The sequence below is a fragment of the Panthera pardus genome, unplaced genomic scaffold (assembly GCF_024362965.1).
Source record: "Panthera pardus isolate Hobbes unplaced genomic scaffold, ASM2436296v1 HiC_scaffold_16, whole genome shotgun sequence".
NCBI lineage: Eukaryota > Metazoa > Chordata > Mammalia > Carnivora > Felidae > Panthera > Panthera pardus.
The window spans coordinates 84,085,842-84,157,930 of record NW_026526721.1 but is presented as its reverse complement, the minus strand read 5'-3'; the positions used below and the strand labels follow the sequence as shown (position 1 = coordinate 84,157,930).

General features: G+C 38.2%; 1 long non-coding RNA gene and 2 pseudogenes across 1 annotated transcript; 1 reads left to right on the top strand and 2 right to left on the bottom strand.

Moving 5' to 3' along the window:
* Nucleotides 1–22,955: 22,955 nt before the first annotated feature.
* On the top strand, nucleotides 22,956–27,370 carry LOC128777414 (uncharacterized). Its single transcript, XR_008422678.1, has 2 exons — nucleotides 22,956–23,205; nucleotides 26,223–27,370. It is a non-coding gene; the product is annotated as an uncharacterized LOC128777414 (long non-coding RNA).
* A 9,329-nt stretch (nucleotides 27,371–36,699) lies between these two features.
* On the bottom strand, nucleotides 36,700–36,780 carry LOC128777560 (U4 spliceosomal RNA; annotated as a pseudogene).
* Nucleotides 36,781–44,149: 7,369 nt separating this feature from the next.
* LOC128777413 (tigger transposable element-derived protein 1-like) lies at nucleotides 44,150–46,336 on the bottom strand (annotated as a pseudogene).
* Between the last annotated feature and the right edge of the window lie 25,753 nt (nucleotides 46,337–72,089).

Here is a 72,089-nt window from a genome sequence, read left to right as displayed (position 1 = left end):
GATTGCCTCCTCTGTGCTCCTAATGTCCCCCCAGCATCTCCCTTGCACATTTTTTATGGCACCTAATACCCTCTCCCTTCTTGTTATTTATGCTGCAACTAGATACTCCTGGAGAGAGAGGGCATGTGAGACTCATCTATGCAACCCCCTGGGCCTTGACCACATTAGGTGCTCTATAAGTGTTTATGCTATAGCTGAACAAGTTCCCCAAGTCCTCTGGCCGGTCCTAATTCCAGTCCCCTGCCAACATCCCTCCATAATTGATGTGACATTTCCTTCTCAGCTGAGGGATTGAAGTTTGGGGATATGTCCTAAGGGGTCAATTAGTTCCTTTGATGTGTCTACCACCAGGTGACCAGCGGTGGGTCTTTTGAAAAACTTAGCATGCAGATAGTTTGGAATTTCCTAGGTAGTTATAAAAGAATCAAGAAGCCAAGGTTTATACCAGAGTCTATGCTCTCCAGAAATGACTTGATATTTTGTACCCAAAATAAATTATAGTTTTTATATTCAGGAAAATATTGCTAAATTTACTTCTATAGACCATTCAATATTGTATAAAAGAAAGAGATGATCTAAAGCATAAATGGCATACTGCCTGTTTTTAAATGTGATGCACCTCTAAGTATAAAACATTTGCTTGGCTCATTCTACCCCTCTCAAAAGGCTGCCTTAGGCTGTTCCCTATGTTAGCTTTAAAATAGTCTCAGTTCTCATCTGTTAAAAGTGTTAAATCACATTCTATCTCTCAGGAGTAAAATCAACTCTCATGAATGTTCTGTAGTGATTAATTATGACAAAACCTCCTTCCCTGTACTGGCCTCCTTCTAGGTGCTACACTGTATGCTAAGCTTATGTTAGGAGCCAGGGTGCAAACATGGATGGGTGAGGGGAGAGACAGGTTCAGAACAAATACCAGAGCTTTTTTTAAAAAAATTTTTAAACATTTTTAAAAAATTTTTGAGATACAACAAGAGACAGAGCACGAGTGGGGAGGGGCAGAGATAGAGGGAGACACAGAAGCCAAAGCAGGCTCCAGGCTCTGAGCTGTCAGCACAGAGCCCGACGTGGGGCTGGAACCTACCAGCTGTGTGATCATGACCTGAGCCAAAGTTGGATGCTTAACCGACTGAGCCACCCAGGCACCCCAAAGACCAGAGCTTCTGAGGGAATCCCAAGGGTTAGAACATCAAATGAGTCAAACCCACATTCCTGGGTACTCGGTTATTTTTCTCCCCTTAACCCTGAACACCCTTTCCCCCAAACTTCCAAACTGTAGAGGTATCCTAGCGCAAGGAAAACAGCTGGGGAAAATCTAGCTTTGAATTTTAGCTCAACTCTTTATTAGCTTTGGGTCTTGGGTAAGTCACTTCACCTTTGAGCATCCACAAACAGGATAGAGTAATAATGTGATGGCTATAGGAAGTTAAGAGCAAGTGATGCAGAGCAAGTGGTCTGCAGCCAGACTGCTTGGGGTCAAATCTCTCCCAGCATTGTATGTTGTGTGACCTTAGGTGGGTTATTTAGTTCTCTGGGTTTCAATTCCATCAGCTGTAAAATGGGAATGAAAATAGTACCTACTTCATACGGTTGTAAAGGTTAAGCATATTAATCTACATAAAGTGCTTAGAATAATGTTAACTCTTATTACAGTGATTATAGTTATTGCTAGTAGAAGTCATAATGATGGTGGTGGTGTGAGAGTTTTGACAATCTGTGCCCAATCACAGCCCCAGATCTTGTCTGGTTATATTTAATCGCTTCTGGTTACTTCTGTCAGGATTTGAAGAACCTAAATTATTTGCACCTTTCCCACCTTAGTAGTTTTATCAACATTCATCGAGCACTTTTCATGTGTCAGACAAAATATAAGAACATTGGAAGCATTGGCTCACCTAATTCTCACTCTAAGGCCAGGTACTATTATTAGCTCCATTTCACAGATGGGGCAACTGAGTTGCAGGGAGAGTCAGTGGCTCGTTCCAGAATAAATGGTGAACAAGAGGCTTGGATCTGGGCCCAAAGACTCTCTCAACTGGTAAGACAAACCCAACCATGCTCATTGCCAAATCCCACTGGGGCTTGATTTCCTCCTGTGACTAGCCAAGAATGCAATATTATTTAAGTTTCTAAGTGCCAGCTGTTCTGTATACTCGGCAAGGCTTCTAAAAAGCCTTCTAAAAAGTACTCACAAAAATGACCAGTTCTTGCTGGTGGAGATCATGGTATTTTGAGAATTTGGCTGAGCATTTCTGTCTGGCCGTTGTAGTGGGATAAGAGGGAGTGCTCCTGTTTGCATTAGTCAGAGAAGGACTGTGAACTATTATCTTACCTTGTTATCTGAGCTGCTGGTGCACAAGGAAGTTTCCTTTGCTAATGGTTGAACTACTCTTCAGATAAAGGCCTCCCCTAGATCTCCACGGCACTAATTAATCAGCTGTTAAAACAGTAGTTGATAAAGACAGGCTTACTTAAAGTTCGAATTGCCTGCAATCAGAGATAACCAGCGAGTCCCTTTTGGCAGGGAGATATGAAAACAGGAGAATCATCTCTTATCAAAGTGAACAGGGGACTCAAATGAAAAATGCAGTTCAGAAAATAGTTAAAGCAACTTCAAATTGGAAAAAAAAATAAACATATAAATATTTCTTTTAACCTGTGTAGACAAAGTGAAAAGGGCACAAAATACACACACACACACATATGTGATCCACACTAACGCTTCCGTGTAAGTTGGGTGAGCAGAGCCAGAGCAGGCTTCATGAATGTGGTTACACAAGAATATGTGACATGTGGCCACCATTTCCCTTTGACAGCTCCTTATTTGCTAACATTGCTTATTTTAGAAAATTAAATTAAAAATTTGATTTCCTTAGAGGCAAGGACATGATTTCAAAAATATATTTATTAAAGGAATCACCTGGAAAAAATGAGCATATGGTGAATGTAAAATCAACTTCCGTGAGAAAATGCTTAGATGAAACGGAGAAATAAAGCATGTGAACTGCTTTCCAATGGGGTTAAAGGAGAGAAAGACCCTAACTGGAAGGGAAGGATGATTCCAGCCCCTGGGAATGAGGTTCAGGGAGGCTTAGACAGGTAGAAATATAAAGTGTGACCCAGGGGGTAGGTAGTCTAAGACCCTAATATTTGCAGAAACACAGAATTCAAGTCCTAAATATAATGCCTACGGTTCAAAGATCTTCACAAAACCTTAAATTCTATTTTTGGAGAAGCAGAAGCAAATATAATTGTCTGAAGGATTGGATTAGAAGGCAACTTTAGTTTGAATGAACTCTAAAATGTTGAATGGACCATAAACATGCAGTGAATGAATGTGGAAAGTCTCCCAGACGCATACGCTTGGAAAATAAATTATAGTATGGAGGTGAGCTTTGCTAAGCGATGCTGTTGTTAGCTCTATTGCTAACATTTTAATTTACTTGACTCCAAAAACTGAGAATAATGAAATAAAAAGATCAATGGATTTGGAATCTGGCAACCCGATTATGGAATAATAGTTACTATAAAAACTAATAATTGATACAAACTTGGATAAATAATCTCTCTGACCCTCGGTTTCCTCCCTGTAAAAATGGGGTGAGCAGGGTGTGGAGGTCACCAAACTATATTACCTCTAAAATCTCTTTTAAGTCTCACATTCTATAATTCTAGATTTCACCACGTATCACATGTGTCTAAATGCCATACATTTTATGGTCAATTTCAAGTCACAAACCCAAGAACAAATCAAAAGCTTCTAGATGCTTGGGTTCTAAGAAAACATTGTTAAGCTGTAAGATAACCACAAAAGTGCAAGGCTTTCCCAAAAACGTCTTGGAAATTTTGATCTTAAATATGCAATAGTAATTTGTAATAATTAAGAACTGCTTTAACAAAATTCCTCCTACCTATGTATTTACATAATGCCAGCACAATGGGGATTAGATATCACTGAATTTCCATGTGAGTAACTCCATTTTGCATGCTTGAAATTACCTTCTGCCTTCTGGATGCTTTTTTCTTATTCCAATTGATATGTATGTAACATTATCACCACAGTATCCAAGCGCTTTACAAAATAGAACAGAAATCAGTCATTATTATTATTGTTTTAGACTGTGACGGTTCAGGCCATGGCAAGCGTGGATGGCGAATACAATTGGTATGTGTCCAGTGGTGAGGCAGGCTCTAAAGTCTGAACAACCTCAGTGCTCCGTGCAACTCTGGCCATTGCATTCCACTTGCTGTCTGTGAGTCATATTCCTCTCACATGAAAATGCAGACAATAACCCAGCCACTGTCACCATGCGCCGCTGGCTGAGGTTCAGATGTGGTTCACCTGATCTAAAAAGCCACAGGGATTCAGAGAAAGCTGGTGTATATTCAAGGAACTATTATTAATCTACAGGATGATTCTCTGCAACCTAAGAAAGAACCAACTATGGCAAAAAAATAAATAAGGAAGGATATAAATATCCCTTAACTGGTTACCAAGAAATACTTTTTGAGAAAAAATAGGTCCTCAAAACTATTTCTCTAAGGCTGACGACAGAGAACCTATAAAGTAGGATTATTATGCCTAAAAACAGTTCAAAACGAAACAAGAAAAAAACTTGGAGCACTTACTGTATGCCAGGTATTGTCCTACCCTTTTATATGCAGGATATCCTGCAGTCTTCATGAGGAAGATATTATCACCCCCATTTCGTGGATAAGAAAATGAGGCAAAGAGGTTGAGTAAATTCCTCCAAGGTCATATAGCTAATAAATTGCAGAGTCTGAATTTAAATCCAGGTGGTTTGGCTCTGGAATCTGTGCTTTTAACCCCTCCCCTAAGGTTCAGAATGACAACAGCAACGAAACAATAACTTGTCCCTGATTCCATGGCCTGGATGTGGCAGGCCTAGCAGCCAAAAGCAGGTGTCCCTCAAGCAGAGCCCTCAGGTGACCAGCATTCTCTCCTCAATATCCATTCCTCTGACAGCTTGGGTTTTTCTCTCACCTCAGTGGATTGGGGAGGTGAAGCGGGCAGGACCATCACCGTCTCCTCAGCTGCCATGAGACTAAATCTGTCAGAGCCTGAGACAGATGTGACAAGTTAACTCCAGATGTCGAAGAGAAAGGGAAGGGGGGGGGGGAAGTGTAAGGGGACAGCAGCAGTTCCAGGCAAGAAACTAGGAACAGGAACTCACCTCTGTCAAAAGCCTCACCATCCTCACTTCCCTCCTCCCTTTCGCGCCCTCCCAGCCAGTGGCCCGCCAGCACCCAGTGCTGTAGGTATAGGCATGCGGCAGGTGTTTAATAAATGTTAGTGCCCTTCCTTTCTTTCTTCCCTCCCTCTCTGCTTCCTGTGAGCACAAGGACTGAATACTCACAGATGGACTCGTGTAGATTTTTAATATGACCACTAGTGGTGGTGGACAGGCACCCTCGGCCCAACAAATTGAAAGCTTAAAGCTAAATAACATCTCCCCCTCCCTTTTTATCCCTGCCACACACCTGTTGAGATGGGTAATCTTCACCAAGGAGTGCCCATCTATTCCCTGTCTATTTTTAATTCCCATTCATATTTGCAGATGGAAGTGTCTCATCTGAATGCCATGCTCCATTTTGTTGCATTGTGATGCATGCGGGCATTCAAGAAATGCCATCTACTCTGTTGTGATTGCTGTGAGCAATTGCTGTGAGCAATTCAATATCTTTTCTGGACTGCCCATGACTTCCCAGGGACTAAAAAGTGAAATGTTTTCTTCTTAAATTCAATGTGCAGATTCCACCCATTCACTAATTAAATACCAAAGCAATCCGCCCTTATAAAACTACAGAGACACAAGTCATACTTGCCTGGATTAGTTTCTGGGCCCAGATCTCTTAGAAGGATTTTCTTTGCCTTATTTGCTACATTTTTGCTCCCGGTGCTCAACAACGAGCGATGAGTGAAGCCAGATCCTCACACGATGCCCTGAATCTGGCTGATGTCTGCTTGTTCCCAAGCACCTGCTTAAACAAAAAAGCATAAGCTCCTCTGGCCTTCCACACTATTCACCGCGGCATGCTTTTCTAATTGGTTTGGGGTTGGGTATGTGTGCACGTGTGTATCTGCTCATGTTCAACAAAATATTTGCTTGGTTCCTTTTTTTTTTTTTTTATTTTTTTTTTTTTGCGTCCGTCTAAATGCTGAACTCAGAAAGAAAAGAGAACCAAGGTGCATGTTTTATGTCACGGTCGAGAGGAAAGAGGACTTAGAAAGGTCCTATTGAGAACAAAAGCCTTTTGTCATGGAGGTGTCTTAATATTAGTGTAATGACTTCAGAGGATGAGATAAGGTAAGGAAAGGTAAGATGGGGTGAGATAAGATAAGAGGAAGTGGCAACATCAATAAGTAATATAGCCTTAAGAGTGTAAAAGTGAACACACTAACAGAGTTTCAATCTGAAGAGAAACTGTAAATTCAACCCTGCTTCTAAAAGGGCTCAATGTTATTCTAATCTATGCTGTGGTAATTCAATGACTGACTCTATAATCTCCAGCAAGACTCGTTCTTCAGAATGCTCCTTGACAAAGCATGGGTTTGGAATCGCCAGTTCTGTAGACATTATGATAAAGGGGCTGGTGCCACTGGTAGGAAATGCACCAACTCCCACTTTGAGGTGGTGTCATTAATTCTTCCAAATGCTGTGTCCTCTTAGTAAATGCCTTCTCCTAGTTGGATTTAGAAGATCGGTGGCACATTGCACAAGTGAAATCAGACCATGTTAGTGTTTTCTTCTCTCTTCCCTGGTGGACGAGTCTAAATAACAGGAAAAAATGTCTTTGGGAGTTACATTGATATAATCACTTTCACTTTATTTATTACATTACAATGCTCATTACAGTCATAACGATTTAAAGCTAAGTTATCTTATTCCAACCTCCTCATTTTACAGGTGAGGACACTGAGCGCCAGAGAGAGGCGTGACTTCCTGAAGGCTATCTGAAATAGTTGGAACTGGAACCTAGCTCCTAGGCCCGGAGAGGTTCCTTAAACATACCACACTGTCTACCATGTCTTTGGATTTTTATTGTTAATGGTGAAAGTTTTGTCTTTTGGCCATGTTATATTCCAAGGTGCTGCACAGAAAGCTTAAGATGCAGTTCTCTTTCATTCTATATAGAACACTTTTTCAGTGCGAAAGAACTTGAATTTGAATATTACAAGAGGGGAATCATTTACAGCAATTATTGGCCAAATTCCTCTGGTGGCTGGGGGAACATTCTGAGAGTCTTGTGAGCTTGATTCTAAATTTCAATTTGCACTGCTTTATGCTTCTAATCTGAAGTCTGAACTCAATGGGTGAGAACCTGGCTACACTTCAACAAGCCCACAAGCCTCTCCAAAGAGGGTAGGAGGGGAGGTAGGGAAGGAGATGAGCAGAAAGCCAAGAAAGCCTTCCCAAATGATCTTTCTTTTATTATTATTATTTTTTCATAAACAAGATTACTTTAGTAAATTTCCTTCTAGTCTCTGTCCTTCATTCTGTGGCCCTCTTTTCATGCCCACAACTGGAGGAAAGAGAGGTCTAGGGCAAGCAAAACAGCCTTTTTAAAGAAAAAGGAATTTTCATTCTCTTTCCTTTGCAATGAGGAACACCTTGGACTGATAGTTTGGAACATTTCCATTTCCAAGTCTTCCTTCTGCTGGTCCTTTTTAGTCTTACAGCCTGTTTGGTTTCCCAAAATACAATTGTGATTTTACGAATCCTTAAAAAACTACCCAATTTCTAAATGTTCATTTAACAGTGGAAAACATGAAGGCATGGTATTCATTCAATAGCTGATTAAATTATTAAGAGTTTAGGAGCAGATTTACATGAAAAGAAGAAAAAAAAAAAAAAACCTTTATGCAGTTACACATGATCAAAAAGAGAGCCAAAAGCTCAAAGGAAAGGTAGATTTTTAATTTGTAAAGTTGGTAGTGAGCATGAACCTTGGTATTCTCAGCTACATTTCAAACAATCTGTTACGTGGGAAATGGGCAGACCACAGCTATCTGAAAGGCCGTGAAAATTGGCATCAGACAGGCATGGATTCAACACCTGGCTCTTTTACTTAAAAGCTGCTGGTCTTGGAATGCATGTGTTGATCAGTGTTTTGCTGACTAGGAGAGACGTCCTCTGCAGATATCCAGAGTTTTCTCTCTCAACAACCTCCTCCTCTCTTGTACTCTGTCCAGTGAATTCTAGCCACCTTGCACTTCCCTGGTGCTCAGCATTGTTTCTTCAACTTAGGGAGTCTGCTAGACGACACCTGGGTTCTCATTCTCTGTACCATAGCCTGGAGACTCTCTCCAAGCAGTAAGATAGGGCAATAGTAGAGCTCACCCCATTTGTTTTTCATCTCTCAGGGATCACTGCCCTTCATTGCCTGATGCCTGTGTCTTGAAAATTGTTTTTTCATATATTGTATCTCGTATTTGGTTCTTTCAGGTGGGAGACTAGTCCAGTTTCTGTTACTCCATCTTGGCCAGAAGCAGAAATGCGAAGGAAGTTTTGGGGAATTATCCTCACTCTAGACAGAACTCTTTATAAATCCAGATATGGAAAAACCACAGTTTCTTTTCTTCTTTACTCCTTTGCTCTACAGACCAATGAGATAAAAGAAAGAACTGTATAATTCTATCATTCTGACACTCTTTTTATGATACTCCGTGTGAATTGAAGACTAACATTTACTTACGATTAACTAGAATATGTTTAATGTCTTATGCCACTTGCCTCTTAAATCTTTGAAACCACTCACCGTAACAAATATATATATCGTTATACCTAATTTCCATTGAAGCACAGAAAAGATAGATTAGCTTATCCAAGTTCTCACAACTAGCAGTGGTGGAGGGAAGATTCAAAATCAGAACTGACTCCAAAGTCCACATTCTTTACAAAGTGTCATGCTACCTTCATGGATCAAGTTATCCCTCACAAACATAGTTCCTGTGTTATTTTCTCTATTTTACAGATTAAAACAATAGCAACAATAACAAAACAAGGCTCAGAGAGATGAAATATTTGGCTTCAGGAGGCCTAATTGCAATAGATCCCAGTCTGCATCCACAGCTAAAGTTCTTTCTAGTTTGCTTGACAAATTAGAGTTCTGACAATGCAGAAGTGACCTGCCCTTTGTCTAATACTGTGTAAGCTCTGGATCTTATTTAAAGCAATTTTTAAATAAAATCTTTCTTGTAAAATTGTAAGGTAATTTGTAAAGAATGGTGAAAATCAGTTATACTGAGACTAGAAACCCACTATCCTTTCTATTCTATTTGAGAGAATTATTATAATTAACTTTTGATCCTAATTTCACAAATTCAAACATATAAACAAAAAGGCTGCCCCCTGACAAATTTGATGAATATCCATTTATATTCTTCTTTAATTATTCCTATAGTATTCATATCTATGTATGAAATATATAGTAAAATTATGAAAAAAATGTTTTTTGTCTTTGTTCATAATTTTTTCCCAAAAACTGTATACCAATAAATTTCCTTGTCTCTTTCTGAAATGAATTTTTGCAAAGACAGGAAGTTCATTTTTATGGCCCATTTTTTAAGCTTGTTTTAAAATTATAACAGCAATGCATATACTTCTTACAAAAACAAAAATTCAATGGGACAGAATATAAAGTGAAAATATGACAGGCCCTTTTTGCCTTCCTCCTATTACCATCCTCCAAGGGTAACAACTGGTAACAGTTTCTTCTGTATGCTTTTAGAAAATTTTAATGCATCAACATGTTATAGGCATAAATATATATTCCTTATTTTTATAAATTGAGATCATTCTAGAAAGTATGATCTATATTCTGTACCTGTATAATTTTACTTAATGTATCTTGGATAGCTTTTTGTATCAGCTTATATAGCTTTTTATATTTCTTTTATCACCTATGTAATATGCATTGTACATATATGATATGTATAAAAATAACGTGATGTATTTAACCACTGTCTCCTATTGGAGGACACTTATATTGTTTTCAATTTTTTTTTTTTGCTATTAAAGTATTGCAGCAATAAATTCATTGTGTAGATACACGCTAAATCAAAAGATGTGTGCGTTTAAAAATTTTGTGAAATATTTCTAAATTGCTCTTCTTAAAGATTGCACCACTTTTGGGGTGCCTGGGTGGCTCAGTCGGTTAAGCGGCTGACTTCGGCTCAGGTCATGATCTCGTGGTCCATGAGTTCGAACCCCGCGTCAGGCTCTGTGCTGACAGCTCAGAGCCTGGAGCCTGTTTCAGATTCTGCGTCTCCTTCTCTCTGACCCTCCCCCGTTCATGCTCTGTCTTGCTCTGTCTCTCTCTGTCTCAAAAATAAACGTTAAAAAAAAATTTTTTTTAAAAGATTGCACCACTTTGCAATCCCATAGTCAGTGTTCCAGAGTAGAATTCAGTAAATATTTACTTAATATTTTTGTGGGTGAGCACCCACTTTTCCACATTCTTATCAATAATAACATTGTTGAATTTTTAGAATCCTTCTCTGATAGATGAAAAGTGATACATTATTACTGTAACTTGCATTTCTATAATTATGAGAGAATATGAACAGTTATTTATTTACTGGTCATTTTATTTTATTTTCTAAAAGTGGCCTATTTGTGTCCTTTGTCCATATTATATTGAATGATTTATATTTTTCTAAATAATTTTATAAAGATTGTGTGTGTATTTATTAAATTGGCTCCTTTTCTAGCATTTATAGTGGACAAATTTCTTCCCACTATCTTATTTTTTAACTTTAGTTTTTGTTTTTACAAGCATTTATTATTTAATTTAATTTAATTTAATTTAATTTAATTTTATTTATTTATTTGTGTGTGTGTGTGTGTGTGTGTGTCCCCTCTCTCTCTGCCCCTCCTCTGCTCATGCTTTCTCTCTCTCTTTCAAAAATAAATAAACCTTAAAAAAAAATCAAAGACTGAGAAAGGTATCTAGTGAAGGTCCAGAAGAAGTATAAGAGGGGAAGCCCCCAGGAAAATACCTCTCTTCCCTTTAGTTTCTCAGAGGTGCCTTCTTTCTTACCTCTATGGCTCTGCAGGCAGGCCTGTAGGTGAAAATCAGCTCCAAGTCAGCATTACCCACCACTGTCACCATTTTCAGATGCACAACTCGTTTCTTTTTTTTTTTTTTTTTTAATAAGAGAAGCAAAGTCCTTTATCCCATAGGCCTCCAGGAAGGCCATCTTCAAGGAGGCAACACTCAGACTAGATAATTATCTGGCTTCCCCCCCCCCCCCCCCGCCCATCCCAGGTAAGGAAAATTGGAGACAGAAAAATGGTGACTTGATAGGAGTTTTTCAGAACCAGAAGTAAAATTTTGCTCATTCTCTCATCCATATTCTTCTGGGCATCACTGGGCCAATTTTCATTTGTAAAATGAACCAGCACAAATCAGCATTTTCATACGAAACTATTTTATAAAAGATTCTTGTAATACATTCTGGTATAGAAAAATCAAATGGTTAGAAATCAGCCCTCTGATTTGTTCCATTCTTTAAAAGTTATAATTAATTTAATATTTTAGCATTCAGAGGAAAGCTTTTCATTCCCCAATGTCATCTGATCGTATATATAAAGCAAAAAGGAATCTCACTAGTGAAGTTTGGCTAGACCTAGCATTAGTTTGTTACAATAGGATAAGCTCTCCCTCTTTTAAAAATGGAAATAGTCTGTTCCTGCAATTCTTTCACATCCTCCCCTGTCCCCTTATTTCCTTTTTTTTTTTTTTTTGAACTCTGTGTATTAGACGCTATAAATATATCGACTTCCCTATTTCTCTGGGGTCCAGGATTTATGCAGTCTAGTCTTTCAACTTTATGCGATTTTTGAGATTCTATTTTACTCTTGTCCTCTGTGCACGTCCAAGTAAGTCTATTTCTTAGCTAGCGATACCTACAAAATATGACTAGTTTCAGAACTATTTCCAACTTCTTTGCTTTGTCTTGTATTTCTATTGTGGCACTAATTACTAGCAATATGATTAATGCACTACATACTGGTGGCTTTGTTCCCTTTGTTTTTCTGATAATGCTAATTAATCCAATTTTGAAAAAAAAATTTAGTTCTGCTCGCACATGTCTGATTGCAGGTGCTTTTGAAATCACTTTTTCCCCCTTTGGTTTTAAATTAAAGCAAAGAGTAAGAGTAGACCAATTACTGATGTGGCTGAAATGCTCTTACCAAAGTTGTTCATCAGGGAATGCATAGGACCAGTAGTGTCAGAAATGGCTCTGTAGTAAGAAAGTTTCCATGCACTAAAAAGTTATTTGCCCTTTACTCATTTCTTAGTGTGTGTGTCTACGGGGGCGGGGTGGGGTGTAGGAGTGTGTGGGGGGGTCATTACTTAGTTTTGAGTGGGACAGATTTTTGGAATTTTCAAGTGGAAGCGTGGGTGAGGATGGCTCCCCAAGATGTAGGCACAGATAAGATTTAAACCAGAGCCTATCTGTCCCTCTTATTGAAATGCATCGGTCTCCCTGCAGTTCTCTCTCACTGGGAGCTCATTGGGTTTAACCTTGGAAGGCTCAGTTTTAAACACAGTAAGTAGTTGATACTCACTGTGTAGTTTGGTTTATGTTCACAGCCTTCATTTTCTTGAGCAGATCAGTAATACTCAATGGTACGCCTCCATTAAACTTCTTTTAGCACTTTTCAAGGGCTCTGCTAAATTACACCATATATATTAAAATTTGAGTACTACCTAGTTTCCCAGATATTAAAGATGCAGTAATTTTTGTCTGGAGAAATGCTATTTTTAAAATCCATTTTATTTCTCCTCTTTAAAAAAACCATATTTTTGAACTAATTTTGTATTTACTTTTTTATAGTAAATAGTGGGAAAAAATTCCCATTTCAGTATCATTGCATAAATAACTACATTATTATTCATGCTTTTTTGTTTAACTTACACAATGTATATTGTATATATAATCATAAAATTATAAAGGTAGCAGTTTATGATCAATACAGACTAGGAAAGATGACTTGATTTTTTGTTAGATTAATCATTTATAATATATATTTTTTGTTTTTAGTTGTTAGGTGCAATTGACATATTTGATTAGTTTCAAATGTACAACATAGTGATGCAGCAATTATATACGTTATGCAATGCTCACCACAATAAGTGTATTACAGTATTATTGACTATATTCCTTATGCTGTACCTTTCATCCCAGTGGTTTGTGTGATTTATAACTGGAAGTTTATACATCTTAAACCCCTTCCCTTCACACACCTTGATCATCCACCTCCACCCCCATCCCCCACCCTCATCCCGGCCTTCGGCAACCACCAGTTTGCTCTCCATATTTATGAGTCTTGTTTCTCTTTTTATCTCTTTTTAGTTGTTGTTATTGTTGTTTGTTTGATTGTTTTGTTTTCCAGATTCCACACGTAAGTGAAATCATATTGTATTTGTCTTTCTTTTACATCTCATTTTGATCATGTATGTAGATCTAATCTATAGCTTGTGCTTTTTATAGAATGTCAAGCAGGGTTTTCAAAATGGTTCTGAGAATTGCAGCAGGATAGGTCACACCCCTCCCCACCTTTGTTTGTTTGTCTCTTTTCTTGCCTAAATAAAGTGACAGAGGAAATCTATTTAAAGGCTTTCATTCACTCAGCAGGGGTAGGTTAAAACTGCACACACTGCAAATAGTTAAATATTTCTGTTGAGGTTCAAGGTTGTGCTTTTAATTTTTAAAATTAACTTTGAAATTGAATTCATTTCAATAAAAGGCAGGAGACTTGGTGAAGTCCCCACCCCCTACAAAATTGGATTAAAGTGCTAATTGTTTTATTTGAAATATCACTTTCCACTAATTAATTCATTTTGCCCTTGACTGAATTGATTGGAAACCCCAGAAGATCTTTAGGGGAAGAAAGACAGAGCTCTGTGCCTTGACCTTCCCTCACTCCCAATCACATCCGTATTTACTATATTAAAACATGAAGCTCTGTCATAAAACAAAAGATGGAGAAATTATGGAGGTCGAGGGAATAGTTTCCCCTTATGAAAAGCAGACTAATAGATTTTCTTTTTTAATAAAATGAAGTTTATGTTTTTGGATGGCTCTAAAGAAACTACAATCAGTCTAATCTAGACTTCTAATTTGTTTTCCAATCTTCCTTGGCTCATATTTTGGTGAATTATGTTGGTGGATTCCATGTCACTCAGTAGTGACCAAATAAATTCAACTGTTTATGGGATAACAATTTGGGGTTATACTGGTGGTGGTGGTTGTTATTGTTGTTTTGTTTTATTTTATTATTATTATTTTTTTAAGTCAAGTAGAAAGATAAATAGGCCCAGGTGAAATGCCCCTATTTTTTCTGTTTCCAATGTGTTAGGCTGAGGCAGCTTTTCTTACTACAAATTATAGTATACAACTGTTCTAATATCTGCCCTCTGTTTTGCATGAGACCTTTTTAACTGATTTTCCAAAAGTGGTTAAACACAGCAGGTGTTACACTTTTTTTTAAGGGTATAAATGAACTTCTGTTAGGTCAGTAAAATACCCTCGAAGCGTATTGAAAATCTCAGATGCTATCATGCCAAAGCTTAGAATATTTGGTAAGGTGTTGTGTATTTGTGTGGGTTTCTTTTTCACAGCTCATTTTAGTTTTCATAATCTTTTATCAGGTCTTTGATTTTTGTTTAGGTCCTGACCACATGTAACAAATTAAATATGTTTCATAAAATAAGTCTTTGTTGTTAGCTCTAGTATTTATTTTCTAGACATAATTGCTTATCTTCCTTTTTCTATAATTTATATATAATGACTAAAATCAATAAATATGCCATGTGATAATTAAATGTACTTACCCTGTGTTCTACAACAGTCTTTTGGTTACCTAGAGCAATATAATTGAGCATTTGGGCAATCACTTTATGTAGCATAAGTTCAGTACAATTTGTACTGCACACATAAGGAAAGGATACATTAAATAAATAACAGCTACTGTTTATTGAGCCCTTGCTATATGCCAGGCACTCTGCCAAGGACTGTAAAAAATCCCTTTCACTTCATCTGTACATCAACCATCTGAGGGAGGAATTATTAGCATTCTGATTCTATAGATGAGGACACTGAGGTTCAGTGAGGTTAATTCAAGGTTACAATTGTTTATCAGATGCCAAAGCACCTGAAGACTGATTCTCTCTTTAATTCTGAAAGAAGGACACTATCTGGGATTCAAAAGTTATTTTGATTAGAAAGCAATTGCTTTCTTACCAATTCAGAGAGAAAAGCTTGTCTTAAAATATCTATTAAATATACTTACAGAAATTTCCAGAAGATGAAAGTATGAGCAATGTAGTTTGTCTACAGTTTGACTATAGGACCCTAGAATAGTCAAGAAATTCCATAGACTCAGTTAAAAACAAGGGGAAAGAAGGAAAGAAGGGAGGGAGGAGGGAAGGAGAAGGGGAGGAGAGAACGATGAGAGGAAAAGAAGGAAGAAAGAGAGAAAAAGAAAAAAAATCATCAAATTAACACCTGGTTGATCAGATTCTTCACTTTTTTTCAATTGCTTGAAGTGGCACTGTACAGATAACCCGAAATGGCTTAAGCACTTTGCAGCCACACAGAATCTTAGAACTCAATATATTCAGTTGTTCAAAGACAGAGCACTGGTTTTATTCGAAAGCCAGAACCATTTGAAACCATTTTTTGAGAGAGTTAAAACAAATGCAGTGAAATTATTGAAACATTTTTGTCTAAATGGAACTATATATCTAGTTGACTAAATTTTAAAACAGGCTTTGTTACTTTTTTTCATATACAGAGATAATCAAATTTGGTTCATAAAATGTGTTTCATAAAATAAGACATTGTATTAAACACAGAAAGTGGACATATATGCATATATACATATACACGCATATATACATAGAAAAACACCTCTTAAATTTTGTCTATTATTTGGTTTAAAATAATTTTATAATTATACCATATAATTATTATACCATTGTACCTTACCATCAAGCAAGAACCCTTATTGCAAATAGTATATAGGAGAAAAGAGGAAAGATACTAACAATACTTTTTCCATAGTTGATCATCATCCCATTTTCTTACATGGTCATTCTCCAGCTTGTATTCAAGAATAGTTTCGTGAATGTTTTCTGTTTCTTTTTTCATTATATACAATACTTATTATTTTAAAAAGTGGAAATTGTCATGTAAAAGTTAGCCGCCTTTTTTTTAATATCATCTTCACTGGTGCAAAAATATATTCATAAAATAGTGGCCAATCTTTCATGTTGGCAATCAACACTGATAATATTAGAAGTGATAAGAAACTGCAACCTAAAAATAATTTATTAAAATATCGTACATACAAAAAACTTTCATTAATATTTTAATAGAATATTTAATATAAGGCAATATAATATTTATATATGTATATAATGTATATTACATATATATGTAATTTTTTAATTGATTTTCCTTTGCTAGTTACTGTATTCTTGAATCACTTGCCTTGAATCACTTGAATAAGTGTTTGAGAAATACAAAATAACTTTGTCTTAGTAAAATTAGTCACCAAAGGAAAGGAAAATACAATAGATTTTCAACTATTTAGTCTACTCATATTTCCCATTAGAGTTGGAATCATGACCTGACTATACTTGCCTACATCATTTATTTCTCTCCTATCTCAAGGACTGATATGCATGTAAAAGTATGCTGCCACCCACGTGATCGATTATTATGCCTCTACAGAAACTTATACTTATTTATGAGAATTTATAACAGGGAGAATGTTTATCATATTATATTAAGGCAAAAAAAAGCAGAGTACAAAATTGCATATTCAATATGATTACAACTATATGAAAGAAAAATAGGAAAAAATATCAGAAGGTAATACACTAACATAGTAACAGTAATTATTTTGGGTGACAGAGTTATAGGTATTTTTTCTTCTCCTTTTTCTATATTCTCCAATTTTGTATATACCAAATGTAAATTCTTGTTTTTTTAATGTTTATTTTAAGAGAGAGAGAGCATGCGTGGGGAGGAGCAGAGAGAGAGGGAGAGAGAGAATCCCAAGCAGGCTCCGTTCTATCAGTGCAGAGCCTGCCACAGGGCCCAACTCACGAACCGTGAGATCATGACCTGAGTGAAAATCAGGGGTCCAGTGCTTAACTGACTGAGCCACCCAGGCTCCCCTAAATTATTTTCATAATATAAAAAGCTTCATGTAAAAGGACTAGTGTGAGTTTGACTCCTATTATCAAATAATGTTTAAAATCATTCCTTCATCTTGCTGAAGTTATTTTTATTTTACATGTAGACATGAAAATTCTGAGTCTGTGCCAGTAAAGAAGACTGAACCCTAGTTGGTAGGTGTGCTGGTGAGAAGGATGATTAGGGTATCAATACAACTGATGGATGGGAAGAAAAATAAAGAAGATGGGGGAATGGTTAGAATAACTAGATAATAGGAATAATGGAACATGGATTATTGTTAGTTTTTAAAGATTTAATTTTTAAGTAATCTTTATACTCAACGTGGGGTTCGAACTCACAACCTGGAGATCAAGAGTCTCATCGTCCACCAACTGAGCCAACCAGGTGCTTTGGAACATTGATTATTTTAATATTAGGGTACTATTGACTGATTTCTTGTTCAGATCCCACTGAATTTTATTGATCATTATTAGTAACTGGCTTAGGACCTTTTTTCCCATATCCTACCAAATGAAAATATGTTTCCCTCCTAAAACAAGAGTCTTAAAGAATGGAATTAAAAGGTAAAACAAAAACAGTGGTGACTAAGCTACCTAACTGCGTTGTTGTTGTTTTGCCAGTATTTATGGGAAAATACAGGCTGCAGAAAAAAGTCACTGACTTGCAACCTTCAGCAACTTATTTTTTCTCATCAGTAAAATGAAGATAAACAATATGTATTTTACAATGTGAACTACCTTGAGAAATGGCCTCCAAAATCAGGTATGCTCATCTTAGCAGGTATGGAAGAAGCAAACAGTGGTGCATTTTCATTATATGTGTGTGTGTGTGTGTGTGTGTGTGTGTTATGCATTACAGTTTTACACAAATATATTAATTTATATACATTTCTGCTGACCTCAATGCTGGAAGCATGGATGGCTTGTCCTATATATCAGAGGACCATAGGGCTCACATACCTCAGAAGGGATCTTGAGGGAGGGACCACATCCCAGAGAGCTGGCCAGGCATCCTCATCCATTAGGTTTGCTTTCAGCATATTGTAAAGCAATAGTTTTTATATGTTCAACTAAAGGGCGTTGTGGATTACATTATCTTGTGTTAACTGCAGGATCCCTCACAAAATGGACTAATGGGTTTGGAAGATCCCTACAATGAAACCATATATTGAAATTGATATTAATAGTATGAATAAAAATGAGCAAAAAATGGCCAAGCTGACACTTCTCCTTCCCCTAGTATGAACTCATTAGTAGCCACATCAAGCTAAAAAAAATGACAATATGTTTAATCCTTGACATCATTAATAACAAGTATAAAAATAAAGTGAACTTAGAGCCAGGCTTTTGATTCAGAAACTGATAAGTCAAAATTTTCACAGAACATGACACATTTAATTATATTGGTCTCATTAAAATATTATTATATTTTTGCTAAGGACAAAATAATTTTGTGCCTTTAAGAACTAAAATAATTATTTAAAATAATGTTTGTTTCATATTCATCTGATTCTTTTAAAATTTCTGTTTTTGTGCATATTTCATAATGTATATAATACGGTAGTGAAATAAACGCATATATTAGGGCAATATGAATATTTTGAGGGTGTATGTTCTAAACTATGATACTTTGGGGGCATGTGATCAAAAAAAGTTGGGCAACCATTTGTTTCAGAGATTAGATATAAAAATACATATGAAGTCCCAGGAACAATTCTGTTCACCAGCAGTTGTCAGTCTAATATACCAAGTGGCTTATGTTCAGATGACTGTCGGTGAGGACTGAGATATATTTTTAATTCATTTCAATGTATAGCAGGTCTTTATGAACAATCCCATTCTTGATGGATATTTATATCACAACCAAAGGCACCTGAGGAGTTACCCAGTAATCCATGGGCTAACCCCGCTTTTCATCCTTATAGGGAAAATGGAAGAAGACTTAGCAACTTAATGGCTTTGACACTGATGATCATCCGTTTCTGACTTCTGCACAGCAAAACTTACCTAGGTTAATGATAGCAATCTAATTTTCAGGATCCAAAGAGTTAGATAAAATAAAATATAAATATAACATACCTTGCTTAGATAAGCCAAATAGGTTCCAACTCAGAGAAGTTTGGATTTTGGCAATGAAAAAGTTTAAGTATATATGGCAATCTGAGTAAAATGTTTTTTCTCAGAATGACTTCAAAGCATTATTTACTGATCCTACATCTTCTCAGGTTGAGTATTGAAAGTTAGGTGGGGGAAGAATTAATAGTTATTTTGTCCTACAGTTTTGGGTGGTTGGTCTCAATACAGGATTAGAGAAGTTAGCTTAATATTCACATTTGACATAAGAGTTTCCACAGACTTCTCATAGGACCCTTTCATTCAGTATTCTATTACTTGATGAACACGGATTGTTGTGAAGCTGGGGGAGGCTAGAGAATGTTCAGGAGCCACATTTTGACTTAGTTCTTGAAATGTTATCTCACTTGAACTTTGTATTTGTTGAATATTCACATTTGTAACTTGTCAAGAAAATCGGCAACCCAGTTTGTTTCTTCTCTAGCCACTCCCTATTTTTTCTCAACATAGTACATTTAAAAGGAAGTTACTAAAAAACAACAGGTAAAAAACAGAAAAATGCCTTCTTGGAAAATTATTTGTCTCTTACTCTTATTCTTGAGGGGCCAAATTATAGACAGAGAGTGAGGGGAAAACTGGAGAATGTTTCCTTCAGCTCTTCTTGCTTTCCTTTTTCCTGGACTCTCCTCTCTGTCTCCTGGAATGTTGAAGGAAGGTCTTTGGCCCATACATAGTTTACTCATTCAAATTCCATACGCATTCAGCAGTGCAACTAGAAGAATGTCTATTTCGTTGGTGGTTTGGGAAGCCAACGTAATTTGATCGCTAAAATTATGGAAGGCGATATTTAAAACAAATAAAATGCCGGAAGATTAGGACCTAGAGCAAAGCAGCAGTGAAGAGATTTGAAAAGATTTCTTCTCACAGTTTTTTGAGACATGTGTATTCAAAATCATAGTTCACCCATTGTTTCTAAACACGGTACAGTCAGATGCAGCCCCTCTCCCCGTCCAAAAGCCTTTGCTGCCCTGTGACTAAATTCAGCCCTGCTACTTTTCCATTTCTGATTTCCTAGCCCTGTGAGAACATCCAGCCATTTAAGGGAGTGTCACTCAAGCTTATCCTTTTAATCGGAGCCCTTAGAAGAAATGCCAGTTTGTTTTTGGAGACAGTTAATCTGACGGAAGTAAATTCAAGTTTTGGCAAAGATCTGTGGTAAGATAGAGTGAAAAGCTGCCAAACAGTATTATTAGAAGAAGAAAAAAAGGCACGACCTCCCCAAGTCAAATGCCAAGCACACCTACATCAGTTTCAATCAAGCTGTAGAAAAATAAGATATTTTTAGATGTATTAAGCCTTAGTGCTTCTTTGCCCCAAGGGCTGTTTTATTACTGCAGAAAGAGCTAGTAATCACTTTTCCCTGAGGTTCTTATAATTTAATATGAAATGAACTTTTAGAAAACTATACTTTAAAATAGTTATTCCTCTGCATCACCTCACTGACCCTGTATGCTTCTGTTGGGTCTCACTTTGCTTCATGGCAAGACCCCTCCATGTGACTCCCTAGACATCCATCCAGGTCTGCAGATGCACCTCCAAACTTGGGTTCCATAAACCCCATTTTGCAGGTTGAATTATAGTTATACTGCCGAGCTGATGGCTAACCAGATCCAGAATGAACTTGTGGCTTCCCAGTACAGAGCTGAGGAGCAAACCAGAGCCTGATGGTCAAGGGTACTCATGGATGGGGGGACCTGGGTGGTTTAGTCGGTTAAGTGTCCAAATCTTGGTTTCGTGTCAGGTCATGATCTCATTGTCATGGGTTCAAGCTCCGTGTAGGGCTCTGCACTGTCAGTGGGATTGTCTTTCTCCCTGTCTCTCTGCCCCTCCCTATCTCATGCTGTCTCTCTTTCAAAATAAATAATAAATAAACCTTAAAAATTGTTTTTTTTTAAAAGGTTACTCATGGATGGGATCTTGGAGATGATCTAGTCTAATATTCTCTTCTTACAGATGAGAAGATTGAGGGTCAAGGTGACTGTGATGGGCCCAAGTCATACAGGCAATTAAGTGTTAAGTATGAAGCAAGGGTTAAACTCAGATCCAGACAGCAGGGTTTTTCAATTCACTGCTCTAGGTTTTTTTAGAACTCATACCAAAAAAATAGTCTAAAGACGGTAAAGTCCTTCTTCCTCCTCTTATTCATCCACTGACAGGTCACAGGACTCCTCTTATGCCATCTGTGATTTGTGATTTATCACTCCCTGGAATACCATGGAGAATGCTGCCATAAACATTCCTTTACAGAATTTACTCTGTATCATGGGATGAAGGTGCAGAAGGAAGTTCTTAATAATACCCCTCCCCAAAGGAGGTAGAGTGGGAACATAGGTGATTGGATTCTCTTAATCCCATATTAAAAATGAATCCACCAAAGGGAGCTGGGTATGCTCACATCAGCTCCCCTGCTTGCCAGGAACTATAATCGGAACCACATAAAACTATCCATATTCAACTACTTTTTGACCTACAAAAACAGCCATCTCATATAGTTCAACCTAATTTTATCAGACAGCAGCCACGTGCCAGGAACTCTGCCCAGTGCCAATCAGTGAGTCAATCCTTCAAATGGACTGAGAGTTTAATGTTTTGGTTCCTTCCTGACACTCAGGAAATGTGGGCCCCAAGAGGGAATTCGATTTACCTAAAAGCCATAGAACCGGAAAGTGAGGACACAGGATTTGGCCAACTTGATCTTGCTCCATATTCCCTGTTCTTTTTTTTTTTTTTTTAATTTTTTTTATTTGACGTTTATTTATTTTTGAGACATAGAGAGACAGAGCATGAACGGGGGAGGGGCAGAGAGAGAGGGAGACACAGAATCTGAAACAGGCTCCAGGCTCCGAGCTGTCAGCTCAGAGTCCGATGCGGGGCTCGAGCTCACGGGCTGTGAGATCATGACCCGAGCCGAAGTCGGTCGCCCAACCGACTGAGCCACCCAGGTGCCCCTATATTCCCTGTTCTTTCATGTTACCTCCAGGGGAGGAAAAGGACGGTATCCTTGCCATTCACTTCTCCCTTGCTCTCTACCACCTCTGCCCTCAGTCCTCTCTTTTCTGGGCACCAGATACTAATGATGTGCAGGATTCTGGCACAATGGTGCCAGATGCCACAATGGCACAATGGTGCCACAATGATGCATGGTGCATTGCCCTCCTCTCCCTAACCATGCACCATGCATCAAGCCATCACTGGGAGCCCCTTTTCCTTCTGCCCCATCACTCTCCTGTATTTACCTTTTCAGCCCTTAGATCCAGTTTGGCCCTGTCAGCCCATCTGTGCATTTCTCGCCCCCACCCCCACCCCCACCCCCACCAAGAGAGTGGCCCTGCTACACCCTAGGCATCACTCCTTCCCAGGAGGTGTTTTAAAACCCTTGCCCCACCAATCAGGGCTGCAATGGAGCTTCAAGGACCCTTCCAGTCAAGGTCCTGGGCACAAGAAGACAGTATAGCCTGGCCCAGGAGTTCCTAACTAAAGAGAATTCAGGAGGCTTGTAAACTTGAATGGAAACAGCACATTTTTTTTAAATGTTTGTTTATTTTTTAGAGAGAGCGTGCCGACGGTGGAGGGGCAGAGAGAGAGAGAGGGACAGAGGATCCGAAGAGGGTTCTGAGCTGACTGCAGTGAGACCGATGTGGGGTCCAAACACACCAAATGTGAGATCATGACCTGAGCCGAAGCCAGATGCTCATCCGACTGAGCCACCCAGGTGCCCCTGGAAACAACACATTTTAATTTCCACTAACTTTTAACTGAAGTGTAGCATTTTCTTCTGTTTTGGATGGAACAACAGTAGCATTCGTGGTACCTATGACTTGGCGAAATCAGGTGAAGTCACAGATATTTTCATATCTCATCACAGTTATTGTTCTTATCTCAAAATGTTGTTTACACTTATCATGATTTCTAAATCATGACCTGCTACCAGCTCTTATCCTTTAATCCATTGGCAAGGAAGCCCATATCTTACTACATAAAATTTTGCTTTTTAATATTTTAAAATATTTTTAAATTTTAACACAATTGGTCTTTGAAACCTACATATTTTATAATATACATTTAAAGGCATTTTTTCTGGGAAAGTGGTCCATGGGCCTCCCCAGATGGCCAAAGGGGTTCATGGCACACATAATTAAGAGCCCTGTATCTGGATCTGGACTCCACCCCGTCCCAGCTGTGTACTTAGGAAATGTTTCCTCACTTTTCCGAGCCTCAGTTTCTCCAATCTGTAAAGGAGGGATGGAAACTTACCTGCTAGGTTTATTGTGAGAATCAGATGAGATCATCCATGTAAGACAAAGAGCACAGTGCCCAGCCCAGAGTGAGGGCTCACTAGTGCTACTGCTCATTATTATTAGGAGGCCTTCCCCCCACACCCGGGCATGTCACCTGCCTCACATGGTCCTCCGTTGTTTAGAGATGGCCCAGAGGAGTGTTTGTGATCAGTTTTCACCCCTAACACCCAGGGTCCTCAGGTCCTTCCAGGAACCCACAAGCCTCTTGGATTGTTGCCCTCCAGGTAGCAAGAGGTGCATCATTTATTTGCCCCCCTTCCAAGCCACTGGTCACCAATAAGCAAGGACTGCCTGATTTCCACGGGGGTCATTGCTTTTTCCAAAGAGGGAGTTTTCACTGTGGACCCAGAGTGAGGCTTCAGCTCTGCTAACAGTCACATCATGTCCTAGTTCAATTGCTACTCTAGGTGAGTCCCGTAGCCTTCTGCACCTTTTGTGGAAGCAGTCAGGTAACCGTTGCCTTGTCCTCAACACCCAGCTGTTGTGCAGAACCAATAAGAGAAGGAAAGGCCCTTTGAAACTGTAAAGTGGGATCTAACTGTTTGTCATGAGCCTTCTCCGTGCCTTGGCACATATTTTCTCTTCCACCAGGAGTGCCTTTCCTACCATATTTCCTGACCTGACTTCAGCGGTGCCTCCTCCGGCAATATGCCCTCATTATGCCATCTGGAAGATGTAACTGACCCTTCTCTTCCTGCTATCTTCATCCATATCAGTGTTTCAGTGCTCTTTGCTTTCTACTTTACAGCTATAGATCTCACCTTCCCTACTAACTAAGCATTCTGAGGGCAGGACTACTGTTTAGTTTTACTTTGTATAAATAAAGCTCATAGTATTTTAGGCCCTTACCTAAATAAACCAAAAACTCATTAAAAAAACATTTTTCAAGATGCTGAAGACAATTCCTTCCCTCGTAGGGTTTAATGGGGAGATAATAAATAAAAACACGGGACAGCTCAAGTGCGCAAGCATTATCCAAACACCATACTCTTTGAGCTGCAAGGAAGAATCGAGCAGTGGATTCTCATTAGGCTGGGAATGGGGGTATGATAGATCATGGAAGTCTTCCTTGAGGAGGTGAGTATTGCTGAGGGATAAGTAAATGCCAAATGGATGACCTGAATAAAGCAGGAAGGATTGGTGAAGTACTAAACATAGAGAATGACATAAAGAGAAGACTAGGAGAGCTCATCCATTTGTTTCTTCACTTCCTTCTCTCATTAGATTCTTCCTCTTTAGTGAAGGTCTGTTCTGTGCCGGGCATAATACTAGGCACTGGATAAACACAGGTAATGGAGGTTGACAGAATATTGTGAGAATGGTTGAGATAGTAAGGGTATAGTTGTGTCTCTAACCCATAGCAAGGGCATCATTGATGTGGGAATTCTGGCTCCTGGAAACCTGGCAAATGCCTTTCTTAGAAGGGGATCTTCCTGAGCAGACCATATGTCTTTACCACTGGTAAATGGTCACATGTGGCATTGTCAGACCTTTCATCTCTTGGTTACTCCCAGACTAAAGGGGGATTAGAGAGGTAAGTGGTCACTGCAGCTCTTAGCCTTGGACACAGCACCTACAGCAGGCAGCATTAGGCTTCTCCAAAGAAGGCAAGGCTCTTTCTTATAAACTACCTTTTGTTCTTTAATTATCCATTTTTTTTGCAGACCAAAGTTCTGTGTTCTAGCTGTTTCAACTATGCACCACTTTCTGTTTATCATCTCAGTTAAAATGCTTAATAACCATGGGAGATGGGTATTTTTCCCCATATTTTACCACTGAAGGAATAAAACCAAGAAGTTAACAACTTTCCTAAGGTCACAGAGCTTGTTAAGTGATGAAGCTAGATTTAAGTTGAAAAGCTAGTGGTCTTTGCTTTTTTTTTCTTTAAAACCGTGTCTGTGGATTAGATGAATTAACATTGTTAAAACCATACTATCCGAAGTAACATAAAGATTCAATGTGATCCTTAGCAAAATACCAAGGGCATTTTTCACAGAACTAGAACAAATAATCCTAAAATTTGTATGGAATCCCCAAATACCCCATATAGCCAAAGCAATCTTGAAAAAGACCAAAGCTGGAAGTGTTACGCTCCTGGATTTCAAACTATGCTACAAAGCTGTAGCAATCAAAACAGCATGGTACTGAGGCGAAAACAGACACATTGATCAATGGAACAGAATAGAGAGTCCAGAAATAAACCCACACTTATATGGTCAAATTAATCTACAACACAGGAGGCAAGAATATTCAATGGGGGAAAAGACAGTCTCTTCAACAAATGGTGTTGGGAAAACTGGACAGCAACATGAAAAAGAATGTAATTTCTTACACCATATGCAAAGGGGATTAAAGACTTAAATATTAAGAACTGAACCCCTAAAACTCTTAGAAGAAAACATAGGCATAAGTTCTTAAAAGGTCTAAATTTAAATTCTAGTTAGTTAACATGCAATGCAATATTGGCCTCAGGAGTAAAATTCAGTGATTCAGGCAATAAGCTCTTTGACATCTGTCTAAGGGATATTTTTTTTGGATCTTCCTCCTCAGGCAAGGGCAACAAAAGCAAAAATGAACAATCAGGACTACATCAAACTGAAAAGCTTCTGCACGGGGAAGAAAACCATCAACAAAATGACAAGGTAACCTACTGAATGGGAGAAGACATTCATGAATGATATATCCAATAAGAGGGTAACATCCAAAATATATGAAGAATTCATATAACTCAATAGCAAACAAAAAATCTGATTAAAGTATCAGCAGAGGATCTGAATAGACATTTTTCAGAGAAGACATAAAGGTAATGCAAAAAGGTGCTCAACATCACTCACCATCAGGGAAATGCAATTCAAAGCCACAATGAGATATCACCTCACACCTGTCAGAATGGCTATTATCAAAAAAACAAGAAACAGCAAATGTTGGTGATGATGTGAAGGAAAGGGAGCCCTCATGCACTTTTGGTGGGAATGTAAATTGGTGCACTACCGGTATTAAGTTACAAAAAACTGTGTTAAAATAAAAAATACAACCACCATGTGATCCAGCAATTTCACCTCCAGATAACACAAACGAAAACGCTAATTTGAAACGATATCTGTGCCTTTATGGTCATTGCAGCATTATTTACAGTAGCCAGGATATAGAAGTGACCTAAATGTCCCTCAATAGATGAATCTTCCTCTAGAGAAGATGTGGTATATTTATACGCATAATGGAATATTACTCAGCCATAAAAAAGAATGAAATCTTGCCACTTGCAACAAGCCACTTGAACCTAGAGAACATCATGTTATGTGAAGTAAGTCAGACTGATAAAGACAGATACCATATGATTTTACTTCTATTTGGAATCTGAAAAACAAAACAAATGAACAAATGAAACTAAACAGAAACGGCCTCATAGATACAGAGAAAAAACTGATGGTTGCCAGAAAGGGGGGATGGATGGAAAGGGGGAAGAGGGTTAAGAGGAACAAATATTCCAGTTCTAAAATAAATAAGACAGAGAGATAAAATGTACAGCACAGGGAGTAGAGTCAATAATATTGTAACAGCTCTGTATAGTGATTAGGCTTATGGTGGTGAGCAGAGCATCATGTATATAAATATTAAATCACTATGTTGTACACCCGAAACTAACATGGTATTGTATGTAAATTATTTTTAATAAAAAATAAACCACTTAGTTCTATGTGCTTTTTCACATCACACTCCTTTCGGGAAACTTTCGGAGCTCGTAGAGGTGCGTTGGAGACATACTTCCCATGTACATCTTTGTCATACTCAGAGAAAATGCTCCAAAACTGAAGAAGGAAAGTGCTGATCAAGTCTGTGCTGGGAACCGTAGCATGAACCTCATGTTTCAGAATGGATTCTTTAGAATTCAAAAGGACTAATAATAAATATGATGTGGCCATTATTTTTGGTGAGCAATTAGAATAGCATTATCTTGACAGAATTGAATTCCCATTAATGGAAGCAGGGAGAGTACTTCAGAATTTGGCACATCTTCGCTTTCGTGTTTGAAGTAGGCATTGGAAACAATGTTCTCCTGAAAACTTCAAAATCCCCCTTATTGTCGGAAATTTGTTCATGGATATATGTAGCTATTCTTTGGCACTTTTCTGTAGAATGCTTTAATATTCAATTTCAGAGCATCCATTCACTCGCACATTTTAAAAATTAATTTAAGTTGGTGCAAAGAACCACTTGAAATCCACAGGGCTTGTGGCTTGGCTCACTGAGTTACAAATTTGCCCGTATTGCTTTTCAAAAGGATGTGTTTGTCGGGCCGCATATGTGTGTGTGTGGAGAGGATGTGGTGGATGTGGGTCTGTGTGTGCATACACTCACACACTTTTGCATTCCTGTGTACACGTGCTGTGGAGTTAACTTCAAAAGTTAATGAAAAGTCTTATTCATTGAACAAAGATTACCTAGCGTACCTCCTGTGCGTCTCTTTCAGACGACTGTAGGGGATTCAAACAATTGTCAGATTCAGTCTAGTAAGAGGAAAGAAGCCAGAGAAAAATGAAATGCTAAAGACCTAACTGAAAAGTGCTCCTAGTTACTCTAGGACAAATGAGCGGTCAGGGTTCTAGAAAGAAAAACGATAGTCCTCATGGCCTCACACAAGAGGCCATGCCTGCAGTTGCCAGTAATAACTGCTATCTGACGAACTCTCATCACGTGTCAGACACCTTATAGGCGTTATCTCTGGTTCACATCCTGTTTCTGAGATGAGAAAACAGACTTTAAGAGACTGACCCAAGGATACACAGCAGCCAAAGGTAAAGGCAGATCCAAACCCAGTTCTGCAGGCTGCAAAGTCCTCACACTTCTCACTCCACCTGCTGCTTCTCTTCTGTGCTCACTTGTGCTCCGTGAGGAGAAGGTGGGCTTTCCTGCAATGGGACAAAGCCAAGCCTCCTTGCCAGTGCTGTACTGCCCCTTCCGCCAGTCCGAAGTGAGACAGGGCCCCGCACACAGTGCCACATACAAGACAGAGCAAGGTGGGCAGTCTGGGATGGTGTTAACGGTACTACAAAAATTTCAGACTGACCCAGGGGAGCATTGCAGAGCCTGCTTGTCTATCAGGAACTTTGCCTTGTGCAGGCAGGCTTGGCAGGTACTAGGCACTCCCTCTGCCTTGGACCTTCCAAGCAAGTGTTTCTCAGTCCCGGGAGAGACTCAGGCTCAATGCAAAGTAAAATAAAATGCCCCTTCACAGGACGTTTGGGCTCTGATGGTGAACCAGAGGCCTGTACACCAAAAGGTGGCTCTCCTATACCCCACGGGTACACACGTCATAGTATGTGATTCATGGTATAGTGTATGTTGATGTACATATATGTTTTAGGGAGGCGAGTGTTTGGCATCAGAAGAAGACAGAAAACACTCTTCTAGTAAATATTTAGGAGTAGAATTTATTATTTCTTAGAATAGAATTTATTATTTCTGTTATTAAAATCAGATATATGTTAATTTTTCATTGCTGCAATACTTGCTTAAGTGCCTTTATTTTAGCTTATTTATTTACTTTTGAGACAGAGAGAGAGAGAGAGAGCCCATGCACGAGCAGGGGAGGGGCAGAGAGAGAGGGAAAGAGAATTCCAAGCAGGCTCTGCACTGTCTGTGCAAAGACTGATGCGGACTCCATCTCACAAATGGAGATCATGACCTGAGCAGAGATCAAGAGTCAGTTGCTTAATCAGCTGAGCCACCCAAGTGTCCCAGTCCTTTTTTTTTCTTAATCATGCATACACCGCTTCCTTTTTTTTTTTTTTTTTTTTTTGTCTTTTTAGAAGGGGAGATGACTTTTGAAGAGAAATATTATTGGTGTCCTTCATATTAAATTCTAAGGCCCTATGGTCTCAGAAAATTTAAGGGTCAGTAATCTAATATAATACTTCACATCATAAGGTGAAAACATTTAAGCATTTGCTTAAGGTGTCTAGTCAGGAAGTGGCAGGACCCCCTGACTGCTACAATGCTGGCTGTGCAGCATAATGGCCATGAGGGAAAGAACCAAGAAATGGAGTCTTTCCTCCTCCTCCTCCTCTACCTTTTCCTCCGCCTTGTCCTCTTTTCCCTCCTCCTCCTCCTCCCCCTTCCCCTTGTTCCTCCTCATCCTCATTCTTACGCTCCAAGTAAAGTGAAGCACTAGGACTTTTTCTTCTTTTTTAATACAACTTTTATTTTAGAGTAGCTTTAGATTTACAGAAAAGCTGTGAAGATAGTACAGAGAGTTCCCATATGCTCTGTACCCGATTTCCCCTGTTATTAACATCTTACATTGTATGCTACAGTTGTCACAATTAGTGATGTCATTATGAGCTGAAGTCCATCCTTTATGGGGATTTCCATTGTTTTGTCCTTTTTCTCTTCCAGGAAACTTGGATAGTTTCTCAAGACTTCCTTGTATTTGAAGACCTTGAGAGTTTTGAGCATATTTTGAAGACAGCTTAGATATTTTATAGATTGTTCCTCAAGAGATATCTGTCTGATGTTTTTCTCATAATTAGACTGTAGTTATAGATTTTGGGGGGGAAGACCACATAAGTAAAGCAACGTTATCTTCCTATAATGAGTCTTTTTTTTTTAATGTAAGTTAACTACCTGGCACATAGCAGCACTCAATAAAGCACAGATTCTTCTTCTCTTTCCATTCCCCAGGCCAGTTTAGCAACCAAGAAATAATCTGTATATGAAACATGTTTACCATGTTCCCGTTCCTCTCTTCTAGGAAAGTATGATCCAGATGGAAAACAGGCTTGAGAATAAAGAGAAAATTTGGATTTTTGCCAACCATATTTGGAGACAGCCCCCTGGGTACAATTGGTCCCTGTGCTTTGCCCTTCTGGGACTTCTCTCATCATGTCCTGTGCCCCAGAAAGGTGATCTCTATAGGACAACAGACAGATTCTTTGCTGCCTAGATTCATGTGGGGTTTAGTCAATGGGGCATCAGCAGGAGTTAAGCAAGCAAGAAAGTAACCTTGTATATTATCCTTTATTTATCCATTTTGATTGGCTGTCACTTTCTTGCCAGGATAGTGACATATAGTTTTATATATAGAGAGAGTTAATTATATATATTTATATAAAATTTATATATGTATATATAAATTTGTACACAGAAAAGAATCAAAAGGGCTTATGACAGGTCATGTGACCAAGTAGCAGCTACTGAATCATGACCTAATAGTGTGGTGTCACATGTTTAGAGAATGAATACAGTATCAGACACATTTATGCTACTGCTCTCCATCTATCTAATGCTCTTTAGAATGATCTTTGCAAGTTTTATTTTATTTTATTTTATTTTATTTTATTTTATTTTATTTTAGAGAGAGAGAGATCATGGTAGGGAGGGGAGGGGCAGAGGGAGAAGAAGAAAGAGAATCTTAAGGAGTCTCCATGTTCAGCATGGAGTCTGGCTCAGGGCTTAGTCTCAGAACTGTGATATCATAACCTGAGTCAAAATCAAGAGTCAGATGCCACTTAACTGACTGAGCCACCCAGACGCCTCTACAAGTGTGTTTTAATGATGTTGCCACTATACAAAATGTGTTTGGAACTTTAGAACCTCCATTTGAAAATTATCTTTAGAGACAGTTTAACTAATAACCTCCTTACCAAACTTGATTCCTCCTCTCTTCGCCAACCTGCTTCTGAATTTCTTTTGACTGTTTCCAAAACTCAAATCTGAGGTTAGAGTAAATGTTTTACTGGTAATATTTGAACAACCAGCCATAGGCTTAGAGGAAAATTAAAAAAAATTTTTTTTGAGAGAAAGATGTAGATTTGTTGAACCATGGCAACATTTGGAATAACCTAGAGTATACATAGGTGACAACTCTGGAGTGGGCAGGATCCATTTGGATATAAAGATTCTGCAGTGTTTGTTTAAAAACCTGTCATTAGACCATAATAGCACAGTTTTGCAATGCAGGTTCTGGAGGCTGATTGGCTGGTTTTATTTTTATTTTTCATTTTTTATTTTTTAAACTTTTATATTCCGGTTATCATACAGTGTAATATTAGTTTCAGCTGTATAATATGGTGATTCAACACTTCCATACATCACCCTGTGCTCATCACAAGTGCCCTCCTTTGTCTCCATTACCTATTTCACCCATCCCCCCACCCACCTCCCTTTGGCTACCATCAGTTTGTTCTCTAGAGTTAAGAGTCTGTTTCATGGTTTGCCTCTCTGTCTCTTTTTTGTCTCTTTGCTCATTTGTTTTGTTTCTTAAATTCCACATATGAGTGAAATCATGTGGTATTTGCGTTTCTCTGAATAACATATTTCACTTAACATAATACTCTGACTCCAACCATTTCACTACAAATGCCAAGATTTCATACTTTAAATGGCTGAGTAATATTCCTATATATACATGTGTATATGTATAGAAATGTTACTACATCTTTAAGATTAGGGTTTGGGTTGGGGTTAGGGTTAGGGAAAGGGTAAGGGGCAGGACTAGGGTCAGGGTGAGGATATGTGCCTTGTGTACTGCAGTTCAGAGAGCTCTACAGAAGGTTAGGCTTAAGATTAGGGTTAGAATTAGCATTAGGGGTTAGGTGTTTCAGGTTTATGATTTAGGGTTACAGTTAATGTTAGGGTTGGAGTATGTGCCTGGTATCCTATAGTTCAGGTACCTCTCCAGAAGATAAAACCCAGATTTCTGCTTGGTTGTGATTAGACATGGCATCAATCTACCCAGCTGAGAGGCAAGGAAGGGATTTAGAGCTGCAAATACTCTTTGTTTTTTTGTTTTTATTATTTTAAATTCTGGTTTCATCCTGTATTGTATTGTATTGTATATTTTCCGGGGGCTGGGTTGGGGTGAGTGTGAGAGAACGCAAGCAGGGGAGGAGCAGAGAGAGAAAGAGACAGAGAATCCCAAGCAGGCTCAGAGCTGTCAGGGCAGACCCTGACATAGGGCTCGAACCCACGGATCCTGAGATCATGACCCCAGCTGAAATCAGGAGTCAGAAGCTTAACTGACTGAGCCACCTAGGTATCCCCTGGCTTCATCCTTTATCTGTGTGAGAACTTAGGCAAGTTTCTTAAGCCTTAGCCTAGTGTTTCTAGCCTATAAAATGAGGACAATAATAGTATCAATATCACAGGGTTGTTCTGAGAAGTAAAAGAATTAGTATATGTAAAGCATTTTAATTGGTGTTAGGACATGGGAAGGAATCAAACGTTAGCTATTACCATTGTGTACTATGTTGTGTCGTAGATCATGATTAAAGACCATTGGTGTTTGGTGAATTTATGCATTGTGGTTTTATCACAGTATTCTTCAACCTTGTTTCTATATTTAATTGATGGCTGTTATCTTCATTAGGCACTGCTCCCATATAAAAGTAAGGTTTGTTCAGAGGTTAACAAAGTAAAGATTATATTTGTCTTTATATTTATATTTACATTTTTGTTTCCATAGAAAAAAATTGAGTGTTCTCTCTTTAAAAAGAAAAAGTCTCTGACAGGCTAAAGTGTCTGAAGATACTCAAATAAAAAAGCTTCTAGGCTGAGAAAGAAATTACAGTCTGGTAATTCATCAGGTCTTGATAGGTCCTTGTCCCCTACATGGCCCAATCAAGGAGATAGGAAAAGGAAGAATACCATTACCAAAAGTATGTGGTGCAATAAAAAATGACATACATAGGAATTATTTTTCTTTCCAAAGATTTTAAGTCAGCACACTTTCTAATCACTCAGTGACAGGTTTTACTTTTCAATTTCTAAGTTGCAGTGTATTTGTGGCATATAAACACACACTCAAATAGACACACACAGTATATTTTTTTTTACATTATTGTACAATCAAACTAAGTTAGCTGGAAGTACTGAGTAACCCCATGAACTAATGAAGCAAACATGTGCCCCCGCTGGGCTGTGGAAGGCTTCCAGGACTCCCAAGCATACACCTGCAGAAATCGGTGATTCATCTCTGAGTCACTCGGCAAGAGTTAGCAGAGAGAAGCAGCCGGGATGCAGAGGGTACAGTTGGCTGCCGGTTCTCTCCTGCTCTCCCAGAATAATGACATTAATGACACTTCCAAACAGCTCACCCAGTCACAAAGTGGGAGATTTCAAAATCCATGTGGCAGCTGATTTCCTAATAGGATGCATTAAACAGGACATTGCATGTTTTACGGGCTGGGGTTGATTAGACCATAAGACTTAAAATATGTAGCTAAAGTGGTTGAAAAATAGGCCTTGGAAGTTCAGATCAAAGCATTACAGGGGGGTGATTAGATAAATAAAAAGTTTAAGCCTAACTGAGCAAATAATTGCACATCCCCTGAAAAGCTCGGTTCACAGGGATTGATCAAATGTGAGTCACCCCAGGCACAGATGTCTTTCTAAGAATATTCCTTTTAATTTTTTTAATATACATCAAAAGAAAAAAAAATCTGGGTACTGACCAGCAAATACTCCTGTTTGTATAAGAAAAGCCTCTTTAAGATACTGACAAAAAAAAATATATCCCTCATTGTTTAAACTGGCCAGTTTTTTTTTCCCCTGTCTTTTCCTTCTCAGTCTGTAGAGAAAGGTTTTTGCTTCTTTAATGCAGACTAATAGAGCTCACCTAAAAAAAAAATTCTAAAAGATTTCTGGTGCCTTATCCTATCCATTATCATACAAAAGTCAGATGTAGATTTATGTTAAAAGCATATACTGTTGTTTTCCTATAGAAAAATATGTCAATGGGGAAGATTTGTCTTTGTCTAGTTAAAAAACAAAACAGCCGTTGCAAAGCTATTTGTGCATTGGTATGTGCCAGATACAGGTTATCTCATTTAAACCTCATGACAATGCTCAAAGGACAGGTTTTCATATTCCCAGTTTATATGCAAGGAAATTGAGGCACATGTGCAGATTAGGCGACTTGCCCCAAGTCACAAGGCTGGGAAGTGGCAGAGTGGAGTGTGAGAGACCAGGTCTAACCCTGGACACCTTCCACCTGAAAGTGCTTCTGTCACTCATTCTTTAGTAACTAAAGGACTCTGCAACTGCATGTCAATTTCAGTCATTTCTGTGAGATGATCTTGGCAGTTTCCTTGAGGCAGAATCCCACTATTATTTCTTATTTTGAAAATAAGCAATCTGTGATATACATCATAGCTCCCCCCCCCCCCCAAAAAACACAAAACAAGGCAAATGGGTGAATGGACATGTCATTCAGAGATACTAAATTTCAAGTCTGTGATTTGGTCACTAGTCCTCCATGACCAGATGGTGACAAGGCAAGACATTTTGGTAGGCAGAGTTCTTGTCCATGTCTCCGAATCAGCAGTTTCTTGGAAGCAGCACTTACCCTACAGTAATCTTCCAAAATTGATGATCAGAATTAGGAAAGGGGAATGGAAAATGGTGGCATCAATGCCTGTGCGTGAATCAAGACAAGGTCTCCAGGTCTGCCTGTGACCTACCTTTCGCAGCATTATTTGTCATATTTTTATACCTTAATTTATATTCCACTTGTAACTGACACTTTTCATGACCTTCGTTTACTCAAATATTTCTGCAACAGGATGTTGCTTTATATTTCAGTGCCCCTTCAAACCTCAGAAGGTAGAGAAACAGGTTAGCACAGCGAACAACCATTCCCTCGGGGAGTCAGACTAGCCTGTTCCAAATCCCAGCTGTGTGACTTTGAGGAAGTTGCTAAGCTCTCTGTACCTCAGTGTCAGCTCATAGGGTACTGTCTTTTTTTTTTTTTACATTTATTTATTTTTTGAGAAATAGTGAGACAAAGCGTGAGAGGCGGAGGGGCAGAGAGAGAAGGAGACACAGAATCTGAAGCAGTCTCCAGGCTCTGAGCAAGAGGTCAGCACAGATCCAGGGTTCGAACCCACGAACTGTGAGATCATGACCTGAGCCGAAGTCGGATGCTCAACCGACTGAGCCACCCAGGCGCCCCACATAGGTACTGTCTTAAGTTGGGTTGCCATAACATAATACTATAGACTGAGTGTCTTAAGCAGCAGGAATTTATTTCTCATAGTTTTGGAGCCCGGGAAGTCTAAGATCAAGGTGCCAGGCACTTAGGCTCCTGATCAGAGCCCTTGTCCTGGTTTGCAGACAGCTGTCTTCCTCCTGTGTCCTCACATGGTAGAGACAGAGCAAGAGCAAATTCTCTGGTGTTTTCTTATAAAGGTACTACCCGTCATGAAGACCCCACCTTCATGACCTCATCTAACTCTAACTGCCTCCAAAAAGCACCACCTTGTATACCATCACAAGAGGATTAGGGCTAGAGATCCCCCTGCCCTTTCTCCATATTCTCACCAATACCTGTTGTGTCCTGTGTTGTTAATTTTAGCCATTCTGACAGGTGGGAGGTGGTATCTCATCATGGTTTTGATTTGCATTTCCCTGATGCTCAGTGATGTTGAGCATCTTTTCATGTGTCTGTTAGCCATCTCAAAGTCATCTTTGGAAAATGTCTATTTATGTCTTCTGTTCATTTCTTAACTGAGTTGTTTGGTTTTTGGGTGTTGAGTGAGGTAAGTTCTTGGATACTAACTCTTTATCAGATATGTCATTTGCAGATATCTTCTCCCATTCCTAAGGGTAGAGAAGCTTTTTATTTTGATGAAGTCCCAATAGTTCACGTTTGCTTTTGTTTCCCTTGCCTTCGGTGACATGTCTAGTAAGAAGTTGCTACGGGCAAGGTCAAAGAGGTTGCAGCCTGTGTTCTCCTCTAGGATTTTGGTAGTTTCCTGTCTCATATTTAGGTCTTTCATCCATTTTGAATTTATTTTTGTGTATGGTGTAAGAAAGTGATCCAGTTTCATTCTGTTGCATGTTGTGGTCCAGTTTTCTCAACACCATTTGTTGATAGTACTGTCTTTTTTCTGTTGGATATTCTTTCCAGCTTTGTCAAAATTAGTTGACCATATAGTTGTGGGTCCATTTTTGGGTTTTCTATTCTCTTCCACTGGTCTATGTATCTGTTTTTGTACCAGTACTACACTGTCTTGATGACCACCGCTTTGTAGTATAGCTTGTTTTCAATTAGCAATAATCGCGCCTCAGATAAACCTCATTGGCTATGATACTGCCACTGCGCAAAGCTGTAGTATAGCTTGAAATCTTGAATTGTGATGCCTCCAGTATTGTTTTTGCACTGTTGGTGGGAATGCAGACTGGTGCAGCCACTCTGGAGAGCAGTATGGAGGTTGCTCAAAAAAACTAAAAATAGAACTACTGTACGATCCAGCAATTGAACTACTCGGTATTTACCCAAAGGATACAAAAATACAGGTGCAAACGGGTACATGTGCCCCAATGTTTATAACAGCGTTATCAACAATAGCCAAACCATAGAGAGAGGCAAAATGTCCATTGACTGATGAATGGATAAAGAAGATGTGTTTGTACATATATATATATATATATATACACACACACACACACACATATATATACATATGTGTGTATGTGTGTGTGTGTGCGTGTGTGTGTGTGTACACACAATGGAATATTACTCAGCCATCAGAAAGAATGAAATCTTGCCATTTGCAACAACGTGGATGGAGCTAGAATGTATTATGCTAATAGAAATAAATCAATCAGAGAAAGACAAATACCATATGATTTCAATCATGTGTGGAATTTAAGAAACAAAACAAATGAACATATGGGAAAGGGTGGGAAAGAGAATAAAGGGAAACAAACCACAAGAGACTCTTATCAGTAGAGAACAAACTGAGGTTGATGGAGGGAGGTGGGTGGGAGGTGGACTAGATGGGTGATGGGCATTGAGGAGGGCACTTGTTGGGATGAGCACTGGTGTTGCATGTAAGTGATGAATTGCTGAGTTCTACTCCTGAAACCAATATTGCACTGTATATTAACTAACTAAAATTTAAAATGAAAAAAATGCCCTCAAAGTTGAAACAAAAAAAAGGGAAAGGATTAGGGCTTCAACATATGGATTAGTTTGGTGGAGATGGAGGGCACATTTAGCCCATTACAGGTACTGCCTGTAAAGCAATTAGCAAGTACTCCATGGAAGTTAGCCATCACTAACTCAGGTACTAAAATTAAGGAAACAAGAGGTATATTAAATGTACCTGTATAAAGGTATATTAAAATGTACCTGTTTACCTATTTTGATGAATATAGAGGGACCAGCTTTTATTGGGCTAGGTGCTGGGCCACACACACAAAGGAAAAATAAGAATAAGGTAAAATTGCATCTTTCAAGGAGCTCCTGGTCTCCTGTGCCCTTGGAAGAAAGTTCTCTAGAAGATACCCTTTCCTCCCAAGAATCACCCTTTGTCTTGCAGGGGGCATGACCAGCCATGGAAAAATATCAAAAATAGGCCTGGTACACACACTGTTGAACAACTCTGCAAGCTTTGGGGTTCAAATCCTGCTTGTTGTAATTATTGGCTCCAAATTTGGGCAAGTAACATAACCCTATTCAGTTCAGCTTTCTCCTCTGTAGAATCAGAAATGATATTTATTTATTTATTTATTTTTAAATATTAACGTATCCTGTGCACTGTTGGTGGAATGTAAATTGGATCTGCCACTACAGAAAACAGTATGGAAGTTCCTCAGAAATGAAAAAGAGAACTACCTTATGATCCAACAACTCCATTTCTAGGTATTTATCCAAAGAAAAGAAAAACATTGACTTGAAAAAATATATGCATCCCATGTTCATTGAAGCATTAATTATAATAGCCAGTAGATGGAAACAACCTAGGCATCCACTGATAGATGAACGGATGAAGAAGATGTGACATATACACATATCATAGATACATGATAGACTGTTACTTAACCATAAAAAAGAATGAAATTTGCAACAACATGGATGGGCCTTGAAGGCATTTTACTAAGTGAAATAAGTCAAACAGAAAAAGACACATACCATGTGATGTCGCTCATATGTGAAATCTAAAAAATACAAAAACAAAAAATGTAACTTGGAGAGAACAGACTGGTGGTTGCCAGAGATTGGGAGGAAGGGCAGGTAGACAAAAATGTGTGTAGGAGGCTAAAAGGTAAAAACTTCCTGTTATAAAATAAATAAATCCTGGGGATCTAATGCACAGCATGGTGACTATAGTTAACAGTACTGTATTGCATACTGGAAAATTGCTGAGAGAATAAATCTTAAAAGTTCTCTTCATGAGAAAAAAAGTTTTGGCACTTTGTATGATGACAGATGTTAACTGAACTCATTGCAGTAATCATTTTACGAAATTTACAAATATTGAATCATTGTGCTGTACACCTGAAACTAAATGTTTTATGTCGATTATGCCCCGATAAAAAATATTAACGTATGTATTATTATTGCATGAAAGAAATGGTGCTCCATTGGACCTTTGAGCACTGCTCCAGCAGGAGACAAGGAGACAGCTATACAGAGCATGGAGGCTGCAATCCTTGGGCTGATTGGGTACCACTGCTGTCAGCCTAATAATACACCATAGATACAATAGCAATAGCCCTAGCTTGCAGACATTCTGAGAAGTACATGAAATATATGTAAAATCGACTAGCTGTAGTTTTCACATACAAGTACCTGGTAAATGTTCTCCAAACAAACAAAACAAAACCAAGCACAGTCTGCCCTTGTCAGGAGTGTGTGCGAGAAGAAAGGCTGTGTACTGTCAACACGTTTATCTGCAACAACTGGCCAGGGTTCCACAAATAGCTATAATACACTTAGCATGTAGCTGCAGGAAGTAAAAACAAACAAATAAACAGAGTGGCTGAGTGCTACCAACCTTTGTCATCATCCTCAGGAATCCACCGGCTGCGGGTCTTATCAGTTTCAGTGTTAAAATTTAATAGGCTCTAGCACCAAAGATGAAGCAGAGTATAAAGCGAGAAGTTTTTCCGCTGTGGTACTTAGACTTTTCCTGATTCATTTAGATATTACCCACATGTTCAAAAGAAAACAAAACAAAACCCTACAAGTCTCAAACAGGGCCGACTGCTTCTCCCCTAGAGCAGTTTTCCACATTCACTTAGTCTCATGGAAATGCAGACTCAAAGGAAAGTTCTAAGAGTGATACAAGCTCATTATTCCCCCCTAACTTTGCATTTATACCTCAATAAATATTAATGCGGAGAGTGAGCTAACACAGAACAGTGGTTTTTTTTTGTTTGTTTGTTTGTTTGTTTTTAATTTTTTTTTTAACGTTTATTTATTTTTGAGACAGAGAGAGACAGAGCATGAACCGGGGAGGGGCAGAGAGAGAGGGAGACACAGAATCTGACACAGGCTCCAGGCTCTGAGCCATCAGCACAGAGCCCGACTCGGGGCTGGAACTCACGGACCGCGAGATCGTGACCTGAGCCGAAGTCGGACGCTTAACCGACTGAGCCACCCAGGCGCCCCCAGAACAGTGTTTTTTAAGTCAGAGTATCCTTGTCAGAATCAGCTGAGGCTTTTGTCAAAAAATGGATTCCAGACCAGTTATCTATGTGGGTAGGACTCTGGAATCCACATGTTAACCAGGTTTTCCAGGCCCTAACACACACAGATAGGCAAGAACCTCTGAGAAATGGGGATAAAATTCTCTGAATTTTATTTTGCTTTCAGGCAACACCTACCAATTTTAACAGGGTGATTTTTAAATTGACAGATGAGAAGATGGAGTACCCAAAAACACTTCTGACTTGATGAGTAGCAAATCCCATGTTAAAACACAGCAAATGATGCTTTCCTAGGGCTTACTAAAATATTAGAAACTAATTTAAAAATAATAAAGTGTGTGCACGTGTGTGTATATGTGTGTATGTGTGTTCAAGCCAGGTAGACCAAAATGTTAAGTAACCACAACAGAGTAGGGTCACAGAATCACTAATTACATCTCTTTGATACTTAAAAAATGTGGGAAAAAATAATATTCAGTGCTGAGATAGAGCCATTGCATATCAACCAGCACTGTGTGCCCACTTTGCCAAGCACTGCACTAGCCTTGGATACACAAAGATAAAGCAAACAGCCCTGCTCTCTAGCTCACATTAGCAGTGGTTCTTAAACAGTTCAGGCTCTAAGAGCTCTTTGGCTTTCGCCCCTGAAAAAATGTCCACGTGTACAAACACAGGATTTTGAATAAGGTTTCAGGTGATTGAAGGAGACCCCAATCCTCACCAAGTCCAGACACAGTATGAATTGAGCAGGTTCTAAATCCTTCCGGTTTGTGGTGTCTCCTTCCTACATGTAATTCAAAATACAATTTAAATGTGTTAAAGAAACAAAAGTGAAGTGCTGTAGATTCAAATTGCTTCTTTCTAGAACTTCAAATTGCCATTTCTATACTGTTGCTTTTTGTTTGCTTGTTCTTGGTGTTGGTGTTTTTACTTGTTTGTTTGGTTTAGTGCCTCTGCTTCACCAGAGCCATATGTGTCTATTTAATTTGCCTGTAGGTAATCCAGCACTATTCTGAGGGAGACACGGCTCCCCAAACACATTAATTACAATACAGGACGTTATGAGCTCTGTAACAGTCTGGGAGTACAGAGCAGATGACCCGGGGAAGAAAGATTCATCTCAACACAGCCATCCAAACATGTTTGAGCTCAAATGGAATGTTCCTTCCGTGATGCTAAGGGGAAATGGCTCTCAGTGAACTGTCAGTGTCCTCTAATGTGCCCTCAACAATCCGCTCAGACTAATTATTGGGAAGGCCCATGTTAGGCTGGTGTAGAGGGCAGAAAGGGAAGGCATTTGGGTAGCACTGGATGCTCTTTCTTGTTTTCCAACAAAAGATGGTGAAGATTAAGGGCAAGTTAATGTGAGAGCCAACATGCAGCTGGGGGCCAGCAGAGAAAGGGGAGAGCAAAGATTGTGGCAGGAAAAGAATAATCATGTGAGAGAAAATCCCAATGCCACCATGAAGGAATGGGGAGGGAAATGGTTAAAGGAAGGATAGAGGAAGTTACCAAGCAGGACTGCTTGTCGATTTACCTTTAATGTTGACAATAGAGCAAAGACACCCAAGTGACCTAGGTTCCCATCCAAGAAAGATCTCCATCCTGAGTGCTCAAGTTAGTAGCCTCATAAGACATTTGTTTTTAACTTTCACACACACATCGACCCACGTCTTCTCAATAGCCACCTGCTTCCACCCAAACATCCAGGGAAGAGTTGAGTGTTTATTTATTTATGCTCTGCCTGTTTCCAAAATGGATTTAGGGCAGCAGAACACAAGAGGTAAGTCAAATTTCACTGTTAAAAATTCATCACTAAGAATTTTCCATATCTTTAGTCAGACAACACTTGATCATTAGGAGGTGACGTTAGTACTGCTGACACTGTTGGTGTTCTGGTGTTTCTTTCTGCTTACATAATAGAGAAGAAGATCTCTTGCCCTCAGCTCTGTACTGGTTCCTTTTAAATATTTCAGGGCAAGGTATTAAGAACCATATTTTCGGATGGAGAGTCAGTCCATGGGTGTGAAGATCATGATGATGATCACTACCGTTTCAAAGGTGCCTGCCATTTTACATGTAACTATATTGAATTCTCACAACAACCCTTTAAGAATGTACTACTATCCCTCATTCTACAGATGAGAAAACTGAGGACCACAACAGGAATTATTCATTTGCGTGAGGCCACGTGGCTAATGGTGACAGGTTTCAAACCCAGTTGTGACTGACTTCAAAGCCTATCTGTTTTCCTGTACACTGCTCTGCCTTCCTGAGATGGGGTGAAGGTGGGAGGGAGGAGGGGCGCCCTCAGCTGTCTGTGGGAGGAAACTCAGATCTAGACCCTCAAGTAGAGATGTTCATCCTGTGCTATGGGCACATAGCATTTGTCCTCTTTCTGAAACACGTCTTTGCTGTTGGCCTGTTCCAAGGATTTTATTCATGTGTTCCACCTACATGAACAGGGTTTGCTTTAGCATCATTTATGTAATGTAAATATCATCTTTCCCTGTGGGAATCTTTTTCCTTTTGGAAACTGAGGGTTTGGGCCTGAATTTGTGCATGTTTTGCCTGGATGATCATTGTCGTGAGCAACTTAATTGTTTATGAGAAAAGGTAAACACGCTATTTTCAAACACCGCTACAGAAGTAAGACTATGTAATTAAGATGCTCAGTTACAAATTTTGTCTTTTACACAGTACTTTAAAAATTTCGAAAGGTAGGGGCGCCTGGGTGGCTCAGTCGGTTGAGCGTCTGACTTCAGCTCGGGTCATGATCTCACAGTCTGAGAGTTCGAGCCCCGCGTCGGGATCTGTGCTGACGGCTCAGAGCCCGGGGCCTGTTTCAGATTCTGTGTCTCCCTCTCTCTCTGCCCCTCCCCCATTCATGCTCTGTCTCTCTCTGTCTCAAAAATAAATAAATGTTAAAAAAAAATTTTTTTTTAAATTTCAAAAGGTAAAGGTTGAATGGAATTTTGTTAAAAAGGGGGGAATTTAACAGTATCCAATCAGAAATTAATTAGACATTTATGTGCCAGATAATCTCAGACTATCCTTCCACTAGCCCTTGCTTCTGTGACTTGTGTCTGTAAGAACACTGAGGCCAAAGTAAAGGTCAGTGATAGCACCAAAATTTTGAGATAGGTACTCAGACCTGCATTAGCAAAAGAGCTCTTTGGTGGAATGTTCCCCTGTGCCTAAATGAATTGGTCTGCCTTGTATTTTATCAGCTAGGGCTGAGTTCTTTTACAAGACAGTGACAGTGGTAGTGTTCTCAAACTGTTTCTGAAAAATGAAAGAGGAATTTGTCTTCCCCTTTAAGCCTGATATGAATGTTTTGCTTATTATCTGTTTAAGGTCATCTTGATGTCAATAAAAATAGTGGTGTTTTCAACAGATTTTGTTTTGTTCCTAACCATGACCAACGTCAACTCAACGTCCATTCCCTATGGCTGTGGACCTGGATCAAAGATATTCTTTTCAAAAACAGATCACCAAAGCCTGTGATACATATAGGTTGGCAGTGCTGTAAACTTGAAGACAAGCAGGGCAGCACATACAGACAGGCATAAATGATTTTGATGATAAATAACTAAGACTAGTTAAGATATACTGGCTGGTCATTTTTTTATGCCACTTTTCATTTATGTATGGGAGAACTTAATGCAAAAAGCAATATATGTTTCTTACATAAATATAAGGAAAAAGAAAAATGTGAAAATCACATGTAATCTGACGACACAAAAAATAACCACAGTTACCATTTTGGAATATAACTTTTCAGTCTCTTAAATCCATTGTATTTATTTATTTTCAAGTACAGGCACACCTCAGAAATATTGCAGGTTCAGTTTCACACCACAATAAAGCAAATATCTCACTAAAGCAAGTCCAATGAATTTTTTGGTTGCCCAGTGCATATAAAAGTTATGTTGACACTATTCTATGGTCTATTAATGTGCAATAATGTTATGTCTAAAAACAACATACATACTTTAATTTAAAAATATTACTAAAAAAAGCTAACCAATATCTGAGCTTTAGGCTGGTGGAGGGTCTTGCCTAGATGATGCTGGCTGATCATGGTGGTGGCAGCTGTAGGTTGGAGTTTCTGTTGCAATTTCTTAAAATAAGACAACAATGAATTCTGATGCATTGAATGACTCTTTCTCTAATAAACAATTTCTCAGTAGCATGTGATGCTGTTTGATAGCATTTTACCAACAGTAGAACTTTCAAAATTAGAGTCAGTCCTCTCAAACCCTGCTGGTGCTTTATCAACCAAGTTTTTTTTTTCAAGTTTTTATTTAAATTCTAGTTAGTTAACATATAGTGTAATATTGGTTTCAGGAGTAGAATTTAGTGATTCCACTTACATACAACATCCAGTGCTCATCACAACAAGTGCCCTCCTTAACACCCATCCCCCATTTAGCCCATCTCCCTGTCCACCTTCCTTCATCAACCCTCAGTCTGTTCTCTATAGTTAAGAGTCTCTTAAGGCTTGCCTCCCTCTCTCTTCTTTTCTTTTTCATCCTTTCAGATATTCATCTGTTTTGTTTCTTAAATTCCACATATGATGAAATCATATGGTATTTGTCTTTCTCTGATTGACTTGTTTTGCTTAGCATAATACACTCTAGCTCCATCCAAGTCCTTGCAAGTGGCAAGATTTTATTCTTTTTGATGGCTGAGTAATATTCCATTGTACATATATATGACCTCTTCTTTATCCATTCATCTGTCAATCAACATTTGGGGTCCTTCCATAATTTGGCTATTGTTGTTTATCAACTAAGTTTATGTAATATTCTAATCCTGTATTGTCATTTCAACATCTTCACAGCATCCTCACCAGGACTAGGTTCCATCTCAAGAAACCACTTTATTTGCTCATCCATAAGAAGCAACTCCTTACCTGTGAAAGTGTTATCATGAGACTGCAACAATTCAGTCCCATCTTCAAGCTCCACCTCTAATTCTATTTCTCCTTCTGTTTCCACCACATCTGCAATTACTTGCTCAACTGAAATCTTGAGCCCCTCCATGTCATCCATGAGGGCTGGAATCAATTTCTTCCAAACTCCTGTTACTGCTGATATTTTGACCTCTTAGGAAACACAGATGTTCCCAATGGCATCTAAAATGGGGAATCCTTTCCAGAAGGTTTTCGATTTACTTTGCCCAGACCCATCAGAGCAATCACTGTCTATGACAGCTATAGCCTTATGAAATGTAGATCTTGAATAATAAAGCTTGAAAGTTGAAATTACTCCTTGACGCCTGAGTTGCAGAATGGATGCTCTGTTACCAGGCATGAAAATAACATCAATCTCATTGTACAACTCCAGAGAGCTCTTGGGTGCATTGTCAATGAACAGTCAAAATTTGAAAGGAACCTTTTTTTTCTGAGCAATAGGTCTCAACAGTAGGCTTAAAATAGTAAACTGTGTTGTAAAGAGATGTGCTGTCATCCAGGATTTGTTGTTTCATTTCTATAGCACAGGCAGAGTAGGTTAAGCATAATTCTTAAGGACCCCAGGATTTTTGGAATGGTTAATGATCATTGGCTTCAACATAAAGTCACCAGCTGCATCAGCCCCTAAAATGAGAGTCAGCCTGCCCTTTGAAGCTTTGAAGCCAGGCATTGACTTCTCCTCTCTAGCCATGAAAATCTTAGATGGCATTGTCTTCCAATAGAAGACATTGAAAATCTATTGTTTAGTGTAGCCATCTTCTTTAATTATCTTAGCTAAATCTTCTGGATAACTTGCTGTAGCTTCTGTATCAGCACTTGCTGCTTCACCTGGCACATGTATGTTATGGAGATGGCTTCTTTTCCTTAAACCTCATGAACAAACCTCTGCTGGGCTTCAAATTTTTCTTCTGCAGCTTCCTCACCTCTCCCAGACTTCGTAGAATTGAGGAGAGTTATATTTTTGCTCTGGATTAGGCTTTAGTTTAAGGGAATGTTGTGGCTAGTTTGATCTTCTATCCAGACCACTGCAACTTTCTCCGTATCAGCAATAAGGCTGTTTTGCTCTTATCATTCATGTGTTCACTGGAATAGTACTTTTAATTTCCTTCAAGAACTTTGCCTTTGCAGTCACAACTTAGCCTAGCTCAGCTTTCTATTTGTCTTTCTCACTAAGCTGAATCATTTCTAGCTTTTGATTTAAGGTAAGAGACGTGCAAGTCTTTCTTTCACTTGAACACTTAGAGATCATTGTAGAGTTTTTGGTTGGCCTAATTTTAATATTATTGTGTATCAGGGAATAGGGAAGGCTGAGGAAAAAGAGGGAAATGGGGAAATAGCCAGAACACACATTATACTTATTAAGTTTGCCATCTTATTTATATGAGTGCAGTTTGGGGTGCCCTAAAACAATTACAGTGATAACATTAAAGATCACTGACCACAGATCACCATAACAAATATACTAATAATGAAAAGGTTTAAAATATTGTGAGAGTTACCAAAATGTGATGGAGGGGCACAAAATGAGCAAATGCTGTTGGACAAATTGTGCCGATAGACTTACTTGATGCAGGGTTGCCACAAACCTATCTGTACAAAAAGTCAACATCTGCAAAGTTCAGTGAAGTGAAGCACACTAAAATGAAGTAAGCCTATAAATAGCTTCTAAAAACTAATTTTAATTTTTTTTTAATCTTTATGTTTGAGAGAGAGAGAGAGACAGAGTACAAGCGGGGGAGGAACAGAGAAAGAGAGAGGGAGACACAGAATCCAAAGCAGGCTCCAGGCTCCAAGCCGTCAGCACAGAGCCTGATGTGGGGCTTGAACTCATGAACCAAGAGATCACGACCTGAGCTGAAGTCGGATGCTTAACCGACTTAGCCACCCAGACGCCCCTAAAAAACTAATTTTAAAGGTAACACATGCTTATTGTTTGAAAACAATTCAGCAAGCAATAAAGAAGAAAGTAAAAAAAATAATAATAATGGGTACTCATTCCTATAATAACACTATGCAGAATTTCTGCCTCAAAGATTTGTGTACTTTAAAAGTTTTATTTATGTTGATAATATATACACAGAAGTTATACCAGTTTATATTCTATTAAGAAAAAATGGGTTGTTGTGGAGGGGAGGCGGAAGGAGGGGAAAATAGGTGATGGGCATTGAGGAGAGCACTTGTTGGGATGAGCACTGGGTGTTGCATGTAAGTGATGAATCATAGGCATCTACTCCCAAATACCAAAGCACACTGTATACACTGATGTTAGCCAACTTGACAATAAATTATGTTAAAAGAAAAAAAAGAATATATGAGAATACGTATTCTTTTCATAACCTCAAAGAACTGTCTTTGAATATTATCTTTTTTAGATCTTTAATTCGATAGGCTTAAAAAAGGAGACAAGATTTTATTTTTTATGTTTTGATGCTTAGTAAGTTTATTATTCTTATAGGTTTATTTGTATTTCTCACTATAAATTGCTTATGTATTTTTTTGCCTACTTTGCAATGCATTTGTAAAAACCCCTTCGTAGTGAGGTTGTCAGTCATTTTTCTGCCAGCTATATAAAATATTTTTCTTAGTTTGTTCTTTTCCTTTGAATTATTTATCTACTTTTAAGTTTTTATTTTTATTTTTATTTTTTATAACTTTTTAATGTTTATTTTTAAAAGAGAGACACTGTGTGAGTGGGGGAGAGGCAGAGAACAAGGGAGGCACAGAATCTGAAGAAGGCTCTAGGCTCTGGGCTGTCAGCACAGACCCGGACATGGGGCTCAAACTCATGATGTGAGATCACGACCTGAGCCAAAGTTGGATGCTCAACCAACTGAGCCACCCAGGCACCTCAAGTTTTTATTTTTAAATAATTTTAGATTTATTGAAGACTTACAAAGTAGTACAGAGAGTTCCTATATAACTGTCATCCAGCTTCCCTATTTACTTATATAATTACAGTACAATTATCAAAATTAAGAAATTAACATTGGTACAATGCTATTAACTAGTATTTTATTTAGAATAGACTTTATTCAAATTTCATCAGTTTTTCCCCCAATGGTATTTTTCTGTTCCAGTAACTACTCTAGGACCCTACATTGCATAAGTTTTCATGTCTCCTTAGTCTTTTCCAATCTATGGTAGTTTTAGTTTTTCCTTAATTTTCATGATCTTGACAATTTTAAAGAATACTAGTCAAGTATTTTGTATAATATTATTCAATTTGTGTTTCCCCACTCTAAAGCTACCATTTTTCTCTTTCCATACTCAGTTGTTAGAAAGAAATCACTAAGTCCAGCCCTCACTCCAGTGGGAGGTGGGTTAATCTCACCACCTAGAGAGTAGAGTATCAAAGAATTTGTGGACATATTTTAAAACCATTACACTAATACATATTTGGGGGTATGGATACTTTAAATCTATGTAAATATCCTATTTCTCACTAAAGTTTCACCAACTATTTTGACACTCATCACTAGATCTTGTTTGGAGCAATTATTGCTATGGTGTTCTAAAGCTGATTTTCTATTTCCCTCATTGCTTCTGCATTTATTATTTGGAATCCTTCTGTAAGGAATATTTGTTCCTTTTCCCCCAGAAATATGGTAGGCTTCAGTGGCTAAATACACCAAGGGCCTAATTTCTTTATCTTTGCTTTGCTTTCTGTACTATAATGGTAAGATGCCTGCCAATTGCTCTCAGAGTATATTCGTTTTTTATCGGTGCTTTAACAAATTACCACAAACTTGGTGGCCTAAAACAACACAAACTTGTCTTTATGGAGGTTAGAAGTCTGAAATATGTTTCATTGGGCCAAAATCAAGGGGTTGGTAAAGCTGTATATTTTTCTGGGAGGCTGTAGGGAAGAATCCATATTCTTGTCTTTTCCAGCTTCTAGAGACTACCCTTATTCTTTGGCCCATGGCCTTCCTTCCTTCTTTTTCCATCTTCAAGTCAGCAATATTAGGTCAAGACCTTTTCCTACTCAATCTGTTTGGTTTTCTCCCTCTACCTCCTTCTTTCACTTATAATGACCCTTGTGATTACATTGGGCCTATGTGGATGATCCAGAATAATCTCTCCATCTCAAGATCAGCTGAATAGCAACATTAATTACATCTGCAACCTTAATTCCCATTTGCCAAGTAATGTAACATGTTCACAGTTTTGGGGATTAGGATGTAGGCATCTTTGAGGGCTGTTATCTGTTTACTACACAGGGTCATATGCTTTTTCATCTATGAGTATAGTAGAAGGAATTGATAGGTATAAAAATAGATAGAACAATTCCTCTAGCTTCAACATGTGCAACACAACAGAATTGATTTTTACATGGGTCCGAGATAGATAGCATTGGGCCTTCTTTATTTTGGAAGCCAAATGAGTGTAGTCCTGAGACATTATTGAGAATGACCAGGCATTCTCAGTGATTCAGGGCCTGGCCTTCTTAGGTACAAGTAACCCTGAACCAAAGTTTAACCTGTTACAATATCATCAATCTTTATATTCAATACCCATAAACTTCAATTAATTTAGGGACCAAAGAAATAAAATGTCATTCCTAATTGACTGTTAAAAGCATACTTTTGAGAGGATATTTTACCAATCACATATACCCACTCTTAAATGAATACAAGCCTTTACAAAGATCTCTTGAACCTGAAGAAAGTGTTTCAGAAAATGGTTTCCCTCAGTATTATTTTGATCTTGTTAGGAGCTATAAACTCTTACTCATTTTTTTTTTTTAAGGCAGGGAGGGGCAGAGGGATAGGGAGAGAGAGAATCTTAAGAGCCTCCATGCTGGGCATGGGGCTCATTCTCACAACCATGAGATCATGACCTGAGCCAAAATCCAGAGTTGGACGCTTAACCAACTGAGCTACCCAGGCACCCTTACTCTCCTTTAGACTAAGGATTCGCCCTTTCCTCTCTGCTAGGTCTAGTGCACAATGAGGCAACAATGCTTTTGGCTTTCTTTTATACTGTAAGTCTATATTCTCTGTGTAAAGTCCCACTTTTCTGGTCCATCTTCTGCCCTTAAAAAAAAAAACAAAAAACAACTTCAATTGAGTTAAACAAGAACAAAAACAAAACAAAAACAGTTTACCCATTTCACTCACCCTCTAACCCTCACCTCTGGCAACTGCCAGTCTGTCCTCTATGCCTATGAGCTTGGGTTTGTTTAGTAATTAATTAATTAATTAACTAATTCATGTATTTGTTAGATTCCACATATAAGAGTGATCAGACACACTTAGCATAATGCCCTCAAGGCCCATTTACATTGCCACAAATGATAAGGATTTCATTCTTTTTTTATGGCTGAATAACATTTAATTGCATTTATGTATATACTGTAATTTCTTTATCCATTCATCCATCAATAGACATTTAGGTTGCTTCTGTATCATAGCTATTGTAAATAATACTTCAATGAACATGGAGGGACATATCTTTTCATGTTAGTGTTTTCATTTTATTCAGATAAAAACCTAGAAGCAGAATTGCTGGATTGCGTAATAGTTCTGTTTTTAATTTTTTTAGGAACTTCTATACTGTTTTCATAGTGGCTCCACCAATTTTTATTCCCATCAACAGTGGACAAGGTTTCCCTTTTCTTCACATTCTTGCCGTCAACTGTTATATACAGTCTTTGATAATACCCACTCCGACAGGCGTGAGGTAATATCTCATTGTGATTTAATTTGCCTTTCTTTGGTGGTTAGTGATATAGAGCACTTTTCACATGTCTATTGGCCATCTGCATGTTTTCTTTGGAAAAATGTCTACTCAGATCTTCTCATTTTTTATTTGGATTATTTGGGTCTTTTTGTTTTTGTTTTTGCTTTTGTTTTGCTATTGAGTGGTATGAATTCTTGCCATATTTTTGGATATTAGCCTTTTGTCAGATATGTAAATTACAAATACTCTCTCCCATTCAGTAGGTTTCCTTTTCTTTTTTTTTTTTTGTTTTAATTTTGAAAATTTATTTATTTATTTTGAGAGAGAGAGAGAGAACATGAGCAGGTGAGGGGCAGAAAGCGAGAGAGAGAGAGAGGCCCAGAATTCTGAGCAGGCTCCGCACTGTCAGCAGAGTCTGACTTGGGGCTCAAACTCATGAACCATGAAATCATGACCTGAGCTGGAACCAAGAGTCAGACACTTAGCCCACTGAGCCACCTAGGATCCTCCACTAGGTTCCCTTTTCATTAGTTGATGGTTTTCATATCTGGGCAGAAGTTTTTTAGTTTGATATACTCCCACTTGCTTAGGTTTGCTTGTATTGCTTTTGCCTTTGGTGTCAGACACAAAAAAATAATCACCAAGACTTAGGGAAGGAGCTTACTGCCTTTGTTTTCTTCTAGGAGTTTTATGGTTTCAGGTCTTACATTTAGAGTTAATTTTTTTGTGTATGGCGTAAGATAGTTGTCCGGTTTCATTCCTTTGCTTGTTCCTTTGGTTGTATAATTTTCCCAATACCATTTATTGAAGAGAATGTCCTTTCTCCATTGTATATTTTTGACTCCTTGTCATAAACTGATCATATATACATGGGCTTATTTCTGGGCTCTCTATTCTATTCCACTGATCAACGTGAATGTTTTAAATGCAAATACCATACTGTTTAATTATTATTGCTTTGGAAAATAGTTTGAAATTAGGAAGTATGATGTCTTCAGTTTTGCTCCTTTCTCAAATTGCTTTGGCTATTCAGAGTCTTTTATGGTTCCATACAAATTTCAGGATTTTTTGTTCTATTTCTGTGAAAAATGCCATTGGAATTTTGGTAGGGATTGCATTGCATTTCTATATTGTTTTGGGTAGTATAAATGTTTTAACAATATTAATTCTTCAAATACATGAGCACAAAATATCTTTCCCTATATTTGTGTCCTCTTCAATTTATTTCATTAATATCTTATGGTTTTCAACATACAGTAGTTTTCACCTACTTAGTTAAATTTGTTTCTAGTTATTTTATTCTTTTTGATGCCATTGCAAATGGACTTGTTTTCTTTCTTTTTTTTTAATTTTTTTTTTTTTTTTTTTTTTTTGCAAATGGACTTGTTTTCTTAATTGCTCTTTCTGATAGTTCCTTGTTAATGTATTGAAATGCAGCAGACTTTTGGACATAGGTTTTGTATCCTGCAAAATTTGTTTTTTAGTTCCAACAATTTTTTTAATGAGTCATTAGGGTTTTCTATTTATAATATATCATTTGCAAATAGTGACAGTTTTACTTCTTCCTTTCCAATTTGGGTGCATCTTTTCCCTTTTCTTGCCTAATTCCTCTGGCTAGGACTTCCAAAATTATGTTGATAAAAGTGGAAAAAGTAGGCATCCTTGTCTTGTTCCTAATCTTAGAGGAAAAGTGTTCAGCTTTTTACCATTGAATATGATGTTAGCTGTGTGCTTGTCATTTATGGCCTTTATTATGTTGAAATATGGTCCTTCTATACCTGCTTTGTTGGGAGTTTTTATCATAAATAGATGTTGGATTTTACCAAAAGCTCCTTCAGAGCAGCCACTATCTTCCTATTAATCTTGGTACACTCATTATTTTGTCTAGAGTCAGGTGTAGAGAAAATACGCAAAACATTATTGTTGAATAAATGAATGGACAAATCTAAACTCTAGAAGAACCTCTGCCCATCACTAAAATTCTCAAGGAAAAATGAAGAAACCTACTTTATGAATGTTTGTACTAACTGAACACTTAAAACTCATCATGAGTAAACATAATCCTGTCCTGGTATGTCTTAAATATGCCCTGCATGAATAAGGTGTGAGTTTTATAATCTCATTTACTCTATCTATGTGAAAGCTTTTTATTTGGCTTCAAAGTCTTCAACTTCACAGCAAAATTTCATTATGTCCCAGCTGAGTTCTGTTTAATGGAATTAAATTTCACCCTTTCTAATTATCTTTTGGAACAGACAATCTTTACAGAATAATTAGTAATAGAAGAACATAATGGATCATTGTCTTTATTACTGCAAAGAAATCCTAGATGCTGCTCTAAATCTTAAAAAAAGATCTCATGAAATATAAAATGTATTGAATCCTTCCTCTTAAATTATGTAACATTTAAACTTTGTCAACATAGCTTAAATATGATGGGTGGTAATTATTTTCCTCCTTCACTTTAAATTATTTTATGAAACTACTTTAATGATCCCATTCAAATTAATTATGCTTACATTTCATTTCCAAGATTTTTTTTTATTGGTAGAACATTCTATTATCAAACACAATTTAAATGCATATTTTTCTCACTCATCTCAAGATCTATTTTGCTTCCTTGTATAATTTTTTTTTCCTAGACTCCAACCTAAGTTCATTAAATTGTATATGCCAAATATGAGAAGGCTAAAAATAAAGCTATTTTAATATTTTTAAAAAGTGAATGAAGTTTAGTTGAAGATCATTTCACTTACTTGACCAAAAAAGCATAGTGCCATTGGAAAAATTTTATAAAATGTAACTCAGTGTAAAAGAAATATCCAAACACGGGTAGTTTAAAAAACAGAAAACAAAAACAAAACAAAATGCCAATAGAAAAATTGTGGGTTTTTTCTCTCTAAACATTCAAACAATTAAAACTTACCTTTAAAAATGGAAGATGGAAAATGTGGTGGAAAAATGAGTAGAGTCCTTCTTGGACTTCTAGTCTTTATAGTTTAATTTGTTGAGAATTTAAAATTACAGTAATTGCCCTTAAATAACTGACATTATTTGACACCACAACAACAGAGGAGTGGAAATGACTGACAAACACACAAAAGACTTTTGTTATCTTTGTTTGTCTGCCTGAATAAATCTCAACAACTATTTCAAAGATTTAAATTTATAGCATACTTAATCGCCATTAGATGGCCAATCCTATTGGCTTTCAGCTAAGTTTCACTGACACTCAACATTTTTGATATCAACTTCTTTAGCACATTTAGTTTGTCTCAACAGCTATCTTTAAACTAAATTATTACCTCTAAATTAAACATTTTGATAAAATATGTGGAATTAAACAGAATTAACTTGAGTTAAGTAGAGCTCCCTCTTTTTTCTTCCCCTATACTGAGGATGGGATTGCGGGGTGTGGAAGGGGGTGTTTGAAATGGTGAATTTGAAAAATATAACCTACTGTCTACCCTCCACATAGGATGGTAAGTTGGGTAATATTTGGTTTCATGATTTCTTTCTTAGCAAATCAAGCACATTTAAGAAATTGATACCCCAAACCATTTATTGTGACTTAGATGTCAAGCAAAAGTTACTCAAAGAAAATCAGGTCTGCCATATAATTTAGAATTCCTGCAAAGAATTGAGAATGCAAATGTCACAGATGAAAGATAGAGTTTTTTCTTTATTATTTTTATTTCAGTATTTCGTTCTTATATTTTTGCACTTCTAAAATAAAGTATAATCTACAAATGAGCATAAAACTAAGAGAATCTTCTTGAAAAGTCCATTTTATTTCCTACTGGAAATAGACACTTAAAGAAAACAATTGAATTGCAATAATCCCCTAATTCGTATCACACTTCACATTTGGCAGACTGTTTTCCCCTACGTTCACTTGACACTTACCTGGCTTGTAAAACTTCAGCTCTCTTGATTGTGTTTTACTTTTGATATCAAATTCCATCCATACCCAAACAACAGACACATCTCATTCTATATGTATTATAATATGGTGACTTTCTGATTGGTAGTCAAGTAAGGAAATACTACATATCATGTAAAGAAGAGTTTTCTGGGGCGTATGACTGAAACAGGAAATGTATTAGGTTTCTAAGAGGTCAGAGGGGTCAGGTCAGGAGGATGAATGAGGCACAGGGGGCTTTAAGCTCAGTAGTGCCTGGTTCGCTTCAGAAGAAAAGATTCTGGTTGGTTTGGTTTGGTTTTGTTTATAGATATGTTCTTCTTTGCTCTTTATTATGTTACCGTAATGGATTAGAATTATACTTTCTTATTTATTGTTTGTTGGTCCTGCTTGAGGCTAAGTACACAAAGTCATGAAGATTTGATTTTTTTCTTTAGTCCTCCTTTAGTACATTTATGAAGTCAAGGAAAACATCCCTTGCTTATCTTGACTCTAAAGACTTTTCCCCTGGAGCGGTTTGGGCCATACCAGCTGTTTATACTAATTGCCTAATTAACTAGTAGAAACTAGTATTCATTCTTTTGACCAAATAAGGGAATTTCCTCTGCCTCACCTGGTGCAGGTGAAAAGCTCCCATAGCTTAAGATCTGACATAGTCATTACAATAGGCTTCTTTCCTTCCTCTTTCCAAATGACAAAACCTGGGAGTATCTTTTTCTTAAGTTTATATATTGTGTGAGAGAGAGAGAGAGAGAGAGAGAGAGAGAGGCAGGGAGGGGCAAAGAGAGAGGGAAACAGAGAGAGAATCCCAAGCAGGCTTCACACTGTCAGCACGTTGCAGGGCTCAAACTCATGTACTGAGAGACCATGCCCTGAGCCAAAATCAAGAGTCAGATGCTTAACTGACTGAGCTACCCAGATGCCCCAATGCGAGTATCGTTTTCTTGATGGCTAATGGAGTTTTCACCCATTTTCACAGGAAACAAATCTCGTTTCAAATTGGAAATATTTCAACAACTTCTAAATGTGAAATCATTAGTATTCTTTAACTATGTCAAACTGAGACATTGCAATCCTTTCCTTTGAGCTAAGGATGTTCGAAATTTAGATATTGAATTCAAAATGAGGGACTGGTCTTCTCCCAGTGACCACAAAACTTTTCCTTATCCCATGGGTACTCTAGTATTTGAGCTAGCATTTAGAGAGGTGATTGGCACATAGGTGGAAATTATTTTTAGCAACTTGAGGGTGAAATATGAACAGATCTATCAGTTTCCATTACCCAGTAATTTAATCTCAGTCATACACCAATGACAAACAGAGAGTCTGATGTCTTCATCCAGCTTTCAGAAAGGAGACAATGATCCCGGGTGCGAGGCCTTCCTGTGAATGTAGTTGCTCCTAAACCGATAGGATCAGTAAACTTCCTAAAGCCTATTGGGTGGGGGGTGAGGGAGGGGTGGGGGGGGAGGGAGGAAGAGTTGTTTAGGAAAACAAGGAAAGCAGAAGTTCCTACACTTTGGGGTAAAGGGAAGAACTGGGAGAAACTTCTTTTAAGCCTGCAACAAAGGATTATTTCTTTGTTGATTCTATTCTGGCAGGGAAGGTGAATGCGTTCTTTCACTGCTTTTCTCTTTAAAGATTTATTTGAGGTGAATCTATGTTTAAAGGGGAGCCTAACAAAAGGTCATGGGAGTGGCAAACAGAAACATCACCTGAGAAATAATAAACTGATCAATTATATATCAGACTAATATGGCATTTAATTTTGGACTCTCTATGGGTAATTATTTGGTTGTCGTTATAACAGATAACTCTTAATTGTAATATTTGTGTTTGAGACTGATGGAATAGTTTTACCACTTTGATTCAGGTAGCCTCTAGTAGCAACACTAATTTGGAAATCTGATGTACAAATGGACGGCTTTGTTGTATTTTGACTTATAAAACCTTTATTCATTCATATTCAATTCAGTGCAAGTTATATGGTTTGGATCCCTTTGTTAGAGACATCTTGACTCTGGGTTGAGATTGTTTAAAAGATCATTTTTTAAACTCGCCTTAAGCAGGTATTAGTGAGTTTACCTCATTCTTACCACACTTATGAGAAACAAAACCAGCTTTCTTCTAAAGTTGCAGGTCAAAATAATGATCTGTAGTCATTAATTATGTTATTACAGATTCTCGGAGTGAAAACAGAAAAGTTTGCTTCTAGTCTGCTTGATAACAGAATTTCAGTAATTTGATTATTCCTTTCTGGTTTAAAACAACTTTTTAAACACCACATGGGAGAAAAAGCAATTAGGTACTAATGTTATTTTTTACATTATGCAATACTAGATGAATGATATGTCAAGACTTTTGTATGCATATGTACATATATACATATATATGTTTAGAAGCACACTCATTTATATTAACTGTAGTCGAAGGAATATTTAGCAACAACACGTTCTGTTTGGAGACATACTTCAATTTTTTTTTTTTTCAAATTTCGCGTCCACAGTTGTCCTCCACTGCTACCAAATAGTTGTATTGTTAGGCCACTACATTAAGAAACACAGTATATCCTTTTGCTGCCAAAAGCATTTAATAGTCAAGTTGAACTTCTTGGGGTTTTGAAAAAGACACAAAGAAACATACACAAATAAAATTTAAATTGAATGGCTGGCTATTCTGTTATCATCTACCAGGGGGAATAAACATTTACATATTTATCTCCTTTTTTTAAGGTGTACCTAGTAAGTGTATAACTTTTTCCTCTTCACTTCTATTTGGTTCTTTTATTAACTAATTCATAGTTTTACCTAAGTAGGGGACTGTGCAAACATACTAGTGTTTTGCTAAGTTGCAAACAGCAACATTAGAGACAAATAGTAATTGATCTGCCAGTTGCTGGATATCTGGCTGTTGATCTCAGTCATACACAGGGATTCTCAGTCATACTCAGGAAACAAAAGATCCAGAACAGTAGGGCTTTCTTTTGAAAGTAGCTGTATGCTGGCTATTAAATGTTAAGGCTGATTCTACCCAAGGAAAGTTTTATTTGCTCCTCCAAGAAAATACCTTGTGTTGGTAGGACTCCTACACTGAGAAAAGCGTTCTGGTGCTTTTTGAAATAATCACGTGCTTCTCAGGCTTTTGTTATGATTTCCCAGTAAACCAAACTATACATAATGTTGGTGGCGATGGTCCAGATGTGATCAACCTTGTGGTATGCACAATAATGTCTAAACCCATATTAATGCCCTGTTGTAATAACAGGGATGGGAGATGCTATTTACTAAAAACCTGCATATATGGCAGGCACTGCAAATATGATACATGAATTACCACACCACAACAACCTCATGAGACGGTTGTCAGCATTATTATTATTATATTAGGTTACCATGTTTCCCATTTTGCAGATGAGAAAACTGAGAGGCGGAGGTTTTCACTTGCCAGAATTTTTAGAATTAAGAAATTACATGAATCTGATAAACTTTCCAATCAATACCTAAACGTGAAAGCCGCAGTTGTGTGGAAAACTCTGCAGGGCATTTTCATTTAGGACAGTTCAACGAAATTCTGTAACCAAAGAATTTTACAGTTCGAATTAGCCACTTGTTTAAAACATGGGATGATTCCCGACTTTGCCTAAAGCATTAATAATAGAGTGATCACCGTGTGTTTTCAGCTGCTACATCAGGTAAATGGAAGGCTACTCACCACTTACCGTGTATGTCAATCTATTTTTCTCCCATTGTGGAGTTGTTATTATGATGCTTCTAAAACTGTATTTCAGAGTGTAAGCAGTATAAAAATATAAAAAATATGAAACTACAGTGGTGTTTTAAGAAACACCCTATTTGTTAAAATGTCAAGTTTTTTCTTCATGAATAGCAAATGTGGCATGTTTTGCTAAGTCGTTAAACATTCAGGTACTGGATTACATATACATTGAGATTGGTTCTATACAAGCATATATTTCTTATGTGAATCACCAATCAAAAAAAAAAAAAAACAAAAAAACAAAAAACAAAAAACTTTGTCTCCCACATATACAAATCTTCTGGTGTGAAGTCAAGATACCCATTACTATTCTTCTCAGATTTTTGTTTTTTCCCTCCTGTTAAATCAAAGGCACAAAAGAGTGAGGGGGGATTGTCATAGTCCAAACAAATGCATAATATAATTTGGAATGGGAACAAACTGTATTAAAAATGACACCATAAAACAAAACAAAACAAAACAAAACAAAACAAAACAAAACAAAACAAGACTCCTGGAGACAGATAAAACTCAGATTGCATTTAGTCAAGCAAATTACTTGTATTATTTTTGTCACGGTTTTTTTTTTTTTAAGATTTTACTATCTTTTTGTCTGCCTACAAGACTTTCCTGCACCTTAAAGAGTCTTCATTGTTATTACTATTATTATTTAATCTAATTTTTTTTGAAAAACAATCACGAGATGAACAAGTTGGACTCTGACTTTTGGAAAGAATTATTGAAGCTAATAGACTAGAAAATAATTTGTGGCCCATGTAAGTGACAAAGTGGCTTGAAGGGCGGTATAATTACTGACCCCACTTTACAGATGATGAAACCGGGGGTCTGAGAGATTAGGCTACTTGCTCAGTGCTACACAGAAAGTTGTTGAACTGAGATTTAAACCCAGATCGGTTTAACCCCCAGACTTGAGAGTTTACCCTGTCATACAGCCCTGCCTCCTCCACTCAGAATCCAAAACCATTCACATCAAATACCAAGTCTGAGACTGCAGACCAGCCCCTTTCTTTTACAGATGAGGAACCTGAAGTTTTCAAAAGTAACCACGTCTTGCCCATCATGGTGATTGAGCAGGACTAGAACTCAGGTCTCCTGTCTTCAGTTCCAGAGGGAACACCATTCTCTCGTTCAACGAAATTTTCATGACCCAAGAGACCGGAAGACTAGCTTTGTGGTTTAACACACCAGATGAAACACCCAAGGGCTAAATTTGGGTTGCTTCTGTGTTTTCTCACTTGCAGCCGCTTCATTGCAGGATCATACAACACATGATGCTACAGGGACTTAGAGCCACACATAAAACATATTAAATGTAGTCGGCAGTGATGAGATTTGGTACCAAATAAGAAGCTTTAATTAATTTTAAATGGTGCTTTTCATAGTGTCAAAAGCTCAGTCCACTGAAGTGGAAAAGGGGGTTGGAATGGCGAGATCCTAGCAACCAGGCTAATCTGGGCCCTTCTGAGCAAGCTCATTTAGAATTCTGACATCAGTGCATCGGCATGCTGAGGTGGGGCTCATGGGGACAAACAAAATAGCAACCCCAACTCCGGCACCACTCAGAGTCCCGCATCCCGGGGAGGCCTGAGAGCTCAGCTGTATTAAGGGGCCGTTGGAGTTTCCCTGTTATTTGTCTACTTTTTGAGGATTAGAACTTCCGCTGGGCTGTGTTCATCTGTGCTGAGAATTTAAACTCAGTGCATGCAACAACAGGAACAGTGAGATCTGCTAGAAATGTTCAAAAAGAAGTCTGTTTGGACTTTTCAAAGCTTTAGATGCACAAAGAGAAATAAATTGAAGGGTTTCCGGTTTCTTCTGGGAGTCTGCATTGGGTGCTGGTTTCTTTTTTTCTACTTCCTTTTCTTCCCTTCATGAACTTTTGTTTTTAAAACTGTGATCATGCAGATATTCACCATATAGACCCATTTGAGTGGCATCGTGTTAGAAAGGCTGAGATATTCATGTGGTTCTTAAACATACTCACACACATGTTCATGAACCCTCTTCTTCTCTTTGTGACATACAAATAGGAATTATCATTAGTAAAGCCCTTCCTCATAGAGGCCACAGAACCATATAGCAAAAGGCAAATAGTAAGGACTATTTGAAGTTTTTATATGACGTTGCCTGCCTTTACCGCTAAGGAAACTGAGGCTCAGGATGTTATGACAAGGTTAAGGACACATCTCCAGGTTTTTCCATCTCCCTGTTCCTTTCTTTATCACACAACTCATCATTTATAGGTATTGTTTACAACAGCAACATTATAAATAAAAGCTAGGTGCCACTTGCGAGTGTGACATATTTACTATTTTTAATATAACTATGTTAAGTATATATATTGATGATAACAATAATATAACTCATGATTCGCTTTTAACAAATGAAGCACTCAAGTGAGTCAGAAATCAGGAATCATGAATCCAAGATATTTTACCTCTCCCTGGGCTTTCATCTTCCATAAATGCACACCTTGGCACCATGAAAATAACTAACAGCAAAATAATTCTGAATTTCTGATGGCTATCCATTTATTAACAAGATCAATAAGCCTTTATTTTTCCAAACTCAGACTTGATTTTGTCTTGTCTTTTACAGAGAAAAAGAGTGAAACACCACTCATTCTCTATTCATGTTCTCTGCTCCTTTTATACGCACAAGGGTCTCTAGAATGAGAGGACAATTCTGCAGCCTAGGTGAGTTGCTATTAGTGGTGGGAACTGCAGACAAAACGATTTAGGCAAGCATCCAAAAATAAATGCCTATCCAGTGGTGTACTCTCTGAAAAGGAACTAGAAATGATCAGGTTTCCATCACAGGATTTTTAGAAACTTGATATTTGCAAGATTGAAAATATTTTAAGGAAATCTTTTCTTAAGGGGTTCCTGTTTTGTTTTTTTTTTTTACAATTTTTAGCTCAGATTCCAGTAGAGTGAGGAAGTAGGGGGAAGAGCAAATAGAATAACAATTGTACTTTGCATTGAATTAAGGAAAGACCACGGCACTAATTTTCTAGTATTTTTAATATTTTATCAATGAAGAGTCACAGAAACTCAGGTCGACTCTTTATTGGGGGTTTTAATTGTTTTTTTTTTTTTTTTTTGGTAAGGATATTTGAGATATTTTTCACAATTATTTAAGTTAGGGGTAAGTCATTCCATTTACCCTGCCTTGAGTATCCAAATAGTCCTCCACACCCAGCGACCAATTAGATTTTCTTTTCCACTTGACCCTCTACCTCCTTAAACATAGCCCAAATATGAGATGCTAGCATTAGCATGGTTATACTGAATTTTTATCTTGAATATATTTTTATATTGAATTTTGTGTTCTTGGCCTGATGTAGCAATCATTCAATACAAAAGGAAAAAATAAAGTTGAAGGGAGACTGCTTCTCTTGTTTTATTAGCTCTTACCATTGAAACATTTTATATAGTATTCATTTAATATCGATATCCCAGAATAAACAAAACTCAGAATGTTCTTGGCCTACGTGAAATATGACACTACCAAATATTAGAATAACTGAATCAATAGAATTTATAATAGTATCTGCTTTGCCCATCTGCACAGCTAAAATGCAAATAATGTATTAATTACAACTTTGAACAGAAGAAAAATGAAGCTTCACCACTAGTTTGAGGACATTCCTATTTCACGCGTAGGAATATACACTATGAAACCATCTCCTTCAGCCACCTAATAACTAAGTAAGTAATAACGTAGCATGTAATAGATCTTGTAGATGTAGGAAATAGAGGAAGGGGTGAGTGTACGAGGAGGAATCCAAAAAGTGTCACTAGAAAAACAGTAACTTTGTACACATTTTTAATCATTGCTGAGAAAGGGGTAAAGAACTTTTGTCAGCTTTATATAAGTTCAACAACAAGAGAGTAAAGGTTAAGAATCCTTCTTGCAGCTCTAGTGAGGAATTAGGAGTCCATTCTCCCATCAATACACAGGGGATTTGCACACGAGAATGAGAGTTACATGAGCAAATCCTTCAGGGATCTGTGAGAAAATAAACTCTAACAAGAATATTTGAACTACATTTTACAATAGACTGGTCATCAAAAAGGACACGCATATGGAAATTTTAATATTTCAAGAGCAATCTACAAACACGTCTAGGTATGCAGACACGTATTTATATGCATACATACATCTTATACGTATACACTTGAAGTCTGTATGTATCAATATGATTATGCACTAACTGTAAGCAGTAAACTAAGTAGCTCATTAAATGCTCCAACTGTTTTTTGTTATTGTGCTCTTTGAGGATGTGATCACAGCATATAAAATTTCACTTACACAATTGAAATAATATTATGGAAAAACTCAAATGGCACGTCCTACGAATTTTTCTTTTACTTCCTTTTTGGAAGGAAAACTCACGTACATGTGATCATTGCAATTTTGCAGTTTTGAAAACTGAAAATGTTGAGCCTTTTCAAACAATAGAGAGAAGCATCTCTCTTTTCCTTTAAAAAGACCAAAAGGGACACATTTTTCATTTTCTTTTGCAGTAACACTTTGGATTTTAGTGTGTGGATTTTAACATAAAACATTTCTTCGTGGTGGGAAAAGCAGTGCACTGTGGTAAAATTAAGACAGACAATTCGCACGCTAACATATACATTGTAATATTAAAACCCACGAGGACATGGCCAAAAGGCTGGTGTTTATTAGATTATTTCAGTTCTTCACAATTTTGTTTGCTTACTCCTATAGCAACTTGTTGATAATAGGAAGTCTTTTGTGAGAGATGGCATGAAAAACAATGAAAAGCATCAGATTTAATAAAGTATCGAAGGAAAGTCTTAAAATGACACCCACACTATGAAGGGAAAGCCAAATTTGCTTTTTCTGAGGGGAATTTGTGTTTGTCAGGAAGGGTTCCTGGAGGCTTTGTTTGGAGGCCTTGATGTGTGACCAGTACGCTCTAGGCCGCCCTTCACCCTTGCCCTCCCTCTACTACCGCTCTGCCCACCCATACTGACACCGCAGGGGGAAGGGTTTCAGAGGAGAAAGAATCAAAAGCTGAGGGACGGGGGAAAAAAAAAAGTGCTTTTCAGGGTCTGATGTGTGGGAATCAAATGAGAGGCCTAGCTCAAATCCTGTCGCCAGGCAACCAAAGTGATATGCTGAGGGAATATCATTAAAGTTGGAAAGTAAGCAGTCTCTCTGAATTAGTAAACCAACCACAGGATTGACGATGCACCCGAACTCTATCAGGGCTGCTGTGCAATTTCTCCAAGGAGGACATGCAGGGGCTTTGCTAAGTTAGAGGGGGGGAACGGAGAGGGAGAGGGAGAGAGAGAACGCAGCTGATTTGTAGAGTTTTTTCATAAAAAAAAGACAATGGCTGTCCAGACACGGAGTTGGTGGTGAAATATGGTAACTGCCACGGCTGCAGCTGGCTCTCTGACACAAGATTAATAAGTTGCTGTTTCCTAGCCGACCAGAACCTAGTGGGAACTATCCAGCATTTTATCTTGAATTGTGGGTAACAGCCTTACTGCAAGCTGGCCTAGTTTACTGCTCTGTTTTTTCCAGATCTCCCGAAGTGCAGCAAACATCTGTGACTCTAATGAGGTCATCATTGAGGGTGTCCAGAGAGCCGGGCCCTGAGAACTGACCTCACCTCTGCCTGAACATAAAGTACAAGTGCTATGGGGAAGCAGGACAAATTAAATGGGGGAGCTGGCACTTGGCTGTAAGTTAAGCCCTTAAGAAACTTTTTGCTGTGATTAAAAAAGAGAGAGGGAGGGAGGGAGAGAGAGAGAGAGAGAGAGAGAGAGAGAAAGAGAGAGAGGAGATTGAGGTTCAGAAATGACAGTACAACAAAGCAGTAGCAAGCCTACAGAATTAGATTTAGGCCTCACTGATGAATATTATCACTGACATGAACAAGCAAAGCTTATCTGGGCCTTCCTTCTTGAAAGGCTGAATAAAATTGAATTGCCAACTTCTGCATTTTACCACATTTTGGTGGAAATGGCTCAGAGACCTACATGATTTAAAATGAAGCCCGAGTGAATTCAACCACAAAGTAAATGTGTGTGTGTGTGTGTGTGTGTGTGTGTGTGTGTCTGAAAGCAAAATTTCGAACATTATACAACATGGCATATCATTTATAAGTAATTTGATTATAGACACAGAAAACAATTCATACTTTTTCCAGAAGGGTCTTCCTCTCCCCCAACCAGTTATTCCAACAGAGGCATAGTTTTTACAAACAATACCATCAAACCAACGTGCAAGCACAACCCAAAACTGTATTGAAATCAGTGAAAAATTGTACTTATTTGTCCCTTTAAGGCAAGAATATCTAAGAGATGTCTCTACCTAACACTTCCTTTAAAAACTCCATCTTACAGGATGATAAATGTAAGTTTTAACTGGAGGGAAATGTTTTAAGTTTGGAGGGGAAAAAAGAACAGGTTTCTGAAAACTGTCCCTATCATTTAATTTGTAAGTGCATTGACCACATGTTGATTTTGTGTCTTGTCCATTTCAGCCACATCTGCCCACAGAGAACAATTAAGCCAGTGGTGTCATCTTTGATGCCTAAAGAAATGGCTATGTAGATAAAGTCCAGAAGGATAAAAATAAAAGATCAAGTTCATCTTCAAAACTCATCTAAGAACCATAATTCATATGTATTAATTAATTCACTGCATGCAGACAGATTTATCCCTGCGATAAAGTCAATGAGATCCAGGATGTCATGTTCTGGTACTCCTATAATGAGTTTGATTTTGGAAAAATGGGAATGATGGCATTACATTTTCCAAGTTTATATTTGATTATGCTCACAATATTACTTTTTAGACCATATCGAGTGCACAAGCTACAGAGAACTAGTAATAGAGCAATGACTTTCTTCAAAACCAGTAAATGCTGCACAAAACTCTCGTTTGATCATGTGTACCCGTGGGTTGTGGACAAGAGGGCAGTAGAAGATGGGCTAGCCAGGAGAATGTGGTGGTCATTTCTCATTGATACTGAGTCTTTCCACTATGAAAGCAAGAAGGACATCAAGGTGCTGTCCTAGGTTTAATTTATGAATGATGAACATTATGGGTTGGGGATGATTATGAACATGCACTTAAAATGCAGGCCATTTAAGACGAAGGGTCTAAAAGAGTAATGCTGATGAGAAATTCTAGTACTACTTTGCAAGCCCCTCAGTAAAGACACTTTCACCTTAGAAGAAAAGGCTGCAGTTCATTGTTCAAGGTCTGGAACTAGAGTTTAATGGAAAGAGAGGCTTATAAAATAAAACAACCTCCTGCTTGCAAACAAATTGGGGAGAGGAGCATTTGGGGAGCAGAGAGCTATACCATTACAATCTTTCTCAATTTTCAGGAAGGGCTTGGCTAATGCCCATTTCAAGGCCGAGTTTATTTTTTAAATGCAAATGAAGGAAGTGTTGCGTTCAGCTTTGCAAACAGTTTTCAGAAATCCTGTTGGCCTACATTTAGCTGGGAAGCAGCACCCCGTACCAAGTGTAGGGGCTCAAACAATCAAGCAGTTGTTTGCCTCACTCACATTCCTGAGGCAATCTGGTTCCAGCTGAACTCCTTGGGAACAGTCTGGGCTATGTACCCCTGGGGCATCTGCTCCAATTAGCACTGACCCTTGGGGGCCTTCTTGCTGGCCCTAGGTCACTCCCAACCTCTTGGACTCTGTGTAAACCAGATTGTTTTAGGAGTCTCTAAGCTTTCCATGGCCCCATGATAAACCGGACATCCAGGCTCACCAGGAGAAATTCACTCACCTTGGAAAGCCGATACCAACATGGCCTCCTTCAAGTTCTCTGGACAAAAAGGGAGACATGTATGGTAGGATTTTTGCCATGATTGACAGACAATAGAAAAGAAGAATCAGAGAGTGCTTGGCCAGGCTAAACTCTGTAGTGCATGGAGTGGGTATAGGCTGTAAGGTCTCAGAGAACTGGGGTTGGCTCTTGGATCTTCTCTAACAGGATGGCCTTGGGCAAATCACCAAACCCTACCAAATTTCAATTTCCTCATGTGTAAAATGGAGACCATGATATCTGTCCTACAGTGTTTTCATGAAAATCCAGGACATAATGTATGTAACATGTTCCATAAAATGCTTGGCTCATAGAAGTTCCTCAGAAAATGGGAGCTCATTGCAAAAACTGAAACCCATCTTATTTGACAGGAATAGTACCATTCCTGGGAAAATCAGGGTCTCCCTGATTTTTGTTGTGGCTCATGACCAGTGTGTGACTAGTCCTTCCTTTCTAAGAAAGCAAACAACTCAACTACTTTTTGTGACCCTCTCCACCCAGCACTGGCACTGTGGGGTGACAGAAGGAATGTATAATATGATCTCCAGCCTTGAGGATCTAATTGCAAGAACAGCACTGACAGAGCATGAACCAACTCAAGAACAATTTAAGCATCAAACTGTGCAGTCCTCAGTAGTGCATACAATGGGAGTTGAAAGAAGGGAGGAATTGACATGGGCTGCAATGGTCAGAAAAAGCTCTATGAAATTGAGCTCAACCAGTATTTACTGAGTATCTACTGTGAGCCAGATACTGAGAGAGAGCCAAATGAAGTATGGCCTGCGCTCTAAGATGCTTAGGGCCTAGGCTGGAAAAAGACACATTAATATACCATTTGAAAATGGTGCAACGAGGGACACCTAAATGGCTCAGTTAGTTAAGTATCCAACTCTCGATGTCAGCTCAGGTCTTATCCCAGGGTTGTGAGTTCAAGCCCCATGTTGGCTCCATGCTGGGAGTGGAGCCCACTTTAAAAAAAAAAAAGGAAAGGAAGAAAGAAAGAAAGAAAATGGTACAATGAGTGCTAAGAATGAATATTGAGGGAGTGTGCTAAAAGAGTGTGGAAGAAAAATGGCTTAAGTTGACTTTGAAGGAAAAATTGGGTCTAAGTAAATCCTAGCAGTTAGACCTACCTGAACAAAGATATAACAGTGGGGAACAATCAAGGTACTCGTGTGTGTGTGTGTGGCGGGGGGGGGGGGGGTGCGAACAAAAAGAGGAACAGAGTATATAAGTGGAAGGAAAAATAGAACTTCTAAAATTAGATCCAAGATTTAAAGAAGAACCTATTTTAAATTGTTATCTCTATTTCTTTTTATAGATGAAGCAGATGCTCATGCTAAGAGGCTGGCATGGTCTGTGATTGGCAGGTCATACAGGCAAAGGATTCTTGACTATGGCTTTAATGAGTGGCCTGATAGCATAAGGGGCAGCTATGAGTTTGTTCACTCCTATTTGCATAGAAAAACTTTACAAGCTGATGGGATTGACTGGAGTAGGGTTAGAACCAGAGGTGGTTTGTGAGCTTGTTTTTCTGATCAAGGCCTTCTCTTAGGAATTAGCCAAGAAAGCAGAGATCTGGGCCAAGGTGTCCCAGGAAAATCAGCTGGACAGATATTGGGGCTGGGGTAGAAGTGAAGGAACTATGGGAATTGGAATGAAGACAGTATTTCTGGAGTTGGCTGAGAAAAAGGAACTAGAACTCAACACAGCTTTCAGACTCTCTGAAGACTCCTATATCTCAGCCTTGAAGATTTCTATATCTCAAGCCAATTCCCAGCAAATCTTCCTTACTTCTTTGTCTTGAGTCAATTCGCTGTTTGGGATGTCTACCCTGTATGCTGGCGCCAGGATAGGACAGGTGTTCAGGTTCTGGGTCATTCAAGGCTCTCATGGAATTATCCATATTTATTAATGATACTCTGAGCCATAGTAGTCCAAGAGCTCTCTAGTGCTAGAACAATTACTCCCTTGAGGAGATGTACGAGTAATCATGGGATTCTTCCTTTAGCAGCAAGACACCAGGGGATACTCACTTGCTTCCACCATGGGGACTGGACATAACCAAACAAGAGTTCTGCTGTGTTATTATTTAAAGGGCATTGGGAAGATCAAGCTGTTGAAATGCAACCACTCCATATAACCTCAGAGTCATTTGGAGTTTTCCTTTCTTCATTCATTCAATAAGCATTTACTAAACACCTGTTATGAGCTAAACACTCATAAACACTGTGTTAGGCACAGTTTCCATCCTTGAAAGGTCACAGTCAAGTTGAGGAGATTAAAGGAATGAGAAACACTCTGGTAGACAAAAGCACTGGACACTGAGGGAACTCAAAGGAGTGGGCTTTGGGATCAGAAAAGGTTTCAGGGAGAAGAGACAGAAGACAACATGGAATAGTTGACCCGGTTGTGTGCAGAGGCATGTGAGGATGGAGAGAGCTGAAGCAGGATGGGCAGGCAGGTATCAGGTCTTGAAGGCTCTTGCACACCAAGATATTAAGTAAGACTTTTACCATAAAGTATACAGGGCATTGTCAAAAAAGTGGCACAATCAGTGTTGTGTTTTACAACAATCTGCCAGCAGCTGAGAGATAGAACACCTTCAGAGTTGGAGGTTGGGCAGGTGAATACCACCAAGCTGTGTGAGCGGATGGAACAGACAATGAAAATGTTATTAGTTACCCTTCTACAGATGATAGAATTGAGACTCTGGTTAGTTTACTTCATCAAATTTTCATGGCTCCCCTTGGAGTTTCTTGAGGACAGGGACTCATGTTTCTTATTTTGGCATATTTTCCTTTGTCTAAACAATCTCCAGGTCCACAGGAAGCACTCAAAAAATGTCTGCTGAGTCCATAGCAAATGGAGGACAAGGAACTGGTTTTCAGTGCTCTGATCTGGAGCCTTTTTCTGCAACCACACAACTGTTTCCCCGAAGGAGTTTGATTTTGGAAATAAAGGCTGGGGTAGCAGTTATATGTAGTATACCCCAGCCCTACTAGGCCCTTTGTGAATACTGAGCTGAGCAAGCTAGTCGTGGCAGAAGGGAGCTCTGAGGAGGTGAAAGAGGAAGCAGCCCATTCAGTCTCCGGGGGTGGGGGGTGCTGTTAAGAATGTGAAGCACTAGGCAGAAGTTGCAGCCATTAGGTTGCTGAAGAAGAAAACTTGGCAATCGATTCAGAAAGAGCTATGGGTTGGGGGAGAGGAAGGGAGGCAGAGAAGTTTCTAAGAAGATGAAGAGATTCAGGAAAGGGATGAGAGGAGCCCCACCTTGACATTTGGTTGTTGCTCTGCCTCTTCCCCACTCCTCCATCCCAAAGACTAAGCAAGGCACTTTTGATCTCTCTCTTGTCCTTCATTGGGTCAGTTCAGTTTGCCATTAGACACCTAACAGATCCTATCTAGTCAGGGAGTAAAAGTGAGCTGTGAGAATGGGGTGCTGGCTGTAGAGCACAGTGGTTGCATGGACTCTGGTGTCTGAGCTCTGGGGCCTTTTGACCTCAGTTTCCTATCTGTAAATTGGAAATAATAGTACCCACTTTATAAAATTGCTTTGAGGATTTAATAGATGATGTCTGTAAAGAGTTTAGCATAGCGTCTGTTCCACGGTAAGTATCGAACACAAGATTAGCCTTGATTATTTTTAGGCGCAAGGGAGGTAAGAAGGTCAGGAACCAATAATTCGTTCAACTACATCAACTACAGTAAACACATTGCCCACTGGATGGCTCTTGAAAAACTTCCTTTCTGTCCATCTCTGCTCCTCACAAGCCTGAGGGAATTTGGTCCTGTGGTGACTTGTACAGACACCTGACAGAAGGACCTGGTGACCAGCCAGTGTGTGGGGCCAACAAGGGGCTTCTCAGGGAGTCTTGGGGTGGTCACTCAGAAAAGCAAGAATCAGCAGCTTGAGGACATACTTAGAAATTTGTCTACATAACCATTTTTGAAAATACCAGACTAGCTAAAATTGAGAAGAAAAAAAAAACATGGTCATTTATTTAAATGCAGGCTATCAAGAGCACCAACCCTGATTTGGACCCAGTAATATCTGAGAAGTTGAAATTCAAAGGAGACTGTATTTGCACAAATCTCTTCTTTATTTTCATGGGCATAATGTAAAAAAAAAAGTAAATAAAGCATTAGAAATAAACAAGCAAACTCTTAATAATCCAAAGAATCTATATTCAAAAGAAAAAAATATAGCCTTTGATTTCACCAGAAAATTTCTCTTTCTTTCTTTCTTTCTTTCTTTCTTTCTTTCTTTCTTTCTTTCTTTCTTCTTTCTTTCTTTCTTTCTGTCTTTCTCTTTCTTCTTTCTTTATTTCTCTTTCTTCTTTCTTTCTTTCTTTCTTTCTTTCTTTCTTTCTTTCTCTCATTTTAGAGAGAGAGAAAGAGTAGGGGAGAGGCACAGAAGGAGAGAGAGAGAATCTTAAACAGGCTCTATGCTTAGTGTGGAGCCAGATGCAGGGCTCCAACCCACAACAAGAGTTGGACATTTAACCAACTGAGCCACCCAGACCCTCACCATAAAAATTTCTTTTTTTTTTTTTAATGTTTATTTATTTTAGGCAGGGAGGGGCAGAAAGAGGAGGAGACAGAATCCCAAGCAAGGCTTCGCACCATCAGCACAGAGCCCAAAATGGGGCTCAAACTCATGAGACACGAGGTCGTGGCCTGAGCAGAAATCAAGTCAGACACTTAACCAACTGAGCCACCTAGATGCCCCTCACCAGAAAAATTTCCAATCAAGATATCTGCCATTAGCATTTTCACTGATACATTTTCCCAATTATAATAACCTTGGTATTTCTCATAGACACTAAATCAGCAGAGACCAGTAGAGAACATATATAATAAAGTGTGAAATTGTATTTAAGTTATACCTAAAAGAAATTGAAACAGCTAAAAATTCATATCTTCTTCAAAAATAACAATTTTATTTCTACTTTTGGAAATCTGGCCTAAACCAATGAACAGAAATTAAGCCAATGAATTATGTGCAAAGATATTTATTACAGAATTTTGTAATGGCAGTAATTGAAAATAAACTGCATGTTCCACAACAGGAGACCTATTCCACACACTGGAATATTATGCAGTTAGTAGAAATGATACATGTTAATAATTTTAAAGATATGAGGAAAATGGTCAAGATTATACTCTTAAATAAAAAAGCATACAGAACTGCAGAAGAAGTGTGATATTGGATATATTTAATAACAAGGCTGGAAGGAAAGTAATAAAAATGTTAACAATGGTTATCTTTGGGTGGTAAGATTATGAACGATTTTTCTTTTCTTCTGTATTGTAATGTTTCTAACTCTGTAAGCCACGTGCATGTAATACTTTTATAATTTATTTTAAATTTTTTATTATAATTTATTTTAAAAACGTCATAAAATTATCCTGCATAGGTATGTTGTTTTATACCTTTAAAAGGAACAAATTATTTCTGCATATAACAAATTCCACTTAACTCTATTATGGGAAGACTTAAAACTAGTTCTGAATCATGAGTTCCAAACCCTTTCCTCTCCTAGGCCCAGACCTCTTAGTCTTAAGCCTCCTTTTTAGTCAGAGTTTCTGATTTCTGCGGCTATTCACAGATTGCACTTCCCACTTATTCCCCCTTTTCATCCACTGGTGAGTGTCTATCTCATACTATCTCTCATATCTCTCGCTCCATCTCTCTTATATTAACAAGTGGAAAAAAGGAATGAAAATAACAAATAGTCACAGTGAGCAAGAAGGTAGATGTATGCCATGTTTTGAGAAAAAAAAAAACAAACATCA